This window comes from Manduca sexta, chromosome 1 (assembly GCF_014839805.1).
Source record: "Manduca sexta isolate Smith_Timp_Sample1 chromosome 1, JHU_Msex_v1.0, whole genome shotgun sequence".
Classification (NCBI taxonomy): domain Eukaryota; kingdom Metazoa; phylum Arthropoda; class Insecta; order Lepidoptera; family Sphingidae; genus Manduca; species Manduca sexta.
In genome coordinates this window covers 4,332,027-4,404,115 of record NC_051115.1, presented here as the reverse complement: position 1 = coordinate 4,404,115, position 72,089 = coordinate 4,332,027, and the positions used below count along the sequence as shown (strand labels likewise).

Sequence of the window (72,089 nt, the reverse complement as noted above, 5' to 3'; positions counted from 1 at the left end):
TCGCTCCTTTTTTAACCAATTTTTATGCAGTTTTCGCAGCAGTGCTTCTTTTTCGTATTATTAACCATAACATATAGAATAATGTATAAAATCAAGCATAGGCCGGTCCCCTATTGATCGTCTCATCCTCTCTTTGACCGTTTTGAGCCGAGGTTCGTAAGTTAGTGGGTTCCCCTCAGGTCGTTTAGTATTTAAAGGTTGCGAGTATAAAGCGCTCACCAAAAGTCCGGTGTGTTTGTCAGACTAACAAACGTAAATCATATCATAAAATGGTTAACTGAATGCACGTATTGAAAATAAACTATTTTTCGGATTTTGTCGCGGTTTTAATATTTTAATTTTCAATAAGGAAGATGGTTGGAAGCTTGCACAAGCCTGGGATCCAGTTCTACATTTAATTAAATCGGATCCCAAAAGACCGGCTGCCAGACTTCAAGACACTGTGAGCTCATTCTGCGTAGATGGGACAACCAACAGCTAAAAAATTGTAAATAGGTGTGTAATTGTAAAATGTCAGTAGATATTGTAACTTTGACTTTACGGATGAACAACACCTCAGTCCCCCCCGTGACCATGAAGGCTGCAAAGTCTTCGAAACGTCGGGAGAAAAATAAAATATTAAAACCGCGATAAAATTCCAAATAAACTTTAATTTTAATGTCTAACATTCGCGTAAACATAAGAAATCATGAATGCCCGTAATTGCAAAGACTGCCTCGGTGGCGTAGTTGTACTGCATGCTCGGTACGGCAGCGCTCTGAGGTCCTGGGGTTCGAATCCCGGGTCGGGCAAAGTGATAATTGGGTTTTTCTGCTCAATATCAGTCCAGAGTCTGGAATTTGTGCCCGATATGGCGATAGGCTCGCCCCCTATCACATCCTGGGACGGAACACACTTGGCGAAAAGTTGGTGCCCTGGTTGCACCTTTGCATACCCCTTCGGGGATAAAATGCGTGATGGTGTGTGTGTAATTGCAAAGACGGACATGCCCCGTAGAATAGGACCTTTTCTTTCGAGTTTAATTCGAGTTCCGTGCGAGTTACACGGAGCTGACCGTGGTAAGGTCTCGCGGTGAGGCCGAGTGTCGCGGCTGCATCATTTATGGACCCGCAGTGTTACATGTACAAGGACTTGGGAGATAATTTATTTCGCGTCGGCTTTGTGTTAAAGATTCCAGACTGATAAATATTGGGAGTATTTTATATGACATATATAACTTGCTGACCGGGCGAACTACGTACCGCCTAACAGTCGATTCTTTATTTTTTTAATACTTATTCTGCTATTCGGGACACCGGGTCAGCTAGTAAGATAAAAAAAGAAAGACTACATTATGTCAAAAAATAAAAATTATAAAACACTTAAAATTCTTTCCATTTAACGTCACTCAATTGTGTTGCCTTCCCGGAACCCCTCCACTAACACTTAATCTTTATGGTACGGTATTAAAGTTCAAATTGACTTTTAAGTATTTTTGTTTTATTGTTGTTTACAGCAAGTAAACAAAATAAGGAAAAAATATACGGACTGTGACTAGTTGCTGGTAGTAAGGTATTTATATCCGCACTGATATCGACCGACAAGGTGTTAAAACACCATAGTGGCCCAAATAAGTGTCGCGTTCCGGGATCAGCCTGTGTATACTCGAGTCCAAGCTTTTCAAATTAATCAACATTCCCATTTATTACATTCGTGGGCGCCGGAAGGGGGGTCTACGTGCACCCTACCCTAGAACTAAATCACAAAAAATATATATAATATAAAAATATTATATATATAAATATATATATATATATATATATATATATATATATATATATATATATATAGCAACCACAGAGGCTTTTTTAAGAAAAACCAATGTCGGAAACCTGCACCATTTGAATATGAAAAAAAATGATATTATGTAGTATAGTGTGTTAAAAGAAAAAACAGAAAAGTAAAACCAGGATTTTTGGTGAAAATATTAGTTAATGTCGTGTAATTTTTGGCACAATGTCAGCAAAGATGAAGACGAGTATGTGGTATCATTTGGTAACGCAATGTCAATATGACCTTTTATTCGCGTCAAACTATGAAATAAAAACAAATAGAGTTATAAACTCTCAATTATTCTTCAAATCTCGGCCGACGTCAGGCACATCAAAGTAGTTTGGAATAGATTGTATAATGTCGCTCCGAGTCGCTTCGGCTGGCAAATACTGAATTTTATTTATTGATGCAACGAAGACTAGTTCTTTTTGTATTATTTGCTGGAAGGATATTTGTCCGCCCGAAAGAAATTCAAGTGGTGTCAATGAAGTATTCGGAAGACTTCACGAACAGATGCGATATTGATATATTTTTAACCGACTTCAAAAAAAAAGAGGTGGTTATCAATTCGACGTGATTTCTTTTTTGTATGTTTGTTACCTCAGAACTCGTTCATTTATGAACCGATTTGGAAAATTATTTTTTTATTCGAAAGAATATCTCTCCAGATTGGTCCCATAATTTTTTTTCAACATCGTTTCAGTAGTTATCAATTCGCTGTGATTTTTTTTTATGTTTGTTACCTCAGAACTCGTTCATTTATGAACCGATTTGGAAAATTATTTTTTTATTCGAAAGAATATCTCTCCAGATTGGTCCCATTTTCAACATCGCTTCAGTAGTTTGGTTTTAAACATACAAAAACTAGTTCTTCAAACGGGCACAGCAAAATCTCCTCATTGTAGCTGATTGTGGTCCAAGAGAATGTCGACTAATGAGAGATGATTACTCGACAGTCGACACAATTATACCTGTTGGAACCAGATATACACAGGCTGATCCCGGAACGCGACACACATGTCGACATTATGGTCTTGTATACCGAATTAATTTATTATTACCATTGTTAATTATATATGTCGGAGTGAAACTGTTTACTCGGTTATTTTTCTACATGACCGGTAGTTTCACCGGTCTATATTTATTTTCCAGACAGTTATTCAATTATTGAAACACTTCTTTACTTCAATAACAATTTACTGCATAGTAACACTAGCGGAATACATAATGTGCTCGGTTCGAGCGTCCAAATAAGACTCGTACTAAAACTTCTACAAGATTCTTGCTCGTCGTTGTTCGGCCGGTCCTTATATTGACAGCAGTCGACCTCCCTCCTCTTCTAATACTTCCTCGATGTAATGATAGATGGCGCCACTATCGCTCCAGAAATTCACCAATTCAACGAATAACGAGATGCTGCGGCGACATATATAGTATCGTTTTTTTGTTGTTAATTTTGTTAAATTTTGTGTATTTAGTTATTAGTAAGTATTATAATATTAATAATTTAAAGTAACTTATGTATTTTTGTAATTATTATTAGTGAATGCTGTGTCTACTTTTTAACAATCATGTACTTAGTCTAAGCTTTTCTGATACTTTTTTTTATTTGTTAGTCAATGTAACAGTGTATGATTGATTGTAGACCTAATAAATAAATAACATAATCTGAGTCAATACTATCTACTGGTCTCTTTTCCACTAATAGTATCATCTCAGTCAACTCTGATCGCTGTTCCGTGCCAGTAATACAACACTGCCTACCCCTGAAAAGCTGTAAAGGCGTGAAGTTTGTATATTACGAGTGGTCGGTACGTGATCTAAGCACGGCTCGTATATTTTTAACTGATCAATATCTATAAATATTTATCTACTACGGGACTCCCGCAGTGTTGATATTGATTTAATTGAATCGCGTTAGTCATGTGGGTAGGCAGGGAGGTAAGCTGATTTACAGTTTACATACTTTTTCCTTTACTGGTATGTAGAGAATATTGAATACCGACTGCTGAATTTTTATTGACTACAAAGAAGAGGTTCCCAATTCGATGAGTTTTTTTTTATTGCTGTGAATGACGAGACGAGCTTGCCGTTCGCCTGATGGTAAGCGATACGATCCATAAACAGTAGAAACACCAACACCTTGAGATACAAAGTATTGTTTGGTATTCCACTGCGCTCATCATCCTGAGACGTGAGATGTTAAGTCTTATGTCCAGTAGTTACACTGGCTACAATGTCAAACCGTAATACAATAGTGACTACACACTGTTGCTTGGTGGCAGAAATAGACATTGCGGTGGTACCTACTTAGGCGGACTCTCACTTATGAGAGGTCTACCACGAGTAAGAGTATATTTGTTACCTCAGAACTTAGTTATTTATTAACCAATTTGGTTCTTTTTTATTTGAAAGGATCAGATTGGTCTCATAAATTCCGGAAAAATAGTTTTATTTTAATGTCTAACATTCTTAAATATCATCATCATCATTGGCCTATTACATCTAATAAGATGATACATCGTCAACTATTGGAGGTTGTTTTGAGACATTTTCTTTGATGGCTGGAAATACCAACACGAGGAGGACAAATCCAAACGACGTACATACATTATTACTAACCCCTTATTCATAGACGTTATTTATTTAAGGACAGCATTGCTGTGATAACAAATCTGTTTCCCAGCTTTGTTTATCTGACAGCCAACTAGATTCAAGTTGTATCTCAATATTAGCCAATCACAACGGCCCTATGTCTACGCACTGCGAAGGCTGCCATGCCGTCAGCACTGAGAAACAGACTTGTTATCACAGCAATGCTCCGTCCTTAGATAAATAACGTCTATGAATAAGGGTAATAGAGGTCACCCAAGATGATAAGAGGTTGCTAACACGTTCGTGTCGTTTTTCATGTTTCTTGGCTACGTTTTTAAGTCAGGCATTATTGTGTGAGGTTACGCCTTCAAAGATAGTTTTTTACCAGACACCGTGATTCTCAACTAATCTTAGCTAGTCGAGTAAACATAAGAAATTAATATTAATTATTAAAATAATTTTATTAAAACAATATATAATAATAATAGCCCTGTATTATATACCGACCCACTGTTGAGCACGGGTCTCCTCTTCTGAGAGGGATTAGACCTTAGTCCACCACACTGTAGTGCAGGTAGACTTCACACACTCTTATTCCTATAAAGAACTTCTCAGGTATACAGGTTTCCTCACGATGTTTTCCTTCAGCGTTAAAGCAAACGATAATTGACAAAGAATACACACATAGATTTAGAACAGTAAATTTGTGTTTGGCTTTGCAAGCTGCGGACATTCATCTCGGCAGTCCGTTCCACAACCAACTAGGCTATCGCCGCTTAAAAGCAATATAATATTATATTTGTATCACGTCCCACCTGTGAAGTCGACGTGTGTCGCAAACACTGTCGAAGTCACGCGATTTTCGACATTATGTGCTCCTTGCGTGTTCTTATGTACTACATTTGTTAGGTAGTACACGTCGAAGGACGGGTTCAAAACCGAACACATCATTGACATAAGTAACGTGTGTATTTGTGAATTATTGCTTGCTTTAACTGTGAAGGGAAACATCGTGAGGAACCTGCACACCTGAGAATACTTACTGGTGGTAGGTCTATGTTAAAAATTAAAATAAATTTAATTAATCATCATCACCCGTAGGATGTCCACTGTTGGACATGGGCCTACCACAAAGATTTCCAGATCAACCTATTGGAAACGGCCCGTATCCAACGACTTTAATTGTCTTTTTTTAATTAATAAAAAGAGGAAATTATTACTATGTTTATACTCCTTGCTTTATTTTATTATTAGTTTAATATATTTTTATGTTTTTCATAGCGTGGTTGAGGCTGCAAAAAGTGAAATAAAGTGAGATATTGTGATATTTAACAAAGAAGAGAAGAAACATCAACATCGCAATGGGTGAGTGTATAGTTATAATGTGTAATCAAATTATATATTTGGTAAATTGATTTATTGTCTTGACTTGACGTCATTAATTTTGCATCTATATCTATAATCTATACTGTTATATAAAGCTGATGAGTTTGTTTGTTAGTTTGTTTGTACGTGCTAATCTCAGGAACTACTGGTTCGAACTGAAAAATTCTTTTAGTGTTGGATAGCCCTTTTATCGAGGAAGGCTATAGGCTATATATCATCACGCTATGACCAAAAGGAGTGGAGTCCACTTTCAAAATGTTGTTGATTCTAGTGGACCACTACCGCCCAGCCTTGAGGGGGGGCGACTGGACAGTTACGTTTGGTGAAGTCAAGCCAACATTTTAGTTCTTTACTATCAAACCAGAATTATATACTGTATTATATACTGTCCCACTGTTGGGCACGGGCCTCTGCTACTGGAAGGGATTAGGCTTTAGTCCACCACGCTGGCCTAGTGCGGATTGGTAGACTTCACACACCCTCGTAAATTCCTACAGAGAATTTCTCAGGTAAGCAGGTTTCCTCACGATGTTTTCCTTCACCGTTAAAGCAAGCGACAATTCACAAAGAATGCACACATAATTTTTAGAACAGTTAGAAATGTGTGCCCTTGGGATTTGAACCCGCGGACTTTCGTCTCGGCAGTCCGTTCCACAAGCAACTAGGCTATCGCAGCTTTTTTACTTTGGACCACGCTTACAAATTTTGAACTCCCATTTCTTGGTCACGCCTACTTTGGGAACCAATGGTGTAATGAATACAATTATTATGATGTATTGATTGATGATTTGATCACATTTTGAATGTTGAAATTCAAACCTTGATCCAAGGATATAGAACTGATTCCAGAGTCGCTCGGGTGTATCCGCAACCCTGGTCAGTCGCGCGCCCCTCGCTGCAAATACAGTGAATATTTATCTCGTCTAAGTGCAAATCCGTAGTTATATTTGTGGGGATTAGGGTTGGCACGCGGGAGTTTTTCAATTTTTTTTTTTTTGACGGCAAAGGAATATATATTGTAGGGATTTTTCAGTTTGAATTTCGAAGGTATGTGAAGTCTCGCACTACAGCGTGGTGAACTAAGGCCTAAAACCTCTCAGTAGTCTGAGGAAGCGCGTGCCAACAATAGAAAATCTATTATAATTTTTAAATGAACTTTGATACTTAATCGTTTTGTAGATACAATAAGCCACTGACTACCTCGGTGGTATAGTTGTAATTTTACATGGTACGAGGACGATTACTGCGCTGAGGTCCTGGGTTCGACTCCCGGATGGGGCCTAAATAAATGTGACTGGGTTTTTCCATCTTTAAAATTACTCAGTCGCAGCTCGGAGTCAGGAAATTGGCGGTGTGATACCCCCGTGCCTCGACACGTAAAGCGGTCCTGCTGATCTCTCCGGTCATGTCTCACCGTACTATGAGAAGGAACAGAGAGTGCTTGTGTATTGCACACACTCGTGCACTATAATATCTCCCGCTGATCTCTCTCCGGTCATGTCGTCTCACCGGACTATGAGAAGGAACAGAGAGTGCTTGTGTATTGCACACACTCGTGCACTATAATATCTCCCGCTGATCTCTCTCCGGTCATGTCGTCTCACCGGACTATGAGAAGGAACAGAGAGTGCTTGTGTATTGCACACACTCGTGCACTATAATATCTCCCGCTGATCTCTCTCCGGTCATGTCGTCTCACCGGACTATGAGAAGGAACAGAGAGTGCTTGTGTATTGCACACACTCGTGCACTATAATATCTCCCGCTGATCTCTCTCCGGTCATGTCGTCTCACCGGACTATGAGAAGGAACAGAGAGTGCTTGTGTATTGCACACACTCGTGCACTTTAATATCTCCCGCTGATCTCTCTCCGGTCATGTCGTCTCACCGGACTATGAGAAGGAACAGAGAGTGCTTGTGTATTGCACACACTCGTGCACTATAATATCTCCCGCTGATCTCTCTCCGGTCATGTCGTCTCACCGGACTATGAGAAGGAACAGAGAGTGCTTGTGTATTGCACACACTCGTGCACTATAATTTCTCCCGCTGATCTCTCTCCGGTCATGTCGTCTCACCGGACTATGAGAAGGAACAGAGAGTGCTTGTGTATTGCACACACTCGTGCACTATAATATCTCCCGCTGATCTCTCTCCGGTCATGTCGTCTCACCGGACTATGAGAAGGAACAGAGAGTGCTTGTGTATTGCACACACTCGTGCACTATAATATCTCCCGCTGATCTCTCTCCGGTCATGTCGTCTCACCGTACTATGAGAAGGAACAGAGAGTGGTTGTGTATTGCACACACTCGTGCACTATAATATCTCCCGCTGATCTCTCTCCGGTCATGTCGTCTCACCGGACTATGAGAAGGAACAGAGAGTGCTTGTGTATTGCACACACTCGTGCACTATAATATCTCCCGCTGATCTCTCTCCGGTCATGTCGTCTCACCGTACTATGAGAAGGAACAGAGAGTGGTTGTGTATTGCACACACTCGTGCACTATAATATCTCCCGCTGATCTCTCTCCGGTCATGTCGTCTCACCGGACTATGAGAAGGAACAGTGCTTGTGTACTGCACACACTCGTGCACTATAATATCTCCCGCTGATCTCTCTCCGGTCATGTCGTCTCACCGGACTATGAGAAGGAACAGTGCTTGTGTACTGCACACACTCGTGCACTATAATATCTCCCGCTGATCTCTCTCCGGTCATGTCGTCTCACCGGACTATGAGAAGGAACAGTGCTTGTGTACTGCACACACTCGTGCACTATAATATCTCCTGCGTATCTGGCTGATGTCTGTTAAGATTGGCCGTTGTGGCCGAAAATTCGGCTAGAAGCATTCAAGCCAGCAAACGATTAAATTGATTAACCTTTAAATTAAACTATTTTACGAATTTTATCGCGGTTTTAATATTTCACTTTTCTCCCGACGTTTCGAAGACTTTGCTGCGTTCATGGTCACGGGGGGGAGTGAGGTGTTGTTCATCCGCAATGTCAGAGTTACAATATCTACCTACATTTTATAAATATACAACTTTTTAATTTTTTTTAGCTGTTGGTGGTCCTTTGATTAACCTGTTAAGTCATTGCTTCGTCCATAAACTAAATAGAAGAATCAGATGCATGTACGAACAATTCAAATCCAATGAAGACAAATCAATCCGAACAATTATCTTTGTTACATTTCATTTCACAATATTTGGTATCGTGGCAACCCTACCGTGCCAATAACGGTTGCTCCGGCGGTGCTTTTAAAAATTCCCTTTGATCCGCTCATGTATTTTGATTAATCATTTTGTGGAAGGGTAGAGGGGTGCGGGGGAACGGGTTGCGGAAGTGATATTTGAAAGGAGTTTGGAAATAGAAATATGAGATTATTGTGGGAAATGTTTCTTGTATTGTGTGTCTCTCTCTCTCTCTCTGTGTGGGTGTGTGCGTGCGTTCGTGTGTTATGAGTGTGTGTTTGTGTATGTGTATGTGTGTGTGTGTGTGTGACAAAAAAGACTGCGTAGTGCGTAGTATTATGCGAAAACCTGGTAGCTATTATTGCTAGCAATAATTGCTCCGTGTAAATTAGACTTAAGACAAGCGGCTTGTGAGTCTAGACTTTAATTTGTAAGAATCTAGAGTACAATTTAGAATGGATATTTTTTCTTAATTAGTCCAGAAGTAATCAACAACGTTTTATTAATCTATATAAGAGTGCAGCTGCTTGAGAGCGTCTTCTACTGAGAAACATTGTCACTGAATATTATTGTAAGTATGAGTTACTTAGCTTTTGCTCGCGGCTTGGCCCGCGAAGAGTTTACCGGGATGAAAGTCCCGCTTTATATATCCCCGGGATAGAAAGTAGCCTATAACCTTCCCAGTCTTAAACTATCTCTATACCAAATTTCATAAAAATCCGTTTAGTAGTTTTTGAGAAAATCGATAACTTACAGACAGTAAAGGGGACTTTGTTTTATAATATGTATAGATTAGTGTATACTTAAACTTATTTTATTTTATCTTACTAATATGATAAATGAAAAAATTGTGAAATGTTTGGATGTTTGTTAGGACTGAACAGCTTCGGTGGCGTAGTTGTACTGCATGCCCGGTACGACAGCGCTCTTAGGTCCTGGGTTCGAATCATCGGGCAAAGTGATATTTGGGTTTTCTGCCCAGTATCACCCCGGAGTCTGGAATTTGTGTCCAATATGGCGATAGGCTCGCCCTCTATCATGGGACGGAACACACTTGGCGAAAAGCATTTGCCTTGGTTGTGCCTCTGCATGCCCCTTTGGGGGTAAATGCGTGAAGTGCGTGTGTTTGTTAGGAATACGCGTGGTACTGTGGTCTGCTGATGGTAGGTCTTTAAAATGTGAGAACCCGCCTGGGTAGGTACCACCGCTATGTTTTCTGGCGCCAAGCAGCAGTATGTAGTCAGTGTTGTGTTCCGGTTTAAAGGACGTTGTAGGCAGTGTAACTACTGGACATAATGAGATTTAAAATCTCATGTCTCGGGATGGCGAGCGCAGTGGAATACCAAACACTTTGTATCTCAAGGTGTTGGTGTTTCTACTGTTTATGGATCGTATCGCTTATCAGGCGAACGGCAAGCTCGTCTCGTCATTCAAACCAATAAAGAAACGTAGACACATCTAACGAAATTGGATAAACACACGTGTAAACCATGCCCTGAATTATATTCGAATAAATGATTTCATATACATCTGACTCCACGCCGCTGCTACCTGAACGTTACGCATTGTTACTGATGAACACGCGAAACAATAGGTCGCTGTACAATTCTATATTGTTTATGTTTTGTACATACTTTATTAGCCTTAACCTTTTCACATACTGCCACTCCGTATAATATTAATATAATAATAATATCAGCTCTGTATTATATACTGTCCCACTGCTGGGCCTCCTCTACTACTAAGAGGGATTAGGCCTTAGTCCTGGCTTAGTGCAAATTGGTAGGAAGGAAGGAATCGAGTTGTATGGACCCTTCTAATTAAGTAATAATTAAATATTCTCATGTACCTTGACGTATCGTAAGTGCAACTATGTTCGCCTGCGTGATGAATAAAGTGTTTTATTTTATTTTTTCGTCTCTGCGGCACAACCTCTTAATTTCGTCCTATTTTAAACGAGGTTTAAAAAGAGTTCTCACATCCCGGTAGGCAAGGTAATAAAAAATCCTATATCGCCCAGTGAAATCAAAAGCATTATATACGCTACCAATAGGAAGGAAGCAAAAACAGCATCTTTGAATACATTCTAAAACTCTGTCATGATGAATGTACGCGCTCTGCACAAAGCAGTGAGGAGCAGATAGCGACACAAAACAACTCGCACGCGACGAAAGGGCAGCGACAGAACAAAACGGGACGGACTGCAGGCGACGGGGACCGACCCACACAGACTTTATTAATTTGCACTTCACATACATGTATATCGGCGGATTTAATGCCAAAGGCATTCTTCAGTCAACCTAAGGGTGGTAGAGATAAATAAGGTGCATCAACGATATTTAATAATAAATATACATGTGGGATAGCCTAGCGGCGATAGCCTAGTTGGGTGTGGAACGGACTGCCGAGGCGAATGTCCGCAGGTTCAAATCCCAAACACACCTCTGACTTTTCTAAAAATCATGTGTGTATTCTTTGTGAATTTATCGTTCGCTTTAACGGTGAAGTAAAACATCGTGAGGAAACCTGCACATCTGAGAAGTTTTCTATAGGAATTTCGAAGGTGTGTGAAGTCTACCAATCCGCACTACAGCGTGGTGGACTAAGGCCTAATCCCTCTCAGTAGTAGAGGAGGCGTGTACAACAGTGGGACAGTATATAATACAGGGCTGATATTATTATTTATTATTACTAAAAAATACTCCCAAAATTAATTTAATAGTGAGTTTAAAATATTCACATAAATAAAATACACTAATAATATAACACGCTTGCTTCATACAAGGCTTTGTAATACGCAGGCGCACACACATGTATTAAACACATACTAACAAAATAATAAAAGAAGGCAAAGTGTAGCATGCAGGCTGGTTGAATGCTGTTCTATTTTCAAATATCGTAACGTATTTTTGTTTCATAGAGTTTCAAATCGGACGATTCTAAAGAAGTTTCACATCAATAATTGTAAAATTTAAAAAACACTTTCTAGTTTCGAAAATTACAAATATCACAGATTCAGATAGATTACAAAAATCTCTTCGTCTCGACCGAACGATAGATCGTATCATGACATACTTTTGATTGACAACTTGATGTTTCATTTTGAAATCGTCAGTTTCATTTCTAGCTTAGTTAATAAAAGTTACCACAGGAATTGGCGTTTTCAAAATAGTTTTTTTGTTAACCTGATTTTGTAGTCTCTTTCTGTTTTATCTGCTATTATTGCTCGAGATTAGCAAAATCACCGATAACTAACGGTGGAAGCCATAATACAAAAAAAGGAAAAAAGTAAAAAAAAAATTATACACAAAGTATTATTTCCTTCACATTGTAGCCAGTGTAACTACTGGGGCCTTATTCTCTATCCCGCACGTTATTTTGACAGTGTGTAACAAGCACGTAACACAACGCATCATGTTTAGGACTATAGAAATTTGGCTTACAGAATACCATTCCACGCACATTTCTCGAAGATAACATGACACGGCCGCGTTACGCGTTTACACTATCATACAGAATAAGGGCCCTGGACATTATAAGACTTAACAACTCACGTCTTAGGATGGCGAGCGCAGTGGAATACCAAACGCTTTGCAATTCAATGTGTTGGTGTTTTTACTGTATATGTTCATATCGCTTACCATCAGACGAACGGCAAACTCGTCTCGTCATTCAAAGCAATAAAATAAAAAAAAAACGCATATATTTGACCTCCCACTGAATGCGTTCAGTAATTTAAGTCTTCGTAGAGCGAGACAATGAGCCGTGAAGGGTCTCGGCTCTTTAGGGACCAAAACAGTTCACAGCACTTTATGTGAAGCGCTATAATAATACTATCAGCCCTGTATTATATACTGTCTCACTGCTACACGCGCCTCTACTACTGAGAGGGATTAGGCCTTAGACCACCACACTGTAGTGCGGGTAACTTCACACAACCTCAACATTCTTATAAAAAACTTCTCAGGTATGCAGGTTTCCTCACGATGTTTTCTTTCACCGTTAAAGCAGGCGATAATTCACAAATACACACATACTTTTCGAATAGTCAGAGGTGTGTTTGGGATTTGAACCTGCGGAAATTCATCTTGGCAGTCTGTTCCACACCCAGCTTGGCTATTGTCGTTCTAGCTAAATATTATGTTCAGCTCCTTTTGCACGTCTTAATAGGGCCGGCGCATGTATGGCGGTGCGTAGCGCGGAGAATACTTATTTATTGTCAAAGTATTATCGACATTGTCTTCATTGAACTAATATTCAAAATACAAATAACACAACAGTAAATAATAATACTAAATAATTTATTTCCAGAAAAAGTACAAGAACAAATTACAACGTGCATATTTCTAAATTATAATGAAAATTGTACCATTATTGTGTCGTTACCAGCGATCTTTGCACTAGACTCAAGGCCTGTATCGCGAAGAGGAATGGAGATGATTTGAATTGTTCATTAAGTTTTCTCTTTGTATTGTACAACATTAATCTAGAAAATGTAAACTTTTATTAATAACACAGGGAAATATACTAATAAAAAATAAAATAGCTAAAACCTGGGTGTGTTGTGTGTAGTATGTGTTTTTGCGTATCTGTATATGTGTGTAAATGTCCTAAAATACAATAAATTTGTTACTCATCTTATTTTTGTAACTCATATGAAACATATATCTTCTGCCATAAAAAACCTACGCCATTTACATACCTACAATTTAAAAGCCCACCGCAATAGCTTTAAGCTCTCACAAAGAGCATCTGCAGCAGCCGGCCAATCCGGAACTTCCGGTGGCGGCGGACTTCCGCCCGGAGACGCGCTGAGATCGCGCCGCCATTAGTCTAGCGATACAGCTGCATGTAGCAATCCTAGACAACTATATAAATCTCTAGAGTAATATAATATTACTGAGTTTTGCTCACGGCACCACGGAAAATGTATTTTTGAGAAAAAGGAAAGTCACTTACGTCCTTCTCAGGGTCTAAAACTATGCTCTATCAAATATCATTGAAATTGGATTAGCGGTTCAGCCGTAAAGGCGTAATAGCTCTATATTATATACTGTCCCACTACTGCACAGGCATTTACTGAGAGGGATTAGGCCATATTTAACTACGCTGTGTGGGCAAATTCACATACCTTTGAAATTCTTTTAGAGAATTGTCAGCAGTTGGGAAAAGCAAATTTTTCCGAAAAGGAACTCGACACAGCATATAGACACTAAAATGGATGAATGCGGTTTGCAAATTGGTCCAATGGTATGTACATTCTATATAAAGGGAAGCAGGAATCGGGTTACATGGACCCTTCACCACTGATTGTCAGGTATGTAGCTTTCGTCACGTTATTTTTTTGTAGCGGCGTAAAGGTTGACGTCACTGTAGAGGAACAGATGATTACGTTCCTCTATGGAAGGAGAAGATTCCCAGTCAGGCAGATGTAGTGACTGGCCGCGGCCCCTCCGACGGTTCCTATTCGGAGGTGGTATATATGCTGCACCTCGCGCAAATTCTGCCAATGCATTCCAGGATTGTTTATCGCCATCTTGCGTGATCGCTTTGCGTTAAATCAGTATAGTTGTGTCAATACATAGGTCTTCTCGTAGTTCCATTGATGTTGACGAGATGGCGGTGTGTACAGTTATTGTACCGCCACATTAAAACAGATGATATTAGAAAAAAAATACACACAACCTCGAAAAGTCAGAAGTATGTTGAGTTTGAACCTGCGGCCCTTCGTCTCGGCAGACCGTTCCAATGCCAAGCCTAGTGCACTCTCAGGAGAGACTGAATAAATGTATGATATCTATACTATTATATAAAGCTGAAGAGTTTGTTTGAATGTGATAATCTCACGAACTACTTAAAGGTAATTTATCGAGGAAAGCTGTAGGGAATATAACATCATGCTATGACCAATAGGAGCGGGGCTTCAATAATGCAAAAACAGGGAAGATTATTCTTCGTGAGAGCTTTCGTTGCGTGCGCTGGGTAAACGGTTAAAGTTACGCAACAAATATGTTTGACGGAACTGTTCCTCATAAAAAATTCTAAAAAACATATTATAAAATAAAGTCCCCCGCTGTATAGTTCCTCTTAAAAAGTTCTAAAAAAAGTACAAAATAAAGTCCTCCGCCGCATCCGTCTGAATGCAATAAACTCCAAAATTACTCAACGAATTCAGATGAAATTTGGTATGGAGATAGTTTAAGAAAGAAGAACATAGGCTACTTTCTATCCCAGGAAAATATAGCGTGACTTTTGTAACTGAAAATTATATCCCAGACAAACATTCTCACGCGTGCGGGCGGGCAACAGCTAGTTTCAACATATTCATATAATTTTCATCGCTAACATCAACATAGTTTAATTAATAGTACAACATAAGAGGCCCGTATGTTAACACTTATTACGAGGGTTGAGTAATAGAGGTCGAATAGACCTCAACTAGAACGTGTTTTGGAGGGTTAACTGTTTCGATTAAATTATATCTCTTGGTACCCTGTAAGAGCGTTTCGGTTGCGTAGTTGAATGAAGGATTACCGATCCGAAATGTTTTGAGTCCCGGGTCGGGCAAAGTGATAATTCTGCTTTGTACTAGTTTGGAATTGAAATGAAATGATTTATTTGAACCTGTAAAATGTTATACATTTAGATTCCATCAATATTAACTCTAACAGCTCGTGCAGTTCTCACCAGAGAACGGGCAAGAAACTGGTGTTGCTCTTTACAAAATCAATTTAAGTTATAAACTACAGTACAGTACAGTTTTCTTCTTTTTTCTTTAAAGTTCATAGAATAGGAATTTGTGATCGAAATGGCGGTTGACCAGCCTCATATAACATCATCAAACGGAATTCGTCAAAAAGTGGCTCTGGTTCTACCTCTGCTTACCCCTTCGAGTAAAGGTGAGATCACCTAGCATAAGGATCTTCTTCTTATTTGGTCTTTGCTAAAAGGAGTAAACAGAGTTCTTAAGCATTTTCAACCGGTTTTTACTGGTGGTAAGTCTCTCATATGTGAGAGTCCGCCTGGGTAGGTACCACTGCAATGTCTATTTCTGCCGCCAAGCAGCAGTGTGTAGTCACTGTTGTGTTTTGGTTTGAAGGACCTTGTAGCCAGTGTAACTACTGGACATCATGAGACTTAACATCTCACGTCTCAGGATGGCGAGCGCAGTTATATACCAAACAATACTTTGTAATTCAAGGTGTTAGTGTTTCTACTGTTTATGGGCGGTCGTATCGCTTACCATCAGGTGAACGGTAAGCTCGTCTCATCATGCAAAGCAAAAAAAAATGAAAAACAAAAGTATTTGTAGTTACTTTCCTGATATAATGTATATATATCATATTAAATATAGACGACATGTGAACTATTACATCTCGGCCTACCCTATAATACGTGAGCTTAAATATAACCCCATGAAAGCTTCAATAAGCTCCGTACATTCCGTTTTGATTACATCAAGATATCTCTTTCGAAAGCTGTCGCGGACTATAGAGCGAGATTGAATATCGTTACATAGGACTGACCGCTGATGGAGGGACAGAGGCTCCGATACGATATATCGTAGTATATGTGAGGTTTTTGATAAAAAAAAATACTATTTTTACTGATGTACTGTTTTAGAATTCTGATCAAGTTCCATATTAGCACAACTGATGACACAAAAGTAAGACCGGAGTTTCTTTCTGCCTTTCTTCTTCAGGTAGTCATCTTAGGTAGATAGTGAAAGGTAGGTTAGCTAGGTTAGGGCTCATGTCCTCGCCGGTGAGGATCGCGACGCGTTATCCTTCTATTTCCCCCTACTTGCCAGCCCGAGCTGGTTACTTCGGTTTGTACCTTGTTTTAAATATAAATTTTATCCCAAATTTAAAATATCCATAGTTATATAAGTAATAGCTTTTGCTCGCGGCTCCGCCCGCGTTATAAAGTTTTTCAGGCTAAAGTTTTCCGTTATAAAAATAGTAGTTTCCAGGGAGCCTATGTTCTTCCCAGGGTCTCAAACTGTCTCCATACCAAATTTCATCTTAATACGTTAGGTAGTTTTTGAGTTTAACACGTTAAGGCAGACAGATGCAGCGGGGGGCTTTGTTATATTATTTAGAACTTTTAAGTGAAACAATCCCGTCATACATCATTGTTGCATAACTTTAACCGTTTACGCAGCGCAGGCAACGGAAGCTCTCAAAACTCATAATTTTCCCCGTTTTTGCAACATGTTTCATTACTGCTCCGCTCCTATTGGTTATAGCATGATGATATATAGCCTATAGCACTCCAGGAACAAAGGGCTATCCAACACAAAAAGATTTTTTCAGTTCAAACCGGTAGTTCCTGAGATTAGCCATTACTGCTCCGCTCCTATTGGTCATAGCGTGATGATATATAGCTTATAGCGGTCCACAAATAAAGGGCTATCCAACACAAAACGAATTTTTCAGTTGAAACCGGTAGTTCCTGAGATTAGCCATTACTGCTCCGCTCCTATTGGCCATAGCGTGATGATATATAGCCTATAGCTCTCCACGAACAAAGAGCTATCCAACGCAAAAAGAATTTTTCAGTTTGGACCGGTAGTTCCTGAGATTAACCATTACTGCCCCGCTCCTATTGGGTATAGCGTGATGATATATAGCCTATAGCACTCCAGGAATAAAGGGCTATCCAACGCAAAAAGAATTTTTCAGTTTGGACCGGTAGTTCCTGAGATTAGCCATTACTGCCCCGCTCCTATTGGGTATAGCGTGATGATATATAGCCTATAGCACTCCACGAACAAAGGGCTATCCAAAGCAAAAAGAATTTTTCAGTTTGGACCGGTAGTTCCTGAGATTAGCGCGTTCAAACAAACAAACAAACAAACAAACAAACTCTTCAGCTTTATATAATAGTATAGATTAAGTGTTGTTTAGAAATAATAATAATTATTCTTATAAATTATTTACGTATCATAAGTGCAACTTTGTTCGCCTATGTGATAAATAAAGGATTTATTTATTTATTTATTTATTTGACTGCCTCGGTGGCGTAGTTGTACTGCATGCGCGGTACGGCAGCGCTCTGAGGTCCTGGGTTCGAATCCCAGGTCGGGCAAAGTGATATTTGGGTTTTTCTGCTCAGTATCAGCCCGGAGTCTGGAATTTGTGCCCGATATGGCAATAGGCTCGCCCCCTATCACATCATGGGACAGAACACACTTGGCGAAAAGTGGGTGCCCTGGTTGCGCCTCTGCTTACCCCTTCGGGGATAAAATGCGTGATGTTGTGTGTTATTTATTTATTATTATTAACATACAGTAATGGCGAAAGTTCCTTATTGGCCGATACCTGCTGCCTTTATTGTAGAATCTTATTATCATAAGAATGATTTGCAGACTTCATTTATACATAATAGTACTTATGTTGTGTCGAGTTCTTTTCCGGGAAATTTCGTTTGCCACTATATCGTCATCATCATCGTCAGCCCTGTATTATATACTATCCCGCTGCTGCACGGGCCTCCTCTGCCACTGACAGGGATTAGGCCTTAGTCCACCACGCTGCAGTGCGGATTGGTAGACTTCACATACCCTCGAAGTTCCTATAGAGAACTTCTCAGATGTGCAGGTTTCGTCACGATGTTTTCCTTCACCGTTAAAGCGAACGATAAATTCACAAAGAATACACACATAATTTTAGAAAAGTCAGAGGTGTCTGCCCTTGGGATTTGAACCTGCCGACATTCGTCTCGGCAGTCCGTTCCACAACCAACTAGGCTATCGATGCTGCTATATACCAAATTATAATACAATAATTCTTATAAACAAACCTAATTTTAATCATATTTTTGGTATGAAGAAGAAGTATATATCAATGTAGGTGTCGTGATGTCGTGCGATGTGAACGGACCTCCCGTCGTTCGTTACGACCGTTGTAAAACAATAACGAGGCGCGGATTTGTTCACGTAACGAGTTCGTTAAAGGTTGTATCGTGCAGGCTGTTTGCTGTGGAGTGGTGAGGGTCGGATTAGAGACGTTAGTTAATACTTCAATATATTTTACATACAGGATTTTAATGGTATATTATACTGAGCAGTGTCGAAGGATGTTTTTTTTATTGCTTTGAATGATCAGAGGATCTTGCCGTTCGCCTGATAAGCGATACGATCCATAAACAGTAGAAACACCAACACCTTGAATTACAGTTGTTTTGTATGCCACTGCGCTCGTCTGAGGCATGAGGTGTTATTATTATGTCCAGTAGTTACACTGACTACAATGTTCAAACCTACACCAGTGACTACACACTGTTTGGCAGAAATAGACATTGCGGAAGTACCTACCCAGGCGGACTCTCACATATGAGAGACCTACCACCAGTGAATATAAGGTAAAATCTAAGTATTATTACAATTATTTGCAAACCGCACATATGATTATTATTAGTTATGCATATTGTTGCGTCGGGTTATTTTTTGGAAAATTTCCCCGTTCGTCACTGATATAGCGTCATTTTGACATTGCGTTACTAAATAATAAACTAAATGAAACATCAAACTTATCTTCTTGACAATAACACTACAATAAATCACTCGAAAAGAAGATGCACAATAAAAAAGTTAGTTTCGAACAAAATAAAAAAAGTAATTTTAATTTTACGCGCCCTAATGCCATTACTACTCTAAGAGAATTCGTCGCAGCGACAACATACTTTCCTCCATATTCGCACTTAAACATTAAATGATCAAAAATTCTGAAAGTAATAACCTGGATTTTTCACCGGTGATTTTTGGCATAATGTTAGCAGATATAAAGACGAATGGTCTGATGTGGTTTCATTTAATAACAAAATACTAAAATGACCCTGTATATCCGCCCGAATAGCAACACAAAAAGTTAAATTGTTCAAAACATATGAAGTATTAAAAAAACTAAACAAAAACTAGGACCTTTGTTTTATTAACCGGCAAAAATAAAATGATAGGCCTCGTAGCACGTAGCAATAAAGGCTACGAGCGGGCGCGGCTCGTAGCGTGCGTAGCGTGACAATAGGCACGTAGCACGTAGCCACTTGACAAATGCCGGTGAAAGATTGTTTTGTCTCGTATTTTCTCGTTTATTATAATCTTTGTTTAGTAACTGCGAGATAGAGTACCACATAGAAATGTATTATATTTTAAACTAGCGACCCGCCCCGGCTTCGCATGGGTGCAATGCTGACTATTTAATGGATGTTATTATACACAAAAACCTTCCTCTTGAATCGCTCTATCTATTAAAAAAACCGCATCAAAATCCGTTACGTAGTTTTAAAGATTTAAGCATACAAACGGACATAGGGACAGAGAAAGCGACTTTGTTTTATATTATGTAGTGATTAAGGACATAGGTTTAAGGAATACAATCTAGTCTTAATGTAATTTAGTGCTAATGATTGTGTTGTGTTACGCCTTTTGTTAAATAATAAAGAAAAATGCACTGCAAATACAACAATTTACTAATGAAAAACATAAGTATTTAAGTTGAAGAATATTGTAAAGTTGTAAGAAAATTGGCGAAAAATGAAATTTTCCGAAAGAGAAACCACATATAGGTACTAATGTATAAATGCTGTCTGCAAATCGTTCTAATGATAATTAGATTATACATGAATTCTACATAAAGAGAAGCCGACAGGAATCTGGTTATATGGATCTTACACCACTGGTAAGAAGTATACTGGTTTAGACACGAGGATGAAATACGGGTCACAAAAGGTATTTATCGAACGAATATGGTTTGTACGGCTAGAGAGAGCGCCCGAGGAGAACGCCGTGGCAAAGCATCCGCACAACCCGATTCCTATCGGCTTCCCTTTTAGTTTGTAGGAATTAAACAGAGTTTGTATATAAATAATAATAATATAATAATATCAGCCCTGTATTATATACTTGCCCACTGCAGAGCACGGGCCTCCTCTACTGAAAGGGATTAGGCCTTAGTCCACCACGCTGTAGTGCGGATTGATAAACTACACACACCTTCGAAATTCCTATGGAGTACTTCTTACATGTGCAAGTTTCCTCACGATGTTTTCCTTCACTGTTAAAGCGAACGTTAAATTCACAAAGAATACACACATGATTTTACAAAAGTCAGAGTGTGCCCTTGGGATTTGAACATGCGGACATTCGTCTTGGCAGCAGAACCACACCCAACTAGGCTATAGTTGTAATAATTAATATCGAGTATCACAAATGCCATGATAAAGAGACCAGTAGTTTTATTTGACAGTTATATGATAGTCACAATGGATGCGTTCATTAAATTTACATAGGTTTATTTACATTTGTCTTAGTTTTTTATTTCTGTCAAATTAGCCGCGATATCATAACTAGAGATATTCACATCGCCGCTTATGTAATGATAATTAATAATAAAATATTATAATAACTATTGTACTACGCTATTGTATTGGGCATTACCTGTAAAATAGTTGTATGTGGAAATAAAAAATAAAAATAAATAAAATACTTTTTTTTGCATTGGGTTACCTTTTGAAAATTTCACCTTGCGCCATTGGAACGTATACTAATCAAATAAGTGATCTCTGAATAGTCAAGTCAGGAGTAACCTTAACCGGTGAAAATGTATGAGGAGAAATATGAATGTGGAAGAGGAAGGTGTGTCAAGAGCGAAGCGGAGCCTCTATTTACCTCTATGGCACAGGGGATGAGAGTGTATATAGGTATGAAAAGATTTAATATTTAGTATTAGCTGTGCCCGCGGCTTCTCCCACGTGACAATCAGTAAGTTTTTCTTGCATAAATCCCGATCCACGAGATTTTTACAACCACGCGACCTCTTTAACAGTAATCGTTATATTTCAGTCAATTTACATAAAACCGTATTGTACTATTAACCTAACCTTCCTCAAGAATTGTACTACCTTCTAATAAAAACCGCACAAAAATCCGTTCAGTACATTTTGAGAAAATCGATCACATACAGACTGACCGACTCGAGATTTGAACCCAAACTTCAATGCGAAAGTCGTATTGCGCTAACATACAACTACGCCACAGAGGCAGTTGTAAGATAATAACTGAAAGATAATATTGCTATTTCGTCACAAAGTATGAAGCAGTGTGCATATATTTATTTATTTAGTACTTGGGAAACACAGAACAATTACAGCTGAACATACACAAATAAAAACAAAATCTAGCGAACTAGAAGAGAGTTAACATCCATCTCAAATTGAAATTAAACTAATTTTCGGATTCTATCGCGGTTTTTAGTATTTTATTTTTCTCCCGACGTTTCGAAGACTTTGCAGCCTTCAAAAAACAAAAAAAAAGTACTAAAAACCGCGATAGAATCGGAAAATTAGTTTAATTTCAATGTCTAACATTCGCGTAAACATAAGAAATCATTATCCGCTTCAAATATCGTCAGGCTATGTTATGTCTATTTTTGTCACTACGCATTAGTTTCTTAGTACTTACCTAAACATGTGTGCCGTGAGGTAAGGTGCAGTGAAGCCACTTTGCCGAAAAACAATAAAGAAAACTAACAAACATTCATGAACTCTACCCACAGAACACGTCTCTATCTCCGAGAGGGTAAGCAGATCGCAACCAGCCGCTGTTTACAGCGTATTCTGTCCTATACGGATAAAAAAGAAAACACAATCAATCATTCATGAACTATTCATATAAGCACACATAACGCCTCTCTCCGAAGGGGTAGGCAGATGTGTAACCAGGACAGCCGCTGCTTACAATGTGTTCCGTCCCATGATGGGAGCGAACCTATCTCCATATTAGACATAAATTGTCTCCAAGCTGATACCGAGAAAAAAACTCAAAATAATTTTCCCCCACCCGTTATTCGAACCCAGGACCTCACAGTGCTGTGCACCGTAGTAGTAAGCAAATATTATTTTAAGCGAACACCTCCAATACTGAAAGACGAGTGATAGAGCGCGGGTGTGCGCGGGGTGCGGTGCGGGCGGACGTGCGGGACGGGGTGGGGTGTTGCGGTGAACTATCAACTAGACGCGAATCGTTTGTGCGTCGGATATTAATGTGGCCGCTTTGTGATCGAGTTATTAATATTTGCATCGTCTTTTAGCGGATAGTATGCGTGTTGCGAAATAATGCATAAAATAATATACCGGTGAAACTAATTGTTACAGCGATATACAAGGTCATTTTGACATCGCGTTACTAAATGAAACCGCATACTTATCTACTTGGAAATAACACGTTACAATAACTTTCTCGTGTCTTCGGTGTAAAATAAAAAAGGATAAGTTTCGAACAAAATAAATATTAATAAAAAATAATTTTAAATTTACGCACTCTAATGCCACTACTACTACTCTAAGAGAATTCGTTGCAACGACAACATCATACTTTCAGTCAGAAATTCACCCATGCACACGCCATATTCGCATTAAATTACAATATGATCAAAAAATCAGAAAACTAAAACCAGGATTTTTAGTGAAAATATTAATTGTTAATGAATGATTTTTGGCACAATATCAGCAAATGTGAAGACGAGTATGTGGTTTCATTTAGTAACGCAATGCCAAAATGACCCTGTATAAAATTATTTAAACGCGTACATACAAATAATAAAATATTGTTTAGAGCCATCTTGCGGCTCATTATAAAACCTCAAATGTAGCAGCCATTTTCCTTTTTTTAACCGACTTCAAAAAAAGGAGGAGGTTATCAATTATTGTGAATTTTTTTTTGTATGTTTGTTACCTCAGAACTCGCTCATTTATGAACCGATTTGAAAAATTCTTTTTTTATTTGAAAGTATTTCTCTCCAGATTGGTCCCATAAAAATTGCTGTGCTGCCGCGGTGCGTTCATCTCCGGTGTCGATCTGACTTGCTGACTTTGTACGTTGGCAGCACATTGTTTTCGTATATTTGTTAATGTATTTATGTAGCTTAACTAGCAATTTTAATTAGGCACCGACTCCAAAATTGGTATCCAATATATAACTGTTATGTGAAATTATTTTTTGGTTTTGAGTGGTTTTTGAAGGCGGTTTAATTTTTTGTTAAAATTATTTTTATTTGTCGATAATTTAGTTCCATTAAAAATGTTAACGCATGGCCAGTTTTACGTCTTATTTAATCCAAAGAGAGAACGATTTTAATACGGTGGTCAATACGGACCCGAAACATTAATAATTATAATTCAATTTTAGGCCACTAAAATAAACAAAAAAAAAAATCATATCACGCATTTATCCCCCAAGGGGTATGTAGAGACGCAACCAGGGCACCCACTTTGGTCAAGTGTGTTCCGTCCTATGATGTGATAGGGGGCGAGCCTATCGCCATATCGGGCATAAATTCCAGACTCCGGGCTCATACGAGCGCAGTGGAATACCAAACAATATTTTGCAGTTCAGGGTGTGGGATGGTGTTTCTTCTGTTTATGGATTGTTTGTCAGGCGAACGGCAAACTGGTTTCGTCATTCAAAGCAATAAAAAAAAACTTAAACCGATTTTAACTCTATCCTTAGAATGTAAACTTTTTAAAGAGCAAATTCTACATGTCCCAAATATAAATTTTACGCAGACATATCCGCAGCAAAAGCTAGTCTAAAACATAAATAAACCGAGAGCAAAACTGTCAGTTGTGACTGATGGCTAACTCTGTAATATAGTGACCGTAGCCGCGTAGCTGTGTAGCGGTTACGAAGTGACGTAGCTTTGTAGCGTCGTAGCAGCGTAGCGGTTAGGGGCTAGTCCTGAGTTATAACTTTTGTTTGTATTGCTTTAAGACTTTCGTTTGTAGGTAAAGGTTTCTGCAAGTCATTAACCTTTATTTATTGGATAGCTTTTGTTCGCAGCTTCGCCCGCTTTTATATGTATAGATTTCAGTGGCGAAAGGTGAAAATATTCAAAAGGTAACCCGAGAAAAAAAAATGCTTATCTAACATATAGCGCCCATTGAAATAAAACTAAAAACTATTTAAACGGATTTTATCGCGGTTTTTTATATTATTATTTTCTCCCGACGTTTCAAAATAAAATAAATCATTATATAGCGCCCAATTTTACAAAAGATAAAGGCTAAGACAAACGTAAATAAACCTAAAAGGAAAGCCGGTAGGAATCGGGCTGTATGGACGTTCGCCACTGATAGATTTATTAACTGCATTGCATTTGATAGTAAATGGTATAACGTCGAGATGGAGCATCGACTGATGAGAGATTCCTCGTCAGTCGACACAATGATGCCGGCCCTTAGCAAAAAAACTGGTACAGCAGAATATTTTTCAATTTTCCCTCGATCGGATCTCACTAAAAAAGATTCATATGTCATAAAAACTACAGCTACTTGTTATTCTTAATTCACCCAAAATGAGATCCGCAAAAGTTGATTTTAAAATAAACACTATTAATGCCATTATCCCCAAAAGGGTATCCCCATGGTATTTTCCGCCACGTGTACTCCGTCCCATAATATGATAGGAGACCTTATCGCCATATCTCCGGGCAAATAAGGAGCAGAAAAATCCAAGCTTGCTTTCATATATTAATAACTAAACGAAACATGTTTGTATATGACACCGTCCCGATTGGAGTGAAACAGTAATTAAGATCCAAAGGGTCTATTTTGAGTAACAAAGTGAGTCGTGTCGTGTGACGTCTGTCGCGGCGAGTGCCCTCGGCGGTGAGGGGACGGACTCAGGGGTAATGAGATGTGACCCCCCTTCTGTCTCAAGGTGTAGGAGTGAGGCAACAATGACAACACGCTGCATTTAATGAAGAAAAAACTTTGACATAATGATTTCTTATGTTAACGCGAATGTTAGACATTGATATAAAAAATATCGGATTTATCGCAGTCCGCCCCGTGATCACGAAGGCTGCAGTCTTCGAAACGTTGGAAGAAAATTAAAATATAAAATCCCCGATAAAAAACGATAGTTTTATTTTAAAGACTGATATGTTATTCAAACGCAGAGGATAGAGATCGCTGGTCATCTCTGTAGGAGGCCTTTACCTTCCGTTAAGAGGGTTCTTGCAGTCTTACTTTTAAACCGAAATTACCTGTTAAAACCTAACTTTAAAAGTATGATTTAATTTAAATTATTTCTTTATACAAAACGAATTGCTATTTAAAACAAGTGTTAGTCATACCAGTGGCGAAGGGGCCATATAACCCGATTTCTTTCGGCTTCCCTTTATATATATTTTAAATATCATTAGAACAATTTGCAGACCTTCATTCATGCATATTAGAACCTATATGTTGTGTCGGGTTCCCTTTCGAAAAATTTCACCTTTCGCCACTGAGTCATACTAATTATACATGTACTTACTTTATATCTTAAATATCTTATTGTCAAACATTACTCATAGCAAGAAATAAAAGGCTTTTTGTTATTATTTATAATATTATTCAAACAGATTGAAAACTAAGCTGTCACATAGTTAAGATAATGACATAGCAGTCAGTGGCGAAAGGCGAAATTTTCCGAAAGAGAACCCGATACAACATATAGGTACTAATATGCATAAATGCGGTCTGCGAATCGTTCCAATGATAATTAGATTTTAAAAGCTTCCATTACATAAATATCTATGAACCACTAGCTGTGATCGCTGCGTCGCCCGCGTTGAAATCGGTATGTTATAAAAAATTTCCTGCGTAAATCCCGATCCACAAGATTTTATACAACCACGCCACCTCAACAGTAATCGTTATATTTCAGTCAAATTTGAAATTGAAATAAAACCGTAATGTACTATTAACCTAAACCTTCCTCAAGAATTGCACTATCTTTTAGTAAAACCGTACAAATATTCGTTCAGTAACTTTTGAGAAAATCGATCACATACAGACAGCTTTTGGAGACTTTGTTTTTTAATATGTATAGATTAGATTCACAGAAGATGCAATATTTTATGAAGAGATAACGTTATTGATATAACAAGGGGGTCAGGTACCCACACGGCCCCCTGAGTCCGTCCCCCCGGTGTGTTGCTTCACTCAGAGACAAGCGTGAAGCTCTCGCCGCTTTAAGCGCAGCCTTCGCGAAACCGGACGCGGTCACTTTTAGCACCACCCGTGCATACACGGCGCACGTTTGATATTTTTGTTTGAAGTAAAATATATTTTTTGTAACCAGAAATGTGAACTACATTAATACAATGTTTTTTTGACCTTAATAGGTGTCCCTGATCTTACGTTGATGTAAAATATATCTAGGGACTAGAACTGGATAATTCTAAATTATATTGCGGTTTTTTTTAACATCAGCCCTGTATTATAATATATATACCCGACTGTGACGACGAAGTTGCATGGCATGCGTGGTACGGCAGCGCTCTGAGGTCCTGGGTTCGAATCATCGGGCAAAGTGATATTTGGGTTTTTCTGCTCAGTATGAGCCCGGAGTCTAGAATTTATGCCCGATATGGCGATAGGTTCGCCCCCTGTCACATCATGGGACGGAACACACTTGGCGAAAAGTGCGTGCCCTAGTTGCGCCTCTGCATACCGCTTTCGGGGATAAATGCATGATGTCGATGTGTGTGTTGATATGTAAATAAATAAATAAATGTGAGTAATAAAAACTATGCTCATTGTAATGATTTTTTTTTGTCATAAAAATGCCATATCACCTAATATAGGTTCCCAATTCTTGGCCTGTAGGCTACATTTATCCCGAAAAATATACATCAGAAATTATATCCTGGAAAAGATTATCATACGAGTAGAACCACGCGAAATACTTGTTCAAATATATATTATAATGTACTTATTTTAATAAAATTCCCTTTATATAATTATCCGTAGAAAAAACATTATATCCCGGTTACCCGGTTTCCTGATCCGGGATTACGTTAACATGTGGGTGACTAATTGTACCGGATTTGTGTTTACCTTAGAAATATTTATTTGGCTTTTAAAAGCCAGGCTTTGATATTTATGAGTTTATCAAAGAGTTGTAATAATATATAGAGTGGACATTTTGAAGATTGTTATACAAATATTTTGTGCTTATGTGATGGTTACTTGATTTAGCGTGAAATAGTAAATGATCAGTAGCGGCGATAGCCTAGTTGGGTGTGGACCGGACGGCCGAGACGAATGTCCGCAAGTTCAAAACCCAAGGACACACACCTCTGACTTCTAAAATCATGTGTGTATTCTTTGTGAATTTATCGTTCGCTTTAACGGTGAAGGAAAACATCGTGAGGAAACCTGCACATCTGAGAAGTTCTCTATAGGAATTTCGAGGGTGTGTGAAGTCTACCAATCCGCACTACAGCGTGGTGGACTAAGGCCTAATCCCTCTCAGTAGTAGAGGAGGCCCGTGCTCAGCAGTGGGACAGTATATAATACAGGGCTGATATTATAATGTGAAATACTTCATATTTTTGCAATATCTTGATTTGCACGTTTTTAATGCGCATATTAGCATATTTTTTGAAAATATGTTATTTTTGTATTAATATCTAAAGACGCTGTGACATTTTGTCACAGTACGTTTCAAATAAGACAGCGACTTATTAACAACTAGCGACCCGCCCCGGCTTCGCACGGGTGCAATGCTGATACTAAATACACTACAGAAAAACTGTGAACGTTGTATATAAAAACATAGCGGCCCGCTCTGGCTTCGCACGGGTATAACATAACAAAATAACAGTATTTCTCCACTATTTAATGGATGTTATCTATATATATAAAAATGAATTGCTGTTCGTTAGTCTCGCTAAAACTCGAGAACGGCTGAACCGATTTGGCTAATTTTGGTTTTGAATTATTTGTGGAAGTCCAGGGATGGATTAAACGGTGACGAACATAAATAATAAATAACGGAAAATACTAAAAATGACAATTTAAGTTTTCAATACAAAATGTTCCTAGCCACGAAACATTTGATGTCTTTTGTCTGGCTGTCACATATATGTAGGTGCGTTAAGAAATTTGTCTGTTTCATAGTTATAATATGAGGTCCGATTTCTTTGGTTTATTTTGTTCAAATACAAAACATTTCAGAAATAAATAAAGTGTAAAAGTGTCAGTGGGTTCTTAAAAATAGAAAATAAATAAATAAATTTCAAGACTATTATTAAAATCTATCATCAATTTGTCAGTGCGTGAGAACTTTATTTATTGTTATTGTCGCAAAATGCCACGGAGAAGATGACTTTGATCGTCGAAGTTAATCAAATGTGCGACAAGCTACCGCACGCGTAAACCGTACTCTCGACTAGCGAGAGACAGATAATGATAACGTACGTATTGTATGGCAAAATTGCGTTCCACGATGAATAATTATAATAAATGTATGTAGGTGATACGAAGTTCACCGGGTCATCTAGTTATACATATAAACCTTCCTGTTGAATCACTCTATCTATTAAAAAAAACTGCATCAAAATCCGTTGCGTAGTTTTAAAGATTTAAGCATACAAAGGGACATAGGGACAGAGAAAGCGACTTTGTTTTATACTATGTAGTGATTGGTAATATCTTTTGGAGCAAACATTTGGTCCTGATGTCCCGTTTATAACTAATAAATAAATAAAAATAAAATACTTTATTTATCACGTAGGCGAACAAAGTTGCACTTATGACACGTCAAAACAAAGAATAAGAATAATTATTATTTCTATACAACTATTAAAATCACTTATATAACTATGGAGATTTTAAATTATGGATAAAGTTTATACAAAAGACAAGGTACAAACCGAAGTAACCAGCTCGGACTGGCAAGTAGGGGAAATAGAAGGATAACGCGTCGCGATCCTCACCGGCGAGGACATGAGCCCTAACCTAGCTAATCTACCAGCCTTTCACTAGCAACCTAAGTGATGACTACCCGAAGAAGATAGCCTGAAAGAAACTCCGGGCTTTCTTTTTGTCATCAATTGTTCAGTACTTCTTTTGTATTTTTTTTTCCAAGTCTTTCTTGTACATAGTCACAATAGTTATATAAGCTAATGCACGCACATCACCGTTAACATGGGATAAGATGAAATCCAATCGACTAAACCTGGAGCGGCATAAAATAAAATTAGCGATAGCAAATAAAAGAGAACATAGATTCATACTTAAATAACGGCGTACAGCGTGCATTCGCCTACATTTACAATCATAGTTTTCAATCATGAGAAAAGAAAAAAATAGTGATATTAAACAGGCAAACACAACATGATCGGGTGGTCGTCTTTCAAAAATTACATTTCATTAAGATATGATATGATTATGTCAAATTAGAACTATAGAAATGTCATTATTATAAAAAAAAAAAAAAAGCATGTGAGACATGTAACAAAGACATTTTAGGCAGTTAATTAATTACTAATGTGTGCTAACATGGTGGGTCATTGTGTGCAGGACAAACTTTCCAAACCGTCTTATCATTAAGGTAATCAGATACAGTATAGTATCCTTTACACATTAATTCACGCTTAACATAACACTTGAACTTTTGTTCGGTCAAATTGGTAATTTCGAAGGGAAGTTTATTATAGAACTTAATGCTACTAACTAAGAAAGATTTATTGGTTTTACAGAGCCTATGATTAGGGACAACCAATTTATTTTTATTTCTGGTATTTAGACTATGCAAGTCACTGTTTTTAATAAAATTACTAAGGTTTTTACGTACGTACATTATATTCTGAAAAATATATTCGGCCGGCAAAGTCAGTATATTCACCTCCTTAAACATTTGCCTAAGGGAATCATGAGAGCGAAGGTTGTAAATAGCTCTAATCGCTCGTTTCTGCAATATAAAAATGGTCTGCAGATCTGCAGCAGAGCCCCACAGAAGAATACAATAGGACATAATGCTGTGGAAGTATGCAAAATACACTAGCCTTGCCGTAGCCACGTCAGTTAATTGTCTAATCTTCCTAATAGCAAACACGGCAGAGCTCAGTTTACTAGAATTTTTTTGAATATGGGGGCCCCATTGCAATTTACTATCGATTGAAACCCCGAGGAAGACCGTTGAGGGAACTAATTCTAATTTATCCCCATCTAAATCAATATTTAGTTCCTTTTTTTTTATTCAGTAACGAAAATCTGACACATTTCGTTTTTGCGGCATTTAAAAGTAAATTATTAGAAGAGAACCAGTCAGAAATCAAACTAAGTACTTTATGTGGCTCACCGAGATTCTCATCCCTTCTATTTAACTTAAAAATTATCGAAGTGTCGTCAGCGAACAATACTACATCTGCCATATTATCAACCATGTAAGGCAGGTCATTTATGTAAACTAAGAATAGGAATGGACCCAATATGGAACCCTGGGGAACCCCAATTCTAACTGCGGACCCGGCAGAGGAGACGTTGTCGATAAATACTTTTGATTTCGACCTGATAAATATGAAGATATTAGTTTAAGTCCAATTCCTCTAATACCATAATAATGAAGCTTTAAAATGAGGGTTTTGTGATCGACGCAATCGAATGCCTTGGAAAGATCACAAAAGACCCCCAGTGCATCCTGGGATCCCTCCCAAGCATCTAATACAGCTTTGACTAAAGCACGTCCAGCATCTTGCGTGGATCTGCCTTTTGTAAAGCCGAATTGTCTATTATGTAAGATCCCATTTTTATTAAAATACACCAGCATTTGGTTAAGCATTAGTTTTTCAAATACATTACTTAAGTATGGTAAAATAGAAATAGGTCTGAAATTAGAGTGGGTGTTAGAACAACCTGCTTTAAAAATTGGTACTACTTTACTAACCTTCATAAGATCAGGAAATATGCCGTCTCTGACGCAGCAGTTAAAGATTTCCGCAAGAATTGGGGCAATGTTGTCTATTACTGACTGCAACGCTTTAACAGATAAACCCCATAGGTCTTCAGTGCTTTTTATGTTTAAGCTCTTAAATACTTTTATTATATCAGAGTGCGTGACAAACACAAATTCGAAATTTGGAATCGACAGATCAACATTTTGTTTTAAGAACGACTCAGCTGCCCCTGGTGAGGATGGCAGACATTTTGTCGTTTCAAAAGGTATGTTAGTAAAAAAATGTTCAAAGTAATTAGCTATTTTATATTTATCTGAAACTAGCTCGTCATTAATGTTCAATAAAATCTTGTCATTAGTTTTATTTTTGCCAGTTTCAGTATTAATAATTTTCCAAGTAGTTTTAATTCTATTATCTGAGTTTTTAATATGACTACTGATATAGGCAGCTTTAGCATACCTACATACACGTTTAAAAATTTGAGAGTATGTTCTCACATAATTATTAAATTCGACATCGGGTGTAAAGGACCTTCTGTCATATAATTCATAGAGAACATCTCTACTACGTCTAATACCGTTTGTTGCCCAAGCACTGAATGATATTTTATTTTTTAGTGGCACTGATTTTACACTACATGTTTTATTAAATATGTTTGTAATACCATTTAATAATGTTTTAAACATATTATTTGGGTTGTCTGAACCGCAAGTCAGCATAGGCAACACCAAATTAAGCCTAGCACTAAATTTCTGTAGATTATATTGGGTTAGGGGTCTAAATTGTACTATGTTCTTACTTCTATTGCTTTCACAATTCAGTTTGACCATTTGACATGTGTGGTCTGAGCGAACGCCAGCTAATAATTCTTTAGAGTTAATTTTAAAATTTGAAATAACATTATCAATACAGGTAGCTGAAGTTGTAGTTAATCTAGTCGGCTCGAGAAATTGACAGTTTAGATTAAATGATTGAAGTAAATTCAAAAAAAGTCTTTTATCTGTGGAATCCACTAGCAAATCTATATTAAAGTCCCCACAGACTAAAATGTTATTATTCATTTTAAGTTTTTTAAGAATATCCTCCATTTTAGAAATAAATGCCAATATATTTGATGAAGGAGGCCTATATACACACAATATAATATAACCACTGGTCTCTGCACACGCGACCTCACACACTCGTTCTACAGAAAGTTTTACAATATCCTGCCTATCCTTGTGAGAGACACCATCCTTGATGAGGATCATGGTGCCTCCACCTTCTGCTGATATCCTAAAGAACGAGCTGGCGACTCTGTAGCCACTAACACTAAATGCCATTTTATCTGCTTTTAACCATGTCTCCGTAAAACATAAAATATCAATATTATATTTTTCTGCTAATAATTCTATGTCAAGTATTTTGCCAGAGAAACGATTTATATTTTGATGAGTTAATATTAAGTCACTTTTCTCTGTTGTCATAACTAATTGTTTAAATTATTTACTACACTTATATTAGTAATACTACTAAAACATGTAGTAATGGAGGACTTCGTCATAGTACTTATGACTGAGTTAATATTAAATGCTAACAATGTAGCAATCTTAACTTTAACTAATTTTGACAGATACATAGTATCTCTAGTCAATGAAAATCTACAATTGTCTGTAAATTTATTAATGTCAAATGTGAAACTATACTGTGACGTCCGATCTATATCCCTCATTGAAATCAGGGGGGCTGAATGACGGTTTCCATTGTTGGCACAATATAATATATTTATGTAACAAAAATATATAATAATAATATCAGCCCTGTATTACATACTGTCTCACTGCTGCACGGGCCTCTACTACTGACAAGGATCGGGCCTTAGTCCACCACGCTCACCTAGTGCGGGTTGGTAGACTTCACATACCCTCAAAATTCTTACTCAAAACGTCTCAAGTATGCAGGTTTCCTTATGATGTTTTCCTTTCCTGTTAAAGCAAGCGATAAGTCAGAGGTGTATGCCCTTGGGATTTGAACCTGCAGACATTCGTTTCGGCAGTCCGTTCCACACCCAAGTAGGCTATCTTCACTTTCAAGCAAGACCTAGTAGATAATAAATACGAATTGCAAAGTCATCGCGCTTGCAGACGAGCTACTAGCTCGCCTGTAAACCGCTGACGAAGCGCTCCGTTCCGTTGGCAATAACGTCGCGCGCAAACACGACGATATTGCTTTCTATATGAAACGATTCGCAGCTGCAGCTCGCTCTCTGAATAAAACAGATTTATCCGGATTCTTATTTTTTTATAAACCGAAGAGTCGACGTAGGCGTATCAAATGAGGCGTGGTTCAATTGAGTTGAACAGCTATAATTCATGTTTAGAAATATTACTAATTTGCAGTTTTAATCGCGGTTTTTTAGTTTTCATTTGTTACGTTCGAAGATTTTGTACAGTTGATGGTCACGGGTGGAGAAAGTTATTAACGTATTTATCAGTGGGGAAGCGTTCTTACAACCCGATTCCTACCGGCTTCCCTTTTAGGTTTATTTATATCCGTCTTCGTTTTTGTTTTCTATTAAATCGGCCGCGATGTGTTAACTAGGTCATTTCTTCGTACATCGGGTTACCTTATAAAAATTTGACCCATCGCCACTGGTATTTAAGAAGAAAATTTAACAATCATGATAATACCATACTTAAGAAGTTCTCTATAGGAATTTTGAGGGTGTGTGAAGTCTGCCCGCACTACAGCGTGGCGGACTAAGGCTTAATCCCTCTCAGTAGAGGAGGCTCGTGCAGCAGCGGGACAGTATATTATCCAGATTGATATTATTTAATATATTTTGATAACGAATATGAATCCTTGCTAGCCGAATTTCGGCCACGTCGGCCAGTCTCAACGGAGATCAGCCACGCAGGATGTATTATAGTGCACGAGTGTGTCCGCAATACACAGGTACACGGTCTGTTCCTTCACTCTCATAGTTCGGTGAGACGACGATCCGACATCACCGAAGAGAGATCAGGCGCAGGACCAACGGCTTTACGTGCCGAGGCACGGGGGTATCACACCGACAACTTCCTAGCTCCGAGCTGCGATAGAGTAATTTTTAAGATGGAAAAACCCAAACACAATTATATTAGCCCAACTCGGAATTCGAACTCAGGACTTCAGCGCGGTAGTCGCACTTGTACTGTGTACAATTACAACTACACCAACGAGGCAGTCAACGAATATACTTATTTAACAATTATACAAAAGTAAGCCGATAAACTAAAAACCTTATTTAAAGTACGCTTTACGTTTCTAAAAAAACTGCATTAAATAAATCAGTTGGGATTCTGTGAGGGCTTTCACTGCATTCACAGAGCTGGTTAAAACATTTCTCTTTAATTATACCGAGCGGAGTAGACTACGTATGAACGAACACTTCTTTACTAGATTACTTCTCTAATATTTTTTTTATACGCGAGGAAATGCATTGCGCTGTGATACAAAATACTATCACGTTGATTTTCCTTTGAGGGTAGGCAGATCATTTATTAGAAATTCATTTATTAATATTAGCCATGTATTATATACTGTTCTGCTTCTGTCGCGATATTGTTGTCTCTTTCACACACCGCGTAGCGTCTCTGTCTAAACTTTTGGAAGTGATGTAAACTTACATGTGTGCGTGCATGTATGTGTACTTCAGTGTAAGCCGTGATTTGCGGCTTCATGTTAAGCAATTGGCGCGATTAGTTTTTAATAATTTAGAATGTATAATTAGTGTGTATAGTGTGGGTTATTTATTGGACTCTTTTACATTACATTTACACAGTTTCACATATATATTATACGTAAATTTACTAATAATTGTAATTCACGGGTGAAATTGTAGACCCGGGTACAAAGTTAATTCATTTTAAGCATGTCAAACTAATAAAGAAATGTTTTCAATTTTCACTTTAATATATAAGTTAATAATAAGGATGCATAGTGTATATTATAAAAATAACGCACTTGGTCTTGGCCCGAGCTTTTCGTACCCTCCATAGCGAGGAGAAACACATTCGTGTAAAATCTCATCATAATAACATAATTCTTTATCGCACAACCAACAAAAGTATTTAGATTTGTAGTGCTGTTTGAATACAAATTGTATTCTCGTAGGACGATTACCTCGATACAGGCTAGTGAGGAAATGGAAGGAAATAGTTCGCAGATATATTCCGATGAGCAAAAACATTCTTCTACTGTTTTAAGTTTCAATTTCATTTGTATGTCATGTTTTATGTATGCTGTACTAAACAATAGTTTAAATAGTATCTAATAATTTTTGTAAGGGGTTCAGGTGTAGTAACAGCAAGGTTTATTGTTGCAGAGGAGGAGTGCGAGGAGGGCGCGTGCGCGGGGATGGCGGGGCTGGCGCGGCACCGGCCCGAGCCGCTGGCTGCGCTCGCGCACCACACGCGCTTCACCACGCACGAGATTAAACTCATGTACCGCGGCTTCAAACAGGTATGATGCCATCAGTGGACTGATCTGATCATTTTGCTTTGTATATTTAAGTATTAAGGTTATATATTGGGAAATTTTAGATAATATCAATGACCTCTAAAACCTATTTAGCGTTTTTTATCTATTTTGCGAGTACGCAAATATAGTGCTCTAAACAATATAGACAAAATTGTCTCATGCACGCACTATACTTATTCATTTGAACTGATTTTGAAAAGGAATACTAGAGTTTTTAGCCCGTTTTTCTCTGGTGAGAACTGTTTTCTGAACCGTCGAATAGATGACAGCGTTTGCTCGACGCCTTATATTTTATGGACAAATTTCTTTTATAAATACGTGGTGCTTAACTCGTTCGTTATTTGCATATAAACGGCTGTAAGTTAGTACTTAGGAACTCGTTTGTGAAACTGAATCGATTCTTAAATTAATTTTATTATAATATAATGATATCAGCTCTGTATTATATACTATTCTACTACTGAACGGGCCTCCTCTACTACTAAGAGGGATTAGGCCTTAGTTCACCACGCTGGTCTAGTGCGGATTGGTAGGCTTCACACACCTTCAAAATTCCTATAGAGAAATCCTTAAGTATGCAGGTTTCCTCACGATGTTTTCCTTCACCGTTAAATTAAATTATTGCCGAATGCTAACTTTTTATACCACGATTCAACATAAAATACGAGCGGTACAAAATATTATTTAGAGAAATTGGATTTTTAAAGTGGTTTTATATCCGTGCAGTCCCTGTCTCCCCCCGCGCTCCCCCGAGCCATGAACATAATGCGATACGTACAGCGATACCGCAGACGCGCTGAACGCGGCTCCCGAGCTTCTGGTAAAATATTACTGTTTACTGTTTGAAACAAGTGAATTTTTGCTTCGATCATTTGGTTAAAATATGGTTGTAAATTGGTTTATAAAAAAATACTGGTGGTAGTTCTCTTGTGTGAGAGGCCACCTGGGTAGGTACCACTGCAATGTATTTTTGCCGCCAAACTGTGTGTAGTCACTGTTATGTTCCGGTTTGAGAAGAAGCCAGTGTAACTACTGGACATAATAATAACATCTCATGTGTCAGGATGGCGAGCGCAGTGGAATACCTAACACTCTGTAATTCAAAGTATCGCTTACCATCAGGCGAACGGCAAGCTCGTCTCGTCATTTAAAGCAATAAAAAAATCTTAAATAATTATTTGTAAAAAAATATATATATATTTACACATAGTAAGTATATTACATATTATATTATCGCAAAGAGCTATCCTCATAAAAAATATTTTATGGTTCTCATATATTCGCGCAAGCCGTGCACTCATTTTTCGTACACATTCCGTCCCATGATGTGAGGCAAACTTATCGCGCACAAATTCTAGGCTCAAAATGAATACTAAGCATAACTTAATATTACTTTACATACATATATAGCACCACGCCTTACCCTTTTCAAGGTTAAGCAGAACTGAAACGCACCAAAATTTCACCGGCTATGTTTGATCTTAAGTGGGAGGCGACTGTTTTAAAATTTTATTGATTGAATAAATAATTCAATATGATGTACACCACATTTTGCCAACTATGTTAGATTCCTTGTAGGAAGCGATTATTTAATATTTAATTGATTGAATAAAAATTCAATATTACTTACGCAACCAGATGAATCCAAGACCACAGCGACAGTCGAGAATAAACTACGCCACTGAAGAAATTAATTTTTACCTCAACAAAGCACTATGCTTGTGAATAAAAATGATATTACCTGGTAATGCAATTCCTCTCCGCACTGCTTGGAGTGTGGGCGGGAGAGGGGCTAGTGTACAAGACATTTAAGATATTGCAATGAATTTATGAATGTCGGAATATGTTGCGGCGTGTTGTTTTAGCACTTGCGAGAGAAATACGTTCTTAGCTCTCTCTCTTAATATAATTAATTTTACTCCACATTCTTGCCAAAACTACAAGAGAACTGCCAAAATAGTGAGTGTAAACACCTTGTTAGTGTACACAATATATTTTTATTTTCTTAATTTGCGCCATCTATCGTCGAGTAGCGCAATTCTTTTTAAGAAAGGTATGTACTCGCCTGAAACTTTGTTACGACTTCTGGAGACGTTACCTTCAGATCTCTGAAAAACTCAGTTATTTATTATCGGATTTGGTTGGTTTTTTATTTGAAAGGATGTATTTCCAGATTGTTCTTACAGTAATATTTAAAAAAATCGCTTTGGTACTTTAGTTTTTAAACCAAAATATAATAATACCTTCCATCAATGGCGTGCCTACTGTTTCGGGGCAAAGGTGCACAAAAAACAGGGCGTCTCATTTAAATTGTGTTAGAAAAATAACAACATAAATGCCCGACCTAGAATCGGCACCCGAGCCTCAGAGAGATGGTCACACCGCGCATGCATACAACTTGCAAATTAAATAACTTTTTTTAACACAATTTTGATATCGTGTCCTCTGAAAGAAAGTTGTTATTTTTATTGCTTTGAATGACGAGACGAGCTGGCCGTTCGCCTGATGGTAAGCGATACGATCCATAAACAGTGAAACACCAACACCTTGAATTACAAAGTGTTTAGTATTCCACTGCGCTCGCCAGAGACATGAGATGTTAAGTCTTATGTCCAGTAGTTACACCTATAAAACTTCTTGTGGTGCTAAATATTATATATATTTAGAATATACTGCACTTATGATGTAGCCAATTGTTTATTATTATGTAATATGTTCAAGCTGTGACAGCCTGCAATTAAAATAGCACTGCGGCAATTAATTACTGAATTGTTAAAAAAACTATGTAAGGTATATGCTTTGTTGGCTGTTGAAATAAATAAATGATAAACAAAGTATAGCAATTATAATCAAACACAACTATTAAGTGAATACCGTTGTCTGATGTTACAGGAGTGTCCGTCAGGTGTAGTGGACGAGGAGGCGTTTAAGAACATCTTCTCGCAGTTCTTCCCGCTCGGAGGTAACGCAATACCCTTTACTATCTGACTCTTGCGAGTATTTGGTCTATGCTGTAGACCAGGGGTGGCCAACCGGTCAATCGCGATCGACTGGTCGATCACTAACTGCTGCACGCATCGTCGTGTATCATTTCCAATCAAAATAATAATAAATTGTGTACTCAACTATGTTGTTTCATTTAAGATTTCAAGATGTATGTAGCTTAGTAGATCGCACAGAGTATCCGTGAAAAGTAGATCTTGGGTCTTATCAAGTTGGCCACCCCTGCTGTAGACAGATTTGTATACTGCCCCGGATCAAGGTTTTTTTCAAAGTGAGGCAAAATCTGGTAAACCTATATTTTTACCTTTGTCATCATCATTTCGGGCCCCGCGGAAAACCATTTGTGTTTAATGTACTGGATGTCTCAGTAGTCAAAGTTGCATTAATGATGACCTAGGTATTCATCTAAGTTTGAATTTGCCGCCCTCTGAATTCGCCACCCGGGGCAAGGGTCCCGGCTTGCCCCTCCTAGATCCGGCGCGGTATACTGTCTGATAATTACCCCTCCACAGTCGACACAATTATGCCGGCCTGTAGGAAACGGATACACACGTCCCGGAACGTGACACACGTGGGCCACTATGTCGGTAACACCTTGTGTGCGGTCGCTATCCGGGCGGATATAATATATCCACCAGCTAACCTGTACAATGTTTGTGTGCAGACGCCTCGCAGTACGCTCACTACGTGTTCAACACCATCAAACACAAGCAGAGCGGGAAGGTCAACTTCGAGGTTAGTCATACATATATAGCGGTACAATTAGCACACACACCGCCATCTCGTCAACATTACCGGAACTACACGATGATTGATGTATTGACACTCCCGTAGTGATAACGCACAGCAATCACGCTAGATGGCGATAGACGATACTGGTTTCCGATAGTAGAATTTGCGCGACGCAGTATATATACCACCTCCGAATAAGAACCGTCGGAAGGTCGCGGCCGGTCACAACATCTGCCTGACTGGAAATCTTCCACTTCCATAGAAGAACGCAACCAATTGTTTCTCTACAGCGGTGGCAAACCATAAGCCGTTAAACATACTTATCTACCTATACTATTATATAAAGCTGAAAAGTTTGTTTGAATACGTTCATCTCAGGAACTACTGGTTTGAATTGAAAAGTTCTGTTAGTGATAGACAATTTATCGAGGAAGGCAATAGGCTATATAACACCACGCTATGACCAATAGGAGCGGAGCAGTATTGAAAAGAGTTGCGTGTTATCACTTTTTTTTATTATTAAGTTACTACTGTATACCGATTTGATATATGTACGTCACATGGGCATCTCATTGAAAACCAGCGCTGCAGTATTACATAGGTGTTGCAGTATATAACTGAATGGGAGGCCCATTGTTAGTACAACAATTGTTTATGTTATGTAGATTTTTTTGTATTTAATTTTTTATCTTTGTTCCAACAATAACTTCTTTCTTTCTCTTTCTTTCAAAAACGGGAAATATTTATTACTTTTGAGAGCTTCTGTTGCGTGCGCTGCATAAACGGTTAAAGTTACGCAATAAACATGTATGAACGAATTATTCCTCTAAAAAGTACTATTAAATATATTATAAAACAAAGTCCCCCGCCGCATCTGTCTTTCTGAACGCGAAACTCAAAAACTGCCCAACGGATTTAGATGAAATTTGGTATGGAGATAGTGTGAGACACTGAAAAGGACATAGGCTGCTTTTTATTCCGATAAACTCTTTAACGCAGGCAAAACCGCGAGCATAAGCTAGTTTGATATAAGCCCGTATTAAATGAAACCTAAGAGGTCGTATCTGATACATCCCTGCCTCTCCCATAAGTGAAAAGGCGTGATGCAATGTATGTGTACTGTTCCCTGTTTGGTTTGATATCACAAATACTATCAAATTTCATAAATGTGTTCGCCAATACATCATTTTTGACTGATGGATGGTGTGAGCGAGATGGATGTCATATCCCCCTAGTGCGAGCGAGACGGAAGATGTTAATCTCTTTGTTTGTACGTTAAGGAATGTTTGTTCTCATATTATTTCACAGAAACAGTTTGTTAAAGTAAAAATATCTCTAATTTTTATGGCATATGATCCAATTTGCAGTGGCGGTTAGCTCGGACATATTTTGTCATCAATTGTATTTTTCGCACCATAACATGTCGATGATAGAAAACAAAATGTATGAGATTCCATACCGCGAGTTGATTTGTTGAAATTTGGGTCGTTTTTTTGTAATACTAACCTTGTATATACTGTCCCACTGCACGGGCCTCCTCTACTGAGAGGGATTACGCCTTAGTCCACCACGCTGTAGTGCGGGCAGACTTCATATACCTTTAAAATTCCTATAGAGAACTTTCAAGTATGCAAGTTTCCTCACGATGTTTTCCTTCATCGTTAAAGCAAGGGATAATTCACAAAGAATACTGACATGATTTTAGGGAAGTCAGAGGTGTGTGCCCTTGGGTTTTGAACCTGCGGACATATATACGGACGGAAATATGCTTTTTAACTTAGTGATTACACTGCAGGAGTTCCTGGAGATCCTGTCGCGAGTGGCGCGCGGCTCCGTGCAGGAGAAACTCTCCTGGGTGTTCACACTGTATGACGTCGACGGTGAGTGTTTACCATGGCTACGTTCATATTTATAAAAAAATATATAGAGTTGATTTTTGAGATTTTTTTATACGTGCAAGCCAAAGTGATCATTTTGTACCTGATGGTAAGTGGAGTGGCGTCGAATAGAATGTCGACTGACGAGAGATGAGTACCCCTCAGTCGACACAATTATGTTGGAACCGGATATACACAGGCTGATCCCGGAACGCGACACTCACGTGGGCTACTACGGCGGGTTTTAACACCTTGTGTACGGTCGCTATCCGGGCGGATATGAAATACATCCTAATACCCTTCGGCAGTCGACATTAAATAATGTGGTTTCTCTCGTCCCCTTGCAGGCGACGGGCGCATCTCGCGCTCGGAGATGCTGGCGGTGGTGCAGGCGATCTACGAGCTGCTGGGCCGCGCCGCCGCGCCGCCCGTGCACAGCGGCGCCGCCAAGGACCACGTCGATAGAATATTCCACGTACGTACCTCTATAACAGTTACTAACCTTTTCAACATTATTTCGAACAAAATAAATATAAGAAAAAGTAATTTTAATTTTACAAGCCCTACAGCCACTACTACTACTCTCAGAGAATTCGTTGTGACGACATCATACTTTCAATCGGAAATACACAGACACATTAAACTACCAAATGATGAAAACTAAAATCCGGATTTTTGGTGAAAATATTAGTTATTAATGTATGATTTTTAGCACAATGTCAGCAAAGATGAAGACGAGTATGTGGTTTAATTTAGTAACGCAATGTCAAAATGACCTCTATTATGAGTCACTCCGTACATAACCACACGATGTCAATATTGAAATCATTCTAAAGACAGGTGTACGGATTGCAGTACATTTGAGTCGAACACAATGAGTGTACGGAACATTAGTACGTAGTAAATAATATATATCGATGCAGGAAACACTAATATATCTTTAATCCGCAACAAAATCAATTAGATAAGGAGTTGGAAATATGAATTGTCCACTTCCCTCTAAAGCAAATAATCGCATGCTCTTACATTGCAGTTGATCGACACTAACTCCGACGGCGTGGTGACGCCGGACGAGCTGGCGCGGTGGTGCGTGCGCGACCCGGCCCTGCTGCGCTCGCTCGACACGCTCGACACGGTCTTGTGATCCGACACCACCAGGTCGTTACACTGTCACCCCATCATCTTGTCACCCAGTCACCTTATTACCCAGTAATGTTGTCGCTCATTGTCACGGTCAGTTACCTGTCACCTTGTTGCCTGGTCACCTTGATATCCTGTCACCCTGCACCTAAGCTCCCAATAACCAGTTGAAGTCTCGTAGTCTAGCCACGACTCAGCTAACCACAAACACACAAAAGCTCAGTCTCATAAGAATTTAGTTACTCAGTCAAATTGTCACTGAGTCACATAGTCAGTCATCGCATTGACTAACCTAACAATGGTTGTGTTATTCCAGTGCGGATTCGGCGCGCGCCTCCAGCTCTAAGGAGGCGGATCCGCCACTTTCCGCCCCTTCCGCCACGTCCGCCCCGAGTGTTTCCGCCCCGATCGCCACTTCCGCCACATCGGTCACAACTCCCGTCTCTACTCTCACAACTGCTTCTACTACGCCGGTCGCCACAACAGCCGTGCCTACGTCTACGTGTACAACGTCCCCACCCGCGGCTCCACCGCGTGTTTCCGCCCCTTCCGCCTCTTCCGCCTCTTCTGCCCCTTCCGCCCCTTCCGCCACCTCCGCCCCTCGGGCGAGCGCGGCGCCGACGACGCGGCCGCCGCCACCGCCCGTGCCTGCGAGAGTCACTGCTTCGGTAACTATGTGCCTTGAAATAACTTTAATATATGCTATAGGGAATTTTTATCTCTATATCGTTTATAATAGAATACAATTTCAGATAACAGAAGAGACGTCACAAAGGAAGGCGAAGCGACGCGTGCGGCGGGCAAGCTCGCCCCAGCGGCCGCGGTGAACGAAACATTACTCTAATACTATGCATTTAAAGTTTAACCTCGACTGCTCTCGGCCGTTGATGTTCTCGATCTTTCTATAACACGGCACTATACTTTAGTGTGACGAAACTTATACAGGGTCATTTCGACATTGCGTTACTAAATGAAACCACAGGTTCGTGGTGACCTCTGCTAACACCGTGCAAAAAATTATTCATAAGTAACGAATATTTACGTCAATAATCCCGATTTTACATTTATGGTTTTTTGATCACGCTGTCTCTTAGCGCGCTAAACTGAAGTGAATGAACTACGTCACAGCTGATGATATTATTACCGAACCTATAGGGTTCAGAAGGTCAGCTCACAAATGAACTCCCAATACGTTCACTGACTTGGTTGCAGCAGTTCATCGAGTCAATAATTAATTACTACAAAAATATTCCGTTAATTATAAACGTTATTTTCGTTAATAAAATAGTTTTCTTACCAAAAAAGTTACCTACATAATTACTAAAGTTACAAGATTTAAATCTATTGGTATCGTATTTTTTTTAGATTCTACATGATATTCCGACATTTATTTTAATTTCAACATTAACATTTCGGTTTGTCATAATATCTAAAAGAAGACTACGTAGACATTACCGAACGTCATATTATGCTTTCTGTACCATTTCTTTGCTAGATAGACACTATGGCAATGCGTCCGAGTCTTTGACCGAGTCTGAAGAGCGCGCGACTATTCAATACAATAGTCGTACTCTTTCTCGCCTAAACTCGCAGTGTTGTCAGTATAAACTTTTTTGCCAAAAAGCTTGCTAAAACGACACAGCATTTCAAAAATTCTGATATTAGATTTTTTTTTATTACATGATGTTCTAAGATTTAACACACAAGTTTATTACAAAATAAAATAAGTAATGATTTATGATGAAATGATTAATGAAAAGTGTACCTAATTAAAATAATACACAGCAATATTTTAGTATTTTTGAAACATTATTTTAAGTAATAAAGTATAATAGAGATTTTGGATTCAGTGATTCATTTTCAATACACATACAGGGTATAAAATAAACAAGATATTGCACAATAAGGTAATAATAAAAAAAAGTTTGGTAACACTGCGAGGGCACGTGTTAGTTGTAAAACTCTGGCTCGTCAAATATCATGTACCTCCAGACTAGTGTTGCCAGGATCAATTTGTTTAAAATCAAGAAGGTAAAACAAATCGAGATTTAGTGTTGTAGATCGGGACATAAAACAAGCAAGTATTTTTTTTAAATTTAAGTTTTATGTAAGTATTGCGTTTTACAAAAAATATCACTGCAAGTCATGCTAAAGTTGCGTTTTAATTTGGATTTCTGTTTTAACATCAAAGCACAGATCGCCGGGGAGTCGCATCTCTAAGCAAAAGAATAAAACAAAACTGTACCTTCAGCGCTAGTGAGATGATACGTGCTATTTTGGTTGCATTGTCGCACTCAACACAGTGATGAATGCGTAGTTTATTTTTTCATAATACTTAATGGTTTTAATAATTTTATTGGTGCAAAACGGGTCACGTCCCAGAACTCTGAAAATTGGGACGTCCCGCGCAAATCGGGACATCAGGCAACATTACTCCAGACCCTTGCCGCTACTTTGTGGAATTCACTAAACTCGTGTGTCGCGTGTTGGTCGGTCAGGCACAAAGAAATTTAAAGTGGTCCCCTAAATGCGACCTTAACTCGTATAAAATAGAGTCTATTTTTAGAAATATTTTTTGTCATTTTGAATGTTTTACGATCGCGAAGTTGCATCGTTGACGCGTACGCGAAACTGAACTAATCACAATCTATTGATTATCATTTTGTCCGACCCGGGATTCGATCCCGAGACCTTAGCAAGGCATCCGTACTATAATACAACTGCGGCACCGAGGTAGTCACAGATTAACTGTATTAAAAATACTTTGAAGTATGAAACAACTTTTAGAGGAACAAGCAATCTACAAATCATCATTAGGTATTGGTAAACGCATTTACTATTTTGAATAAATGTTTAGATACCTATTAGACGCCGCGTCGCGCCGCGCCGCGCCGTGACGCATCCCGTCGCTCGACATTTTTACCTCAAATTATTACATTACCTAATTATTATCAAAATTGTAACTTTGTTATTAATTGCTCGTGTGAATTGCCAGACTTGCAGAATGATATTTTATTGTTATGAGTGTTATAAATCTAACCGTTGAACGTATTTATTATACCTACTTATCTACTAAAATGGATGAACTACCGACATTAGAATGTGTGTGTTTCGATTTAAAAGAATGACACCACTTTAAAATTACGGAAATCATGTGTTATGTGTACCTAACTTATGCAATTGTGTTTGTTTGATTAGCGTCGTTTGCTTATGATGATAGTTTGAGCATAGAAAATATTGTTCTAATGAAATGTGATGATTAGTGCGTGATGTTTATGTTGGCGTTGGATGTCCACCTGCAAGGTGGACAGACGACTTGATAGACATCACGGGAACATATTGGATGCAAGCAGCTTTCGACAGGTCCGTCTTTAAATCTTTAGGGGAGGCCTATGTTCAACAGTGGACTTTATGTGGCTGATGATGATAATGATGTTTAGGTATGTGTCTTTTTGTAACGTCGGCGTAGCGTCGTCGCTGCTGGTCTAATTGTTGATTGAGTGATGTGCCACGACACAAAACCCTAGGTTGTTAAAGCGACGACATCAGCTGTTCGGTAGCGGCGCGGCGCGCGCGGTGCGACGAACTACCCTTGCGCTCCGAGTGTGCATCACTTGTTCGTGTGCGTGAGCATAATATTATCAATGACTGTGTGCGATGTTGCCGCTCCGACGAATTCTAGTATAGTAGTAGTGACAAAAGGTGTGTAAAAATAAAATGACTATTTGAATATTTATTTTGTTTGAAAATTTTACTTTTTTGTTTTTGACCTTAGGATAGAGTAACTTATAGTAAACGGCTTCTTTCAAGATGACTTTCTCGCAGTTAAATTTAAGTCTAGGGTTACACAATGACCCTGTATACTTTGTCAACATTATCTGAGACAATAGTACGTGAGCGTGCTGTATAACCTTCATATTTAATACTCAATGCTACCACACACAAAACTATTATTAACCGACTTTAAAAAAAGGAGGAGGTTCTCAATTCGACTGTTTTTTTTTGTGTGTTTGTTATTTTTAAATGGATTCTTATATTTTTTACAACATTACCTACATTTTACATAATAAAGGATCGGTACTATATTTAAAAGCGCCTTACATATACGTTCCAATACACTACAATCACTTTAAATAAAAATAACAATTTAATCGATGAATCGCATCAAGAGAACGTCCACGGTAGAGATGTAGGTCTAATACTCTCCTTGATGCTCTGAAATGGTCTTTTGGGGCGAAATGGCCTTGTCTATGAACATTACTGTTCAAAATGGCGGATATCGATTGTAAAATTATATTACCTGATTTGATTTTTAAACCATAAAATAGGATAGAGCTGCTCTAATTCTGACGTCAATATTGAACAAAAAAAATGAATTCTCACATTACAATTACATTATTAAATTTTATTCAGGTCGAGATGTCTTTTAAATCGATAAATCTACCCAAAAGGTCAATTTAAGACATTATACTACTAAATGTCATCGCAGTCACTGTAAAGGCCATCTGAGGCCTGAAGACCGCGTGACATCACACAGGTACTTACGGAGCTATGCACTTATGATTATGAAAATTACTACTATTGAATTATTAGGTTTAATGTGTCGAGTCGGGACTTCTAAGCGTAGACAGGGAAATAAAACTCTTGGAAGAAGATTGTAATGCAATACTTTAGGTGGGATAATTTCTTTTGTCTCGTTTGGACTTTTCCGGACTCGACTACTCGTACTCTCTGGGACTCTCTTAGCTTTATATAGTGATAAGAGTTACGTTTTCAATAAATTCTATCTATTATTCTCTGTTATGGACATTTGGACTCGCATGGCCTTTTGCGATAATATTGAATTCTAGGCGAGACCAAATAAGTATTGGAGTAATATGGCCTTAAAGAGCTTTGATATGACCAATATTGAAGACCAAATGGGGCCAAAGTAATGTAAATGGCGTGAGATGTATTTAAAAAATAGTTGTTATTTGTTTACAATAAGGCCACATGGGGCCAAACTGAGAAGTCAAAGATTTTGGGACAAATATTTGTTCCAATACTGGTTGACTATAAATATTGGAATACTAGGAGTGAATTAATGATAAGTGTTGGGTACAAATTGCTAAAAACATAATGGTTCCTCCCGAAGCCATATAGCTGATATAACTCTGAAGATGGTTGAAGAATTATCTTCACTCAACTTTATAGTTCTGGCATATAAACAGCAGTGGCGAAAGTTCTCTATAATCTGATTCCTACCAGCCTCTATTTCTGTAGAATCTGATTATCATTGGAACGATCTGCAGCCCGCATTTATACATATTAGTACCTATATGTTGTGTCGGGTTGCCTTTCGGAAAATGTTAACTTTCGCCACTGACAGCATGATTAATGCACTGACGAGTGAGAATTGGATGTATTTTTTTTAATTATTCCTCTTTAGTCCCTATTTTCTAATCGGTGGGATTCAAAATGTCCGTAACAGCCCTTACTATAAGACATTCCAAGCAATACTAGTTGTGTGCCGTGGCACGGCTCGCCTCGGGGTCTTGTTACAGTAATGCAGTATTCAACCTTGATGTTGAGAGGTTAGAATTGGTTTTTCCTAAACGGTTTTTGAAGTATCACCTTAATAACATTTCATCTGTTATACGCTCTAACAGAAAAATAGGAGATGTAACAGTATCAATCCAAAATAATACTTAAAACTAATAGAATAAGGTAGCGTTTTATCAACCGATGAGAACTTATTTCTTGAATACGAGGTTCAGCTCTCTACGTACAGCTACTCATATGATCATTACTGCTCTCAATACCCCGAGTGCGTGTTAGTATTTTCAAAATATTCACAAAGTATTTTCATCTTTATTGTAATTGTAATAAGGTATATAATTCAACGCGCTCTTGTACACAGGGTTCAGAGGTTCTCAAGGGAAGGTGCCCACTATATCTACTACCTATTATTAAACACCAGCCTTTATAGATAGGTATAATATTCTGTGAGAGAATAAGAATAGATCCATTAGAAGAGAAATGTAATGGATACTAGATAGTGCTGTTTAACTATGTGCTAGTCGGTTTCTATTTTCTGTTTACATGAATTCAGTGAAGTAGGAATTGCATTTACCTTCTATTAGAGAGATGGCGAACGTTAATGGTTAATGTGCCATCTAAGACCGGTTTTATTTATCCTAGTGCCCCTTTTCAGTGACTTTTTATGACCCAACTATTATTTGTTTTGTTTTTTCTTTATTGGGAATCGGCAAAGGCTTCCCTACACCTGATGTTAAGCGAAGTGTAGCCCAAAAATACATAACAATGATTGTATTGCTCGCATGCTCGAATTATTTTGTCACGTGCTACCCCTGGCACGCGTGCCACAAGTTCGCCATCCCTAATATAATGTCTAGATACAAGCAGCGTGCGATGCTATGTAGCTGAAATTTAAAAGTTCTGAATGATGCAGTAATTACTATAGCATTTTTTATTGGGAAAGTTACGTTTGAACCAGTTCGTTGGCATTGTCTTATAAAAAAAACTTTCTAGTGCCAAATTTTTTATCTTAGTGGGTACAACCCTCTGACCTATCGACCCCCACTTCCAAAGAGCGCTCTGTTGTAAGTCAAATGTTTCATTCTACACGCTGTTGAACATTGAACTTTATTCTATTAGATTTAGAGTTTAAAATCCATTGTATTTCAAGCCTTACTACTCCTATTATAGAATAAGATCCGTGTGAGGCCAAGCCCGGGCCAAAAGGCCAGACGAGACCAAGGGACATCGGGGCCAGAATTAATCCAGCATAACGATTTTTTGCTATGCTGGCTTGCATACTTCCATTTAAATATTTTAATATTATTAATTACAATATGGCCTCAACAGCACCCATTTTGATTCTGGCATAAAACCGGGCTCGGTTCTCTAGTACCTGCAGTTACAATCTCAATGGCGGCTTACTGATTTGCATTACGACTTTCTATTCGCTTTAAAAGTTAGATATCTAAAAAACTCTTTTAAACATAAATGCCTCATCGAGCCTGGATATCCCATTGTCTATATATATCAGCCACTAATGATTACTATGTCTTTAGAAATTTTGTAAATATATTGGTATATGTAGCACCCTTAGAATTAAAGTGACTTAGCTCAAAGAACACAACTTGTGAGTAACGAATAAAAAAAAAAAAACAATAAAGAAGGCAGTGAATTGGACGGTCGTCAAAGTGACAATCTCTGTTTCTATTGTATAATTTTGTCTTTCACGGCTTAGGGTTATAGAGAAATCTTTGGAGCATGGTTTTTAACAAAATCAGATAATAAATAAATTTTGAGTTAGGCCACTTAAGTTCTAAGGGTGCGATAGCAACAACATATCGCATCCTTACAACCATAGAACAGGTATACAACATACCAACAGGTGTAGCATAGAAAAAAATAAAAAAAATCTATTAGGTCTTCCTATATTCTTATATTTGTCTGAACAGTGGTCATACGATATAAAATGATAATATGTATTCTAAACCGTACAGTATATTTTCATGGCCGGCATTGCGATCGCAACTGACGACTACACGCGAGGGAAGTAGCGATACAATACGAAAAAATACTGGGGTTATACCATAATAGAGTTATTTAAATAGCATAATATGAGTATTTATATGCCACGTGAGTTTTCTTAATTATTAATTGAGAATTTAACTGCTCCACGACGTCTCATTTTTTTTGGATCGTCTTAAAATGAATAATAACATATATAAGGAACTGCATATAATTCAATTTATTATACTGCTGAATTGAAATAGATTACTTGACTTAAAAGTTAAAATCAATTTTTTAATATTCTCAGTATTTTCGTATTATTTCGCTTCACACGGGTCATAGAGACAAGGCGTCCGCCTGTCGCATAGTTATAGAATATTATTGTGTTCGGATACACGTACATTTAAAAAACTTACTTTAAAATACAAATTATCTCACCAGTCTCGGATGTGTGACATATTATTTTAAAATAACACTTTACTACTTACATACGTAGCTACTTATCTTCCAGTTAATAATAGTAAAATTAAAATTTCCGAACGCAATGCGAAATAAAATTTGTGTGTGTATCCGAATGTTTTAAAATTTGAAGCTTATTCTCGACCAATCACGTCTCGTGCAGGTCGGCCGTCACTGATGACGCCGACCGGCGCACGTCAATATGTATATACGACGACATTCGTCAATAAATCTTCTTAACTGAAATAGCGTTTAATTTACCTCTCTCAGTATAACTGCTAAACAAATTACATCTTTCAACAGTTTTGTCAATTATAAAAGTAACAGCAAGTATAGTCTAACCAGGAAAATAAAACACCTGTTATGGTGCCGCCACGTTTGTTTGATCGTTATAAAGGTTATGTTTTCAGTAAGTATTGTAAGAAATGAGGAACGTAATTTGTATTTAACGGCACAATTTTTATTGTAGCCGCATGGCGGCGTCGCTGTCGGCGGTTATGTGAAAACCCTTTTTTTACCTGTTAATTGTAAACTGCTCCTTCAAAATAATATACAGAAATTAGTATCTAATATCAGCGCTTTATTCCGCAAATCTCCAAATAATAAATTAGGTCCATGCTTTATCACAACATGGCGAGTTTTTTATTTTTCTGGTGGCTATAAAATCCATAAGAGTTTACTTAAACATTATAATTGAAGTAAGAGTAAGAGTTAGTTTGACTGACAAGGACAAGACTAACGGATACTAGATTTACGGATAATAAAAGGCAATATAAAGGCCATACTAATGTATTTATATTGTACTCAGCATATATTTATTTTATTTATTAAAAACTGACAAGTCTACATATGAACTTATATTCTACTTCACACTTGGCAAGCCTGTATGGTGAAGACCCAAATTTTAGCCTAGTTGCCTACAGTACATATTTGTTCATTTATTTGACACTGGTCTATTACAAAATTAGTTTTATTTTTAGTTATATCCATTTCATTATATGATACACCTGCTTTTACAACCGATTCCATTCAACCGGTAACTACGAGTTGATAGTAAAAATAAACCAATCAAAATAAACTGTGAGCATGTCAAACTTTATTCTGGACCAGCTTTTGCTCGCGGCTTTGCCCGCGTGACGGAGTTTTCTGAGATAATAGTACCGATATATATCCTCCTGGGACAGAAAGTCTATAACCTTCCCAGGGTCTTTAACTATCACCATACCAAATTTAATAAAAATCCGTTTACTAGATTTTGAGAAAATCGATAATATACAGATAGAAAAGGGGACTTTGTTTTATATAATGTGTATATGTATGGATGGTTCGGATTCCAGGTCGAGCAAAGTTATAATGATAGTTTCTGCTCTTTCAGTCATTTGTACCTAATAATGCGATAGAAATACTATTCCATTATGGGAAGGTACGGTGAAAATTAGGCGCACAAGTTACGCCTCTGCCTACCCCTAGCAGATACAAACTGTGTATATTTACTTGAAGCTTAGCAATAGTCTGAGAAAAATAATCTGGATTCGAATCTAGTGTACAGCTCTCAAACACAACCACTACACTAGCGGAATCTCATTAATCAGTGAAATGTCACGCGATAATCTAGTTATTGTAATCAACTACTAATTAATATCGTGTACTGGGTCACTGAGTATATAATGGGAAGAAATTAACAACTTCTACAGTCCACTATGGGTCCTAGAATAGGTAAGTACAGTATTAAGTTTTTAATATAAGGTTGTTTTGACATCGCGTTAGTAAATAAACAACATATTCACACCTTTGCTATTTTCAAAAAATCAATTGCACCTAAAATCATCCATTAATAACTCATATTTGCATCAAAAAACCTGGTCTTTGTTGTAAATTTTTTTGATAATTTTGTAGTTTAATGCAAATATGGCGTGTGCTTTACTATATTTCTAACTGAAAGTATGATTTTGTCACTGCGACGAATGCTCATAGAGTAGTAGTGGCATTAGGGCGCGTAAAATTCAAATTACTTTTTATTAATATTTATTTTGTTCGTAACTTTTTTTTTTACTTCTACGGCTCAAGTAACTCATTGTAAAGTGTTATTTCCAAGTACATAAATATGTAGTTTCATTACTAACGCGATGTCAAAATGGCCCTGTACATTTCCAAGACGGTATGGATATAAACTAACACAATATTTATATGTATAAAAATGAATCTCTATTTCCCTTGGTCATCGCATCACGCGTGAACGAATGGAACAATTTCGCTAATTCTTTTTTTGTTGTATTAATTTTTGGCAGGAAAAGGTTGTTATGAAAGAAAAAATTAAAAAAATTGCGCGAGAAATTAGAAAATTTAAGAAAAATTAACGACAATATTAATTTTACATAACTGTCAGTGGTTTGAAATAACTGTCAGCGATCGACAGAATGCGCGCGTGCATACATAGTTAAGACAACGGACAACGTCTGTCGGGTCAACTAGTAGTTATATATTCAGTTAAATTGTTTAGTAACCTACGTTAAATTGCATATACCTTTTTTTGTCACAGCAAAGTGACTCGACTGCACTTGATAGCAATTCCAATAGAGTGTCGACTGACGAGAGACGATTACCCCTCGTCAGTCGACACAATTATGCCTGTTGGAACTGGATGTACACAGACTGATCCCGGAACGCGACACTTTTGGGTCACTATGGCGGGTTTTAACATCTTGTGTACGGTCGCTATCAGGGCGGATATAAAATATGCTACCACCAGTAAATCATATACTTCTTACGATGCGCAAGGTGCAACTTCCAAGTATATAATGTTGGCAATGTTGTGTTACGATTTACAATTCATTGTTACCAATAATTACTCTGCATCATGAGACTTAATATTTAACGTCCCAGAGTGACGAGAGAAATGCATTGACAAGCTTTGTATTTTTTTTCGCGTAATGTGTGCGACTTGCTCCTTCTTTTATATATGAAACTGACTGGTGGTAGGTCTCTCATATGTGAGAGATCCGCCTGATTTCCGCCGTCAAGCAGCAGTGTGTAGTCACTGTTGTGTTCCGGTTTGAAGGTCATTGTAGCCAGTGTAACTACTGGACATAATTAACATCTCATGTCTCTGGCGAGCGCAGTGGAATACTAAACAATACTTTGTAATTCAACGTGTTGGTGTTTCTACTGTTTATGGATCGTATCGCTTACCATCAGGCGAACGGCAAGCTGGTCATTCAAAGCAATAGCAAAAATCTAGCTTCTTGATTTTGACAAAAAAAAATATTAAAAATGTTATATTCCCCAGCTCTCCTCTTGGCGCTAACAGCGTGCTGCCGCTGCGAGCACGACACACACCCACTCGGCAGGACGACGCGCCGGCAACTGGTCGAGATCGTCCCTGTGGCAAGAGACGGAGCTCCCCCCGCCGCGGCCGCCCCCTCACTCGCCTACATCGTACCCGCGCCACATCTCGACATGGAGGCCGAAGATTCAGATATCGAGGAGATGACAGTATATGCGGATTTGGAAAGAGATGGAGAGTTAGACAGAGAAGCTGACGAAGAAGAGAGAGAAGCGGAGATTGAAGCGAATGAAACGGAATTGGAAGCGCGAAATGGAGAAGAAAGAGATGATCGGAAGGAAGATGGAGCACAGACGGTAAAGCTGTGCGGGGGACATGGCGCGGGAGGGAGGAGGGCGCACCTACATCCCGCTTACACGTTGTCCTTCGTATTCGGCCGATAGAACAACAGTATTACGTCCAATGTCGTCGCCTAATTGAATAGAATTAAGTCGCAGATATTCGCATGCTATTTACAGCTTCATTACGAAAATAACAACCCTCGTCAGGTTGCGGTAAATATGGAATTACTTCCTTGAACTAAACTTTAATACAAAAAAGTAATATAGTGGAACCACAATCAATTCCTTGTACTACAACTACAAAAAAGTAAAAGTGGAAACAATGCATTTTTTTTCTGGTAAGGCTACCGCGTCCATTAGGAACCCAATTAACGTACAACAATAAATGAAACGCAAGGTCTAATGGCAAGCGAGTCAATGTGTATCGATAATTTGACATCTATTATACATAACGCTAAGTATTTGGTAGCATTAGATACCCTTTTAGGATGCCCCGCTGTGGGCAGTATATTTTTATGGTTTGAATTGCGTTGTACATCGTTTCTTGCGATTTGCGTTAATTATTTCAGTATGGCTCGGGCATGACAAATAACTCGATATCTTTAACTGTTAATTCTGATTAAGCGACTGTTTTACGAAGTTTAATAATGTTAGTATCGAATAATTATAATACGACCAAATACAGAAGACACGGTTAAATATGCTCCCAAATAAAAGAAAAGCAAATCCGGTGTGTAAAGCGATGACTGACACGTTAACATTTACTTAAAGTTTGTGAAACAAGCCTTGAGAGGAGCTACAGAAATAGGACGACTCCCTCCGCTTCGATATGGATATAATAATAACACACGCAATTGAAAATGGACCTTATGGATTTTAGCAATAATTTCGACTTTTGCAATAAACGAACGTTCGTATAGAGTTGTTTTTCTTCACTTAATACCACCCTTGTAAAAACTGTCCCACTGCTGACACTCTGCTTGGTGGTAGAAATAGACATTACAGCGGTATCTACAGACGTACTCTCGGGTACGAGCTACCATCAGTAAGTTATTGGTTGCGGAGAGTAAATAGCCTCAGACACTCGTCTGCACGTCTTGTAATTGGTTTAGGTATAACTCACACCGGCGCAGAGTCGAAGCGTGCGATAGATTATGTTTTTTGCCTATAGCATATTCATATCTATTTTCCGATTAATATCAGCCCTGTATATATACTGTCCCACTGTTGGGCACGGGCCTCCTCTACTACTGAGAGGGAATAGGCCTTAGTCCACCACGCTATAGTGCGGATTGGTAGACTTTACACACCCTCGAAAATTCCTAATAGAGAATTTCTCAGGTGCAGGTTTCCTCACGATGTTTCCTTCACCTTTAAAGCGAACGATAAATTCACAAAGAATACACACATGATTTTAGAAAAGTCAGAGGTGTGTGTCCTTGGGATTTGAACCTACGGACATTCGTCTCGGCAGTCCGTTCCACAACCAATTAGGCTATCGCCGCTATTTTTCCATTATTAAGGTACAAATACCTAAGTGTTATGCAAATATGGAATCGCGCGTCGACGCTTAAGTTGCTCATAGTAAGACATCAGCCGCCCACCACGCAAGACGTAGGACAGTGCCGAACTGCAGCGAGCTAGAGCGGCTTCAGACATAATAAAAACATTTTAACTAAAATTAAACCGGCTCCAAAAACCACTCAAAACCAAAAAATAATTTCAAATAACAGGTATACAATTGGATACCAATTTTGGAGTCGGTGCCAAATTAAAATTGCTAGTTAAGCTAGTTAAATACATGAACAAATATACAGAATTTTCCAAATCGGTCTGAAATGAGCGAGTTCTGAGGTAACAAACACAAAATAAAACTTTCACGTCGAATTGATAACCTCCTCCTTTTTTTGAAGTTGGTTATAAACAATTAGGGGAAAGTGGGGGGAAACCGGATAGGGGGTAAAAGTGGATAGTGGCTATTTTCATAGTAGGCATATTACTGTCGCGTTCTAAACCTTCGACCGACACTCATAAACGCTCGCTTAGTGTGGTTACAAATGGTGGCTAGGAAAGACTCTCATCGCGCCCGTTTATACGACAAAAACGATAATACAGGTAAGTGATCTATTATTTTCTAATGTTTGACATATTTTTATTGGTTTTGGTTATAAGTAAATACAATGTTGTATTTTTTTATAATATCATGGATATTTAGTCCATAAAAACTATATGAAGTGTTTTCCTAAGTTAAAAAAAAGTGTTGGTGAGTATTATTTCAATTATGGTACATGTGGGGTGAAGTCGGACGGGGTTGTATCGGATATCCGGTTTCACCCCAGTGATCGAAGTTTCAATTTATGTTTTGAGTATTTAGTTTAATTATATATTTTTAGTGTTTTGTACCTATTAATCTTTTCTCATTTTTTGACAGTTCCTAAATATGTCACGGACCTATGTCAAAAAAGCAAAGAGGCTGACATGCTTTTGGCAATGAATTAAGTATGTTTTAGAAGACAGAATGGATATGTTTTGGCAGCGCTTGTTTATTATGTACCCAAGACTGAAAATTTTCCAAATTTGATTTTTTTAATGCGGTCTTGTAATTACAAGACCGCATTAAAAAAATCAAATCAGGAAAATTTATAGACAAAGTATTCCGAAAGTGTCCTTCTAGTAAAAGTTTTGATGCCAAACGTATAAGCTACAAGTTGGTAAAAAAACGGCAAAGAAGAAAAAAAAGGTTGAAAAGAAAGGCAAAGACTAGGGTTATTGGTAAAAAATCAAATAAAGAAAATAGTCAAGAGGATACAAAAATTTTAATTCGTTAGGAAAAATACAGACAAGCCTCGTCCACTGATGTATGGTACGTGGCACGGCATGCCTGAAGTAGAGTGTGGAGTGCCTCATGAAGGTTGTATTGGATCTTCTGCACCAGAGATATTATTTTTATATGCAAATATTGAGAATAATTAATATATTTTGGTATTTTGTAGTATACATATTCACCTCGTTGATAAAATATGCGTATCCGGTTTTACCCATAGGTATGGGGTGAATCCGGAAATATGTTTTTTTATTAAAACCAGTCCTACTTCTTATAATTATAATTGATCGCTGATATTTTTGCGCTAAAGGTAGGTCTTATGTATGTACTACGATAAGTGATGCTGATTTTTTAAATATATAATGTTTTAACTAACATTTTTTTGTTCTTTTCTTAACTATCCGGTGTCGCCCCACTTTCCCCTATATTAAGATCAATATCAACCATTGCATGCTGTATACATACACGAATGATCAAAAGTCTCAGAACCGGTCCAGCATTGGGATCAGATATAAAACAAAGTCCCCTTTTTTGTCTGTCTGTATGTTACGAATTTCTACAGAACGGATTTTTTTGAAAGTTGATTTGGAAATAGTTTAGGATCCTGGGAAGGTTATAGGCTACTTTCTATCCCGGGAAAATATATAGCGGGACTTTTATCCCGGAAAACTCCTTCACGCGAGCGAAGCCACGAGCAAAGCTAGTATCCCACAATTAAGTGACGTCACGCAGTCGTGGCCGGAAAAATCTTAACAATTGATAACACCGATAACAATTCTGTAGAATTAGTAAGTGTTTGCGGGAGTCGAGAGATACGACAGGTGAGTGTTTACTCAACGGGTAAGTACCGGCGTGACGTCACGGCTGTTGAAGGTGTAGGCAGGGGCGCAAATGCAATACATGGCTCTTTAGAAAGGAAATTCAAATAGAAACAACGATGTTTTTGTTATTGTTTTCAAAGAAAAGAGGAGCTTGCCGTTCGCCTGATGGTAATCGATACGACCGCCCATAAACAGTAAAAACACTAACACCTTGAATTACAAAGTATTGTTTGGTATTCCACTGCGCTCGCCATCCTGAGACGTGAGATGATCAGTATTATGTCCCGTAGCTACACTGGCTACAATGTCCCTCAAACCTACAACAGTGACTACACACTGCTTGGCAGAAATAGACATTGCGATGGTACCTACCCAGGCGGACTCTCACATATGAGAGACCTACCACCAGTAAATCCCTTTCGTATTCTATATAAAATCTAATTATTATTAGAACGATTTTTATGTTGTGTCGAGTACCCTTTAAGAAAATTTTCCTTTCGCCGCTGTTATATTCACTCTTGCATCGTTTGAACCTCTCACACAAGATTTATGTTTGAGTCCCCACGCTGATCTAGTGCACACAGATTTCTCCAAGCGAGTAAAAATTGGCTTGCTTTGCCGTTGTCATTAATTCATTTATCAATTTCAATAAACCAAACACGGCCAATATAGGAGTCAAACTCATCATCTCTTAAAACAAGCACTCCACTTTCAAGAGCTCTCGAGTCCTCAATATATATCACGTTTGCATCAACATTCCTCATTCTGCATCAACATGTTGCTGATCGTACTTTCTTTACTGGCGTTCGCCTCTGCCGAGGAGCTGGTGGTGCTCTCAGCTCCGTCTGTGTTCCCTGCGCCGTCGGAAGGGGCGCCCGTACTCGCCGCGCCGCTCCACTACCATGAACAAGTGGGGGTGCCTGAAGCTGCGCGGATCCGTGACGAAGAGTCCCGGGTGATGGGCAGGGTTGCTGGAGGTCTGGGCTCATACCTCGGGGAGCACAAGTTCTTTGTGAGTGCATTTTTATTTTACTGAAGAGCATGCAAGTTTTTGTTAGGTGATGGGACACCCAATAAGCTTTTTGCTGGTAGGATATATTTTATATCCGCCCGGATAGTGGCTACCATACATATGGTGGTAAAACCCAGCATAGTAGATCATCTCTCGTCAGTCGACATTCTATAGGACCACACTCCGCTTACCATCAATTTGCAGTGCCAGTATATAAAAAAAGCACCAGCAATGCCTACAATTTTGAATTACAAATCTCTGCTAGCGCTCCCACTCCAGAACCTAAGTTATTTAGAGCTTGTTTCATAAGTTAGAAGTAAAATTTATTTGACAGTTATAGTATTAACTATTAAACAGTTAAAGTAAATATACACATTTTATTTGTGAGCATACATTAAATGATGACTTTGTATTTCATCAGCTTATACATTTATGTGATTAGCATTAACTCAGAAGTTGTGAAACGTACTCTATGTCTAATAATGCCATGTGATTACACTAGCTGCTTGACGACAAAAATAGGCAGCGGTAGTACTTATCTAGACAGATCCTCGCATATAAGGAACATAGTATTTTTTTTCAATAAACGATCAGGAAGAAAATTTCATGTGACATATAAAGCCATTATGAAAATGGGTACTTATATTATGAGCAACGCAGTGACTACAGCAGGCCGATCTGGAAATCTTTGGGGAGGCCCATGTTCAGCAGTGGACATCCTGCGGCTGATGATGATGATGAACACAATGACTACAATACCTGCGATGATTCATGATTAAATGTATTTTTTATTGCTTTGAATGACAAGACGAGCTTGCCGTTCGCCTGATGGTAAGCAATCCAATCACCCATAAACAGTAGAAACACCAACACCTTGAATTACAAAGTATTGTTTGGTATTCCACTGTGCTCGCCATCTTGACACGTGAGACGTCTTATTATGTCCAGTAGTTACACTGGCTACAATGTCCTTCAAACCTACAACAGTGACTACACATAGCTTGGCGGCAGAAATAGACATTGCCGTGGTACCCAAGCGGACTCTCACTTATGAGAGCTACTACCAATGTACATACCTCACGAGCCCACACAGACAAGTCAGGTCTAACACAATTATATAATCAACTTTTCTAAGTCTATTTCTATGTGCAGGCCGGTTTGGTGATCTCGCTGACAAACGGTCAGACCTCAGTCTGCGGCGGCAGTCTGATCAGCTCGAACCGCGTGCTGACCGCCGCCACGTGTTGGTTCGACGGGCAGTACCAGGCGAGCGCCATGCTCGCGGTGCTCGGCTCCGTGCGGCTGTTCTCCGGCGGCACGAGGGTCTCCGCGGCGAGCATCGCCGTGCACCCGCGCTTCAACTACTACTTCTTCGAGAACAACCTCGCCGTGCTCAATATCCCTTATGTCTCTTCTACTAGTGAGTATTTATCGTCGATCAGTCAGTGTGATTTAGTTTCTTCAGCCAGCGTTTCTAGTCTTATTTACAACTGAGTTCGTTTTAGTATCAACCAGTGAGTATTTTAGTTGCGTTTCTTCTTCTTTTATATTATGGCTGCCAACGTTAATGTATCGGTGATTTTGCCAGTGTCGAGTAATAATAGCAGATACAAAACAAAAAGAGACTATAAAATCAGATCCGTTAGTTGCGTTCACTAGTGAGTATTGTTTATTATTTTTGGCATAATACGCTAGTGAGATATTATTTGTGGTCGTTTAATATCTACCTTTTTTGTATTTCGATGGAACATATACAAATAATTCGTATTTGCCTCATATACCGTCTCTGAAACGAATTACCATATCTCTCTTTTATTATATTATTTCTACATGTGCTCGGTAAAACGAGCCCACTCCATCTGATGGTACTTGATGTCGGGTCCAGATGATTACCCCTCTAGTCAACACAATGCGGGCTATCTTAACTACGATATTCACAGAGTGATCCCGGAACGCGACACTTACGTGTGCCACTATGGCGGGTTTTAACATCTTGTGTACGGTCGCTACCGGGGCGGATATACATATAAATATATCCTACCACCAGTATAAGCATAAATTGGTCGATCGATCTGATAATCACAGGACCAGCCTTATACCTATTGATCTTTGCATTTTTTTAAATCACGGCTAGGCCCAAATATACATACATCAGAAGAAAACATTTCATATATAAAACCTTGCCATGTCTTGTTAAAATGTGTATCTATATATATAAAAATGAATCCCTATTTCCCTTGGTCTCGCCATCACGCGTGAACGGCTGGACCGATTTCACTATTGTTTTTTGTTGTGTTTGTTATTGTCAGGAGAAGGTTCTTATGAAATAAAAAAAATAAAAATTGCGCGGAAAATTAGAAAACCTCAGAACAAGAACAAGCATAGAAGGAATCTAAATTACCCTCATATACTTATCCTATTTTTTCAAATAGGACAAAAGCGCTGAAAAGAACGAGACAAATATTATGTTGCTAAGATCGGCTTGCGTACACTTTAAAATAATCAAATGGTTACCTTTGGTCATCTTTATGATGTCGAATTAAAAAGCAAATAAAATGTCAAATGTTCCAACTTGCCAAACTCAAAACAATGTCACAAACGCGCTCACACAATTTAGTTACGTTATACTTCAGCGCGTGCTTTTCAAAAGTGGCTACATGTTGTGTAAAATTATTGTTGTTAATTTCAATAAATACAAAGTGCTGTTTAAGTAAAATATAGCCCTAGGAACAAGCAATGGCCTGCGTTATTGTGGGGTGTAAATCTCATTCTTCTCGTAAAGAAAATGAAACTGAAATCATCAGCTTCCATCGGTGAGTAAACAAAAAACCTAATATATTTGCTTAAACTCTGTACTGTGCAAAAAGTGTTATTAATTATACTTTATTATGCTGTAGTCATATTATAATCTGCTGTTGGCCATTCGATCCAATCATTATAAAGTATTTTTCATTTTTACCAATTTACGTAGTCGTGTTCAATAATGTTGTGCTGCATATTCTGTCGATAACATAGATGTTAGTATATTGTAGTTTACTATTTTGCATAAATTGCCTTTTACTTTCAATATACGGTGGTGTAGTGGTAAAAGCCTCTTGGAAACCGTGCGCGAAGGCTGGGGTCGAGGAAACTATCTGATTTTCATAGTGTGTTTCATACAATGTGTTTCATTGCAGATTCCCCACAGATGATGCTATGAGGCAAAAATGTATCGTTGCCATAGCTTGTCCCAATTGGCATTGGAAAAAACAGCACCGTGTTTGCTCTAAACGTTTCGACAAAGTTTTATTAACATTGAAATAAGTTATCAAACATATGTGACATGAATAATACCACTGTGTTTTAATTTTACTGTCCCATTTTAGTAGCTTCTGTCAAATCCCACCTCTTGGGTATCTTTTAATGCCTAGGAAAGTCAGAAGAGAAAAGAAGGCGTACTGGCTTTCTCCTAGACGAAATTCCGGCCGATTTCTTGTTTGTTACTTACAGCGGTTTCCATTCTTTCCGAAATTTCTAACATTTTCTTAATTTAATAATCTAAATGCTAAACCATTTTTGTGTTTAGTAAATGACGTTTCGGAAGGCATGAAAATTGCGTAAATAGCAAATGAAAATTGGACAAAATTTAGCTCGAAGAACGCCGGTAGTTCTATAGTTTATTGTAATTTAACAGCTTTTTACCGAGTGCTTTTATATACCCAGACTTCTTTTGGTACTTGGATACCAAATCAGGGTTTTGATATCTTTTTTTTAGCCTTTATCTAAAATAGCAATTTGCAACGGTTTGTAGTTGACTGCCCGAAAAGTGTTTATTTTAGCAGGTCTGTGAATTTACCATAGCCGATAGACAAAGCATCTATCGATATCGATAAGATGTCAGAAGGGATCGCAACACAATTAAATTTCTTGCTGTCTAAGACAGAGTACACTCAAATGTCATAGTGTTACTTCTATGCTTGTCATTGTTCTGAGTAGAAAACTTAACAAAAATATTAATTTTATATAACTGTCAATTGTTTGCAATAACTGTCAGCGATTGACAGAATGCGCGCTGCAAGTTCACAGTTAAAACGGGACAACGTCTATCGGGTCAACTAGTCCAAAATAAATCCAGTGGTAGGCCACTAGCTTTAAAATAAAATGGAATATAAGATATATCCGCGTTGTCGCAGGCTACATCCGGCCCATCGTGATGGCCAACACGAACCTCTCGTACGCGAGCTACACTGCCGAGATCATCGGCTTCGGGAAGACCAGCCCCGGTGAGTGACTTGATTTATTCTAGCACGACAGTGACTTCAGCATCTGGTGTTAAGCGAAGTAAATATTTGCAATTGCATTCTCCGGTGGTGGTCTTAGAATAAGGCGGAGGATGCAACTGCCCGGGCCCTCACGCAGCTGGTTTCTAGGACTTTGTTTTTAGCTCCCTAACCTTTAAGCAATAAAGCGTCTTGTCTACCGAAATACGAAACCGGAGACCTTAATTTTTGGTCTCGTCTCTTGATGATCGCTACAATTAAGCCGGCTTATACAAGTAATTGCGCTTTATTAACTGTATTTAATACCTTTATACATTGCACAACAATGGAATACCAGACGCCTACCTCATCCCACTGTAATGTTGGCGCAAGAGATTTTACCAACTTAGTTGCAGAATAAATTTGACCTAGTTTTTACGATTAGCGTCGATTGTTACTGGAGATCTTAACCCTACTAACCAAAAAGAATTAGAAAAATCAATATTTTTTTTCAGGAATTTGAATCTTAGTTCATGCAGCCACAACATCAAAGTGGGAATGGCTCACTATCTATAAACACTTACAACTGAATTTGAGATGTAAATGAACTTTAAGAAGGTAACGGAGTATTTCTTCTAGCACATAACCTCAAAACTACCCCACAGGCTCCGCGATCACCGAGTCGCAAACCCTGCGTGACGTATTCGTCCAAGTGCTGACGAACGACGTGTGCCGCATCTACTACGGGAACCTCGTGGAGCCGGAGCACATGTGCACGAGCGGCGTGGGCGCGCGCGGCGCGTGCGGCGGCGACGCCGGCGGACCGCTCATACTCTACTCCAGCGCTGGAAACGACGTGCTCGTGAGTACTTTACTATCAGCTGGTAGCGGTAAGGTGACCCCATTGTACCTGATGGTATGTGGAGAGATTAAAGGTTTAAGAATCATTTATTTCTAATAAGATTATAAATTAAACACTTACTGAGAAAACTACTTAGCATAGCTTTTTTTTGTACTGACGAGTATATGGTAAATATTATATAATGTACATTTAAAATGATGTAGAGAACTCCTAAGTTAAGCGGGTTTTCTCACGATGTTTTCCTTTACAATTAAAGCAAGCGATAATTCACAAAGATTACACATAACTTTAGAAAAGTCAGAGGTGTGTTTGGGTTGGACCTGCGGATATTCGTCTCGGTAGTCCGTTCTACTTCCATAGCAATCGCCGCTTAATTTCTGTTTAACCTAAAATATATGTTTTTCAATCTGCCCCTTTGTGTGTCCCAAAAACCGATTTATCGAGAGACCAATACGTCAGTCACATGTTAACTAAAGGCGAGCCACACGTATAACATTACACCTAGAAACCCTGCTTTAGACGCGCTTACTCTTAATTTAATACATTTATTTTGATGTTTAAGCATTATTATTATTTATTTATTTGTGTTAAAATTTTTATTGTTTTTGTTTTCATTTTTAATTTTATTCAAATTTATGTACTACTTGCAATTTAGATGGTATATGGTTTGTCCTATTAAACTTTGTTTTTGATGTCCATGATACAGGCTTAGCCTAGTGGACATCGTTGCTAATTGGTATAAGTTGTGTATCTTTTTGGAAAATAAATTTATTTATTTCTTTCTTATTACAACACAATCACGGGTACAAACAGAAAGTTCGCTGGCCGAGTGCTGCCGACCGCTGTTCTAAACCAAACACAAAACGACACGGAAGACATTAGTAAGCAGGCATTTAAGAATACTCTAACTGCCTCTTGTTTCAGATTGGCGTCGTGAACTTCTGGTCTTCGAACGGGTGCGCGTCGGGCTACCCGAGTGGACACACGCGCGTCGCACACCACTACAACTGGATCCGAGCACAACTCTAAACGGGACTAACCAACTGTAGATATATGGGCGTACCTATGTCACCTTCTGAATTTCATACAAATACATACTATTGTAAGCACTTTTGTAATGAAATGTTTGCTTTGAAAGGATCAAAATTTGCGTTTTACCCCTGAGTGTAAAGATACGTCCATGTGTAGATATATTATTTTAATAAAATATATGCACTGTACGACTTTTTTTTCTGCTACTAGTTGTTACTCACGGCTTGACACGCAGAATCCCTTCCCGCTACAAAAAACCTAAATCACTAGCGACATAGCGCTATTTGTACGACCCCAGCGCCATCTGTAAAGGTTATGCGCTAATCAAACACCACTGCGTGCTCAAGACTAACCTTACTCCTCCGTCCACCTACCCACATTATATTTATATTTTACAAACAGTTACCTACACCATCTACTTAAAATACAAATTAGAAATTCAAATATTTCCTACGGGCGCAAGATACCAGGACAAAAAATAGCCTTTAATATAACCTAACACATAGTCTACTCGTGTGTCAAAGTTCATCCAAATCCGTTCAGCTGTTGCCGCATTTCCTTCAAACAAACATACAAGCATTTGCATTTATAAATTAAAAAGAAAAGATTGTGTTCTCTAAAAACCAAGTTTTTGGGAATAAACGGATACTATATACACCTAAGATGCTTTTATTATATAGATACGTTGTCCGAGCTCAATATTGGCAAGACGAAAGCAAGGTAATTGCCCGACATTGGAGGTTGGAGGTTGACTAAGTGTCAACCTCCAACCACTGTCGCGGCTAGTCGGCTTACTAACTTTTTGTATTTTTATAAATAAAATGTCTTCCTGTGTTTTTAGACGATGTACAAATTATACTCCAACTGTGAATCAAAAAAACGTTTCATTTCATACGTTGTAAGCCGACTAGCCGCGACAGTGGTTGGAGGTTGACTAAGTGAATGTCGGGCCATTACCTTGCTTTCGTCTTGTCAGTATTGAGCTCGGACAACGTATCTATGTAATAAAAATACCTTAGACCACAAGCATCAATATTGATACCATACAAAAATGAGTTTTATTAGATGACAGTTCAATTCAGTTGAACACAGTGAATATTCGGAACGTCAAATCTAGTACGTAGTATATATTACACATTCCCAATAAACTAAATTCAAAATTTAGGCAATTTTCCTAATTCATTGTTAGGGTGCGCGGGGCACAGGAGCTGTCGCTAACCGAGCGCGTGCATTTATTTTTCGGTCGGCACGGAACCGAGCGGCGCGGGCGGCGCGGCGTCGCATCGGCGCCTGGACAAAGGCGTAGTTATTACTTATTACCTATTTCTTTCGCACACAGCCAAGAGCCGCGCCGCGCCGCACTGGCTAGAGTAGGCATATTGATCACCTGATTTTGAGTTCACCGGGCGCAGTATCTTAGAAAATAAACAATATTTTGATGAAAATTAAGGTGTTTTTTACCGATTTGGTAAGAGTATCGTGGTCTGAATCGGTGTCTTTAATTATTAGACTAAATCGGCTTCCTGATCTAGACCGTTGAACTTTACACATATATTTATGAAGAAGCCGACATTTCTGATATATTCTCGTATTTTTTCTTTTTATAATGTTTGACCAACTGAATGCTCCTTATTGGGAAGCTAATACAAATTTAAACTTAAATACTAATCATATGTTGAAAGACCATTCTAAACAAATGAACAGCATGCTTATAACCAGTGGCGGGCCTACCATGTCGGGTATGGGCAGGCCAAAACAGCACAAAACAAATTCGTCTCCATTTCAGTTAAAACTAGTGGTCAAAAAAATTTACCCGTCATGACCTCTGAGAGAAGTTAAATAACCTATATCAATTATCAACCAATCTCATAAAAAGTAACAATATATGAAATACCTATACATACTTAACTATCTGTATCTGAATTGGCTATAAAATGACAATGTAAATATAACCGCATTGGGTGTAATTCCTGTAAGATTATATTTAATAAATAAATAAATAAACAATACAACGACTGTCGAGTGTCGACGCGCAATGTTTTGTTTTGAAATTTCGTCACATACCTACTGTACCTACTTAATTGCTGAAATAATGAGGTTGCATTTCGCTATTTACCGAAATTATTGTGTTCATATGTTATTGTAAATAAGAATATCTCTTACAGCGCCGATTAAATCATTATCCTTAACTAGAAGTAGGTACTTATTCCAAACACTTGTCTCGTTCGGGAAAAATGTGCTAAGCCAACGATACAACTTAGGTAATAGTTATTCATATGGAAGTATCCATCACGCCAATAAAGTAGTTTTGGATACTAGACTAAATACCTTATAAGGTTCTTCAACTCAGGAGTACATTTCGCGCCTCTCGCCAGCTTGTTGAATGTTGTTTTTCATCATAACCTAACAAATTCACTTTCTTCTCGGCTATCAAACTTACACACATTTGAAACTATTATAAGGAATCATATTCTTTATATTTAAATGTTTAAAATAACTCAAAAACACGTAATAAACACAAAATCTTTAAAAACTGTATCACCGGCTCAACCAAAACAAACAACTAGTGTTACCAGTTACTAATCACAAATCATACTCAAAATTTCTACTAAAATTATACGATAGTTGTGATTAACCTGTGGTACATTTTAAAGTGTTTGTGTTTATTCGTTTTTTTTTTTAGTTATTTTAAACATTTAAATACAAAATAAATTAGTGAAATGATTTTTTGTGATGGTTTAAGGTGTGTGAAAAGTTTTTATCGGCGAGAATGGGTAAATTTGTGGGGTCGACAACAACAACTTCATACTAGCTGGCGAGTGGCGCGAAATGTACGCCTGACTTCAAGTCTTCGACTACAAGAAACTATAAAGTATTTACAACAGTATCAAAACCTAATTGGCGCTATTTGGATACTCCCATACGAATAATCATTAGGTTGTATTTGTTGTTGCACATTTTTCTCGAACGAGGCAAGAGTTTGATATACATTTCGTTAATTGAGTAGGTACAGTACTTATGTGGAGAAATTTTTAAACAAATGTTGCGCATTGACACCAGAGTAATAGAATTTTTTACTTTCTATGAGTTTAGTTGATTATAATTTATATAGTTTGTTTTTTCTTGTAATACATGAACATCACAAGAACTTTCTTTCAGAGGTCACGATGGTACAAAACCGACTTTAGATGAAAGTGCCTAATACACTACTCGGTGGTATATTTGTATTGCGTGCGCGGCACGACCACCACTCTCCGAGACGGGCAGAGTGATATTCGATACTTATTTTATTTTATGAAGCGAAGCTGCGATCTTTTTTTTTTCTGGTTTGGCTCGCCCTTACCCATAGCAGTAGGCACGCCACTGGTATTAATATGTATGCAACAATGCGAACGTCGCGTGCATCAGTGCTTGTCAATCGTAGATCGATCGATGTACGGGGCAAAGTCTGTCCCGCCGGAACATTTTGAAATGTGTCTAAAATACGGGACGTCTGGCCACGCTAGTGGTAACACAGCTTCCAATGACAACATCCCCCCCTCCGAGACAATTCTTGTGCGCTCGGTCTCCACACCAAATGCACGCCCACATTTGCCGCGACCCCAGGTTCAGTGTGTATACTTACCTCATGGTTGCTAAATACACATTTCCCCTCCACTCCCTTTCAACTATCTAAGATGTCTAAGATGGCTGCTTCTCCTTCCCTTTCTCATCCTTCACCCTATCCCCGCCCTTCTTCCTCCCAGGCCCTGAGACCGGATAGCAGTGGGTCGCCAGCGTACCGTCCGCTGGCACCCTCGGTGATAACGGTAGGGCCCACCAAATCCTTACAGGTACTGCCATAGTTGCTAAGTCGGGGGATCGCTTGTTCACCGTTCGCAGGGTACCCTGGCGATAACCACGACATATCTCCAAAAAAAAAACAGCCTCCAATGACTGAACTTGATGTGAGAAACGGCATTCAATGTACCAATTAATTACCAAAATAATTGAAAGTAAGTAAAAAATATGTAAATGGGATTTTGTGAAGTTGGTCAGGTTTATCTATATTTCTATACTATTATATAAAGCTGAAGAGTTTGTTTGTTTTTTTGTTTGTTTGAACGCGCTAATCTCAGGAACTACCGGTCCAAACCGAAAAATTCTTTTTGCGTTGGATAGCCCTTTATTCGTGGAGTGCTATAGGCTATATATCATCACGCTATACCCAATAGGAGCGGAGCAGTAATGGCTAATCTCAAGAAATACCGGTCTAAACTGAAAAATTCTTTTTGCGTTGGATAGCCCTTTGTTCGTGGAGTGCTATAGGCTATATATCATCACGCTATACCCAATAGGAGCGGAGCAGTAATGGCTAATCTCAGGAAATACCGGTCCAAATTGAAAAATTCTTTTTGCGTTGGATAGCCCTTTGTTCGTGGAGTGCTATAGGCTATATATCATCACGCTATATCCAATAGGAGCGGAGCAGTAATGGCTAATCTCAGGAACTACCGGTCTAAACTGAAAAATTATTTTTGCGTTGGATAGCCCTTTGTTCGTGGGGTGCTATAGGCTATATATCATCACGCTATATTCAATAGGAGCGGGGCAGTAATGGCTAATCTCAGGAACTACCGATTCGAACTGAAAAAATATTTTTGGGTTAAATAGTCCTTTGTTTGTGGAGTGCTCAAAGTTATATATCATCACGCTATGATCAATAGGAGCAGAGCAGTAATGGCTAATCTCAGGAACTATCGGTTTCAACTGAAAAATTCGTTTTGTGTTGGATACCCCTTTATTTGTGGACCGCTATAAGCTATATATCATCACGCTATGACCAATAGGAGCGGAGCAGTAATGGCTAATCTCAGGAACTACCGGTTTGAACTGAAAAAATCTTTTTGTGTTGGATAGCCCTTTGTTCCTGGAGTGCTATAGGCTATATATCATCACGCTATGACCAATAGGAGCAGAGCAGTAATGAAACATGTTGCAAAAACGGGGAAAATTATAAGTTTTGAGAGCTTCCGTTGCCTGCGCTGCGTAAACGGTTAAAGTTATGCAACAATGATGTATGACGGGATTGTTCCACTTTAAAAGTTCTAAAAAATATTATAAAACAAAGTCCCCGCTGCATCTGTCTGTCTGAACGTGTTAAACTCAAAAACTACCCAACGTATTAAGATGAAATTTGGTATGGAGACAGTTTGAGACCCTGGGAAGAACATAGGCTCCCGGGAAACTACTACTTTTATAACGGAAAACTTTAGCCTGAAAAACTTTATAACGTGGGCGGAGCCGCGGGCAAAAGCTAGTGCATTGATAAATTTGCGGCTCCTAGGTAGGTACTGCGCACGAACTACAAAGGAAATGCCGACAAGCCGCCGGACGCCGCGCCGCGCCGCACTGCGCCCGCACCGACCGTGCGCGATCGTTGATCCGTCAGCTGATGTTCGTCTTATAATTACTTACACGTTGTTAATGTTTAACATGTCGCGTAAATACGAATGTTAGACATTGAAATAAAGAAAATTGCGGATTTTTTCACGGTATTTGTATTATTATTTTCTCCCGACATTTCGAAGACGGCAGCCTTCACGATCACGGGGCGGACTGTGGTGTTGCTCGTCCGCATATCAAAGTAATACAATATCTACCTACATTTCACAATTATACAAAATTTTAAATTCTTTAGCTGTTGATGGTCCAATCTATGCAGAATGAGGTCACAATGTCCTTTGTTGTACCTACCTATAATTCGTTAATATGGTTGTTGTGACATGTATTGTTCTTCTGTCACCACCAGTGCAATGTGAAAAGTGATTACAGTTTTATGTTAGTAACAGGTTAAACAGTTATTTACATTTATGATGACTACTATTGGTTATTTGTTAACAACCATTTCAGATTATAGTGATAAAAGGAACTACATGGCTTGCACTGGTATAAATAAACACACGTTGCCAGCTCATCGCTCAATGGCTTTATTTGAACCGCGTTGCAACCTTCACCAAAAATGAAAAACATTCATAATTCATAAATATATTTTTTTTGTACAAATCAATACATGTATTTAAAAATGACAGTCATAAAGCAGCACATAAGAATTACGTAAAATAATAAATGCAAACATGTGAGAAAGGAACAAAATATCTGGATTTGAATGTTCCTGTTTCGCATTCTTGTCGAAACCTGCACATTTTAAAGTTGACTGCTCAGAACCTCAGTGTGCCACCGCTATCCTGTGACGTCGGACGAGGCGGTCAATTGCGCTTGAGTACCTATTGTCGCTTTTGAAACGCCGCGCCACGCCGTGCCGCGCCGCCGCGCCGCGCCGGCGGGGAATCTTAAACTGTAAATTGTGCGATATTGGACACATTACGTAGAATAAGTGATTGTGTGAAATTAAACGGTTACGTAGTTTTAGAATCCCTAGTTTTTTTTTTATTATGCTGTAACTAGTGTTAAGTCAATGTATTAAAATTCATTCTGAACTCAGTAGTTTGGCTTTATTCTCCCTGCCTAGACGAGGCACTCAAATAATTTACCCCAACGACAATGTGGCTGTTTAACGTTCGGCTTACGAACATTAAGTAACTAGTTATGTTTGAAGTTATTAGTGTAGTGTGTTAGCTAGGAAATCTTTGTGTATGATTGTGATTGTGTGCGACATTAAAGGTGCCGCCGCCGCAGCCACGCCGACGCTGCGCGGCAATTTACGTCTACTCCG

General features: G+C 38.4%; 3 protein-coding genes across 3 annotated transcripts; all 3 read left to right on the top strand.

The window, feature by feature from the left end:
* The first annotated feature begins 36,076 nt into the window (after positions 1-36,076).
* On the top strand, positions 36,077-43,966 carry LOC115453747 (Kv channel-interacting protein 4). Its single transcript, XM_037436445.1, has 8 exons — positions 36,077-36,208; positions 39,119-39,188; positions 39,894-39,964; positions 41,757-41,841; positions 42,186-42,313; positions 42,872-42,996; positions 43,295-43,646; positions 43,731-43,966. The coding sequence occupies exons 1-6, from the start codon at positions 36,104-36,106 to the stop codon at positions 42,980-42,982; spliced, it is 570 nt and encodes a 189-aa protein (XP_037292342.1). The 5' UTR covers positions 36,077-36,103; the 3' UTR covers positions 42,983-42,996; positions 43,295-43,646; positions 43,731-43,966.
* Positions 43,967-52,600: 8,634 nt separating this feature from the next.
* Positions 52,601-55,502, top strand: LOC115453746 (acidic leucine-rich nuclear phosphoprotein 32 family member B). Its single transcript, XM_030182469.2, has 2 exons — positions 52,601-52,677; positions 54,248-55,502. The coding sequence occupies exons 1-2, from the start codon at positions 52,662-52,664 to the stop codon at positions 54,685-54,687; spliced, it is 456 nt and encodes a 151-aa protein (XP_030038329.2). The 5' UTR covers positions 52,601-52,661; the 3' UTR covers positions 54,688-55,502.
* Positions 55,503-58,980: 3,478 nt separating this feature from the next.
* LOC115450610 (collagenase-like) lies at positions 58,981-65,562 on the top strand. Its single transcript, XM_030178661.2, has 5 exons — positions 58,981-59,242; positions 60,395-60,662; positions 63,415-63,504; positions 64,146-64,342; positions 65,267-65,562. Exons 1-5 carry the CDS (start codon positions 59,006-59,008, stop codon positions 65,369-65,371), a joined length of 897 nt encoding a protein of 298 aa, XP_030034521.2. The 5' UTR covers positions 58,981-59,005; the 3' UTR covers positions 65,372-65,562.
* The last annotated feature ends 6,527 nt before the right edge of the window (positions 65,563-72,089 follow it).

Coding starts and splice junctions, on each gene's coding strand:
- LOC115453747 (XM_037436445.1), top strand. CDS start 36,104: ATGGCGGGGCTGGCGCGGCACCGGCCCGAGCCGCTGGCTGCGCTCGCG. Junction 36,209..39,118: donor TGTACCGCGGCTTCAAACAG/GTATGATGCCAT, acceptor CTGATGTTACAG/GAGTGTCCGTCAGGTGTAGT. Junction 42,314..42,871: donor ACGTCGATAGAATATTCCAC/GTACGTACCTCT, acceptor CTTACATTGCAG/TTGATCGACACTAACTCCGA.
- LOC115450610 (XM_030178661.2), top strand. CDS start 59,006: ATGTTGCTGATCGTACTTTCTTTACTGGCGTTCGCCTCTGCCGAGGAG. Junction 63,505..64,145: donor CTTCGGGAAGACCAGCCCCG/GTGAGTGACTTG, acceptor ACTACCCCACAG/GCTCCGCGATCACCGAGTCG. Junction 64,343..65,266: donor GCGCTGGAAACGACGTGCTC/GTGAGTACTTTA, acceptor CTCTTGTTTCAG/ATTGGCGTCGTGAACTTCTG.